The following is a 72,089-nucleotide window of genomic DNA, read 5'->3' as shown; positions in this document are numbered from 1 at the left end:
TTAGTGAACAGTTAAGAGGTGTTATTAGAAATGTTAGTTGGTAGAAACATAAAAGGGAGGAAATACACAAGCTGACGTAGGAGGAAAAGCAATATCACAGCTAGGGTCAGCAGAACGAGTTGCTCTACTCTGGGTCTGATTTGTAGTATGATTCCAACGGCAAAGTACAGAAATTCCTCCTGTTAAAGCAAAGAAAGGCTAGAAATATCCTTGTCACCAAAAACAGCACGACCTGAAAAATCATCAGTAGAATTGACAGACTTGTAGAGAAATTGGTGAAAAGCAAGAAAAGGAAGGATAAAAAATATGTTAGTCAGAAATGAAAAATATGGCCAGGCTGACAATGGCCCATAGGTTCCGGGTTTGCCTTTCCGTCTGAGTTTTTGTTATTGGAGGAAGGCTCAGACTCGCCATTGTGAAGAGGAGCAGCATCACTTGCATGCTGTAAAACTCTGATTAGCCTTTCTGGAATCCAGACTGGAGTCTGTTGATCCTGTGGGAAAATACAAACAGACCCTCGGACCCAACGAAGGACTGGATCCGGTCCTTTCCAACAACCTGTCAGGATATCTTTCCATTTTTGCCCATACTTGAGGAGTATTATGGGGATTATAATGTCGATCAGCTGCAGAATGGCCGTCCCTATCCAGAGTTAAGAAATTTAGAATGAAAAGAACTAAATTAAGTTTATCTTTAGGAGACTTGTAGGAGGCTCCTATTCCCCCTTTTTGTTTATTTAAACAATTTTTTAAAGTAAGATGTGCTCTTTCCACAATGCCCTGTCCCTGAGGATTATAGGGGATGCCAGTGACTGATTGGATGTTAAATGTTTGTAAAAACAACTGGAAGCTTTTGGAAGTATAAGCAGGACCATTATCTGTTTTAATAACTTTAGGTATGCCCCAGCCAGCAAATGCTTGTAGGCAGTGTTGAATGACATCTTTCACCTTTTCTCCAGAATGAGCAGAAGCCATAATGACCCCTGAAGCAGTGTCTACTGACACATGTACATACTTAACAGTACCAAATTCAGAAATATGGGTTACATCCATCTGCCAAATATGACCAGGCAGCAGTCCCCTAGGGTTAACTCCAAAGGATTGTACTGGGATTAAAGGAGCACAATGTTGACAATTTTTTACTATTTGTCGAGCCTTACATTTAGATATAGGAAATTTTCTGCTCAAAGTAGTGGAATTTACATGAAATTTTTCATGAAAGAGTTTTGCCTGTTCCTCTATGGAAAAAACAAAAATTGATTTGGTGGCCATATCTACCAAGTCATTAGCATTGGCCAAAGGTTCTGGTAAATTAGAATGAGCTCTAATATGTCCTACATAGAATAGATGTTTACGCTGTAGGATAAGGTTTTGTAGCGTAGTAAAGTAAGAAGCTACCATGGACATGGAAGAAATATGGGGTACCGTTTCAAGAACCTGTAAAGCGTTAACGATATATAAGCTATCAGATAGAAGATTGAATGGCTGATTATCTGCTAATTTAAAGGCTAATATTACAGCTGCAAGTTCAGTAACCTGTGCGGAGTTGGGTGGAACTATTATGGTGTGAAGTTGTTTACCGATAAGTACTGCACCTACTCCATTTTTGGAGCCATCAGTAAAAATGGTTACACAATCTTTAAGAGGCTGGACACTAGTCACTTTTGGAAAAACTATGGGAGTATTTTTACAGAATTGAATCCAAGGATGTTGGGGATAATGGTTATCGAACTGAGCTGAAGTGGAACAATATAATACTGACCAATCATCATCATTATTAATTAACCATTTAATTTGCTGAGTGGAATAAGGAGTTATAATAATAGACGGATGGATTCCAAAAACAGTAATGCAAGATTCTATTCCCTTGAATATTACCTGAGCAATAGCTTGGGGATATGATTGCAATGTTTTAGCTGGAGAGCTAGGGAGATTTACACTTTGCAGAGGTCCTCCTTGCCAAACTATGCCAAAAGGGGTATGCTTCTCTGAGATTATGATTAAACTTAATGGTTGAGTAGGATCACAACGATCAATGTAACACTGCTGAAGTCTATTCTCTACTAGCTGTAAGGATATCCGTGCTTCGGGAGTAAGTTTCCTAGGGGAATTCAAGTCAGGATTACCTTTTAATATATCAAATAAAGGTTTTAATTCCCCTGTAGATAATTTTAAATAGGATCTGATCCAGTTAATGTCACCTAAGAGTTTCTGAAAATCGTTCAAGGTATTCAATTGATCTGTCCTGATGGTCAACCTTATTGGTCTGACTGTAGTAGCAGTGAGCCTTGTACCCCGATATTCTTGGATCTCCTCTAATTGTAATTTTTCAGGAGCTATCGTTAGTCCTCTTTTTTCTAATACTTGAGTTATAAATTGTAATGCTTCTAACAAAACTTCTTTTTCTGGATGGCAAATAAGTATGTCGTCCATATAGTGATAAATCAACAATCTCTTAAACTTTTGTCTAGTAGTTGTTAACGCTTTATCTACGTATATTTGACATATAGTAGGACTGTTAGCCATACCTTGAGGCAACACAGTCCATTCGAATCTCTGGTCAGGCTGAGTGTGATTAAGAGAGGGCAAAGTAAAGGCAAATCTCCAACAATCATTTTTGTGTAAGGGTATAGAGAAAAAGCAATCTTTTAAATCCAGAATAATAGTAGGCCAATTTTTTGGTAGTGCAGTAACAAGAGGGAGTCCACATTGGATGGGTCCCATAGGGTACATTTGTTCGTTTATGGCTCTTAAATCATGTAATAACCTCCATTTTCCTGATTTTTTCTTTGTTAAGAATATTGGAGTATTCCAAGGAGAGGTAGAATGTTGTAAATGACCTGCTTGTACCTGCTCTTGTACTAACTTATGAGCTGCCTCTAGCTTTTCTTTTGTTAGGGGCCACTGTGGAATCCAGCGAGGCTTATCATCTTTCCATATTATAGGGATTGATGGTTTATCAGTGGCCCCTAGGAAAAACCCAATCCATGAGAATCATTTTTGGTGGAAGTAAAGGCAGTGGTTGGGTAGATCCTTGGCTATGTCTTCCTAATCCTTTTTTATCATCATAATTCATATTTTGTAACATATTTCTTACAGGAGTCCCTTGGTAAATCTGGTCAGTGGTGAGTTTCATATCCATTTGCTGCAGGACGTCTCGTCCCCATAGGCTAATAGGAACATTACAGACATATGGCTGAAATATTCCTGTGTGTCCCTCTGTATCTTTCCACGATAATGAGGAAGCACTTTGATTGGGGCTCTCTACTACTCCTAAGCCTCTCAAGCTCTGAGCTGCTGTGATCAATGGCCAGTGCTTTGGCCAGACCATTGCACTGATAATACTTTTGTCTGCTCCCGTATCTAATAAACCTGTAAATTCCATATTTCCCACTTTTAATTTTAGGAGGGGCCTCTGTCCCATATCCATAGTAAGGTTTATTAAAGTGGTTCCTGTTGATCCAAAACCTTCTTGTCTTTTATTTGCATTTTCACTGGGCCACAAGGAATGTCGACTGGGCAATATAAGCATTTGTGCAATGCGATCCCCTGGAGAGATGACCGTAATTCCTTTTGGTGAAGAGACCAAGGCTTTTATTTGTCCAGTGAAATCAGGATCAATAACCCCTGGGTGTACTATAAGTCCTTTTAGTGTTGAGGAACCTCTACCTAGTAATAGTCCTACACTATTTTGTGGGATTTTTTCATGCCAATCAGTATCAATCATCTGCACCCCCATATCTGGGGTTAGTATGAGTCTGGAGGTGGCACAGATGTCCAATCCGGCACTTCCTGAGGTGGCTCTGCGCTCCCCTTCTCTGTGGGAGGATACCACCGTCGGGGAACTTGTTGAATTACCCCGTATATTTGTTGCGGGCCCCGGGGAGGGCCCTGTCTCCCGTTTTTTTGAAGTTCAGGATTTGACCCTAGGAAATTATCCTCCCTATCTCTAATAGGCTGACAGGCACTATTCCGATGACTTCCTCTTCTGCATCTTGGACATAGCCCTGGGGCATAAGGTGTAACAGATTTTACTATAGTTATCTCTTATCTTTTGTTAGGGCATTATCTCCTTGCTGCTGATTTTGTGCATCTATTGAAACGTATTGGCCTTCTCCTATTAACATTTCTATCAGGAAACCTTGCCACTATGTTTCTGCAAGCAGTTTCAACAGCTGAGCTCTCCAATTAGCCATTGTTCTCCAAATAACACTGCTCTGCATAGTCTTACTGCCTCTTTAAAGTTTTTCTAATGGTTGATGGTATCTCCATTTACTCCTCAAATACGGGCAGGTTCTACAGATTTTGAAGCTCTTTTTATTAGGCTTAGGTTTCTCCTACCTTTTTCCCTTGTTCTTAAGTTTTCACTACCACTTGGTTATTCCTTTTGGGGGTTCTTTATGTTAGACTTAATTCCCTTTTTTCCCTTGTTCTCAGATTTTTTGAGCAATTATTTTCTAGGTCACCACCACTCAATTTTTCCTCACTTTATTCTCTTTAAGCGTTCTTTTCTGTTACTATTAGACCCTGTTCATGAAGATCCCCCTTGTGGCACACTGAGCAGCTTTTCTTTACTTTAGCTGTTTTTTTTTCTTTTTAATGGCATCCCATTGTTTTTTTTTTAATAGTTCCCTAAGGGGTTGCTGCATTCAGACCCCATTGTTACTAATTTGAATAGCTTTAGTTATGGTAATTACAATAGCAAACAGTGGCCTAGCTGCCAGGAGCAACAAAATTACTGAAGGGAAAACTATCAAGTGCGCATTAAAATTTTTATAGCGGCTTTTCACGTACTACCTAATTGGACCGCTCCAAGCGTGTTTCTACTTTCACTTTAATTAGACCGCGTTCCACGCGCCAGGACCGCTGATGGCGTGTCCCGATACCCCCCCGACCCGCGTTCTACGCGTTAGGATCCCGGTACCCTTCAACCCGCGTTCCACGCGTCAGGACCGCTAATGGCGCGTCCCGATACCCGCGTTCCACGCGTCAGGACCCCAATACCTTTCAACCCGCGTTCTACGCGTCAGGACTCCTGATACCTTTCAACCGGACCGCACTCCGCGTGTCCCCAGGACCGCCAATGGCGCATCCTGACACCCTTTAACTTTTTTATAACCGGTTTAACTTGTATACAAAAAAAATTCTTTCAAATATCTTACCTTGTTTTCTTTTATAAGGCCTTCATCCTCCCGGGTTTCGGCACCAGTTATCGGGTCCCCTCTGGCCGCAGAGAGAGACACGACAAATGTCTGAAGCTTTGGAAGTTTATTGTGCACAGTTCCTTTCCTACGCTTCTCTTACCCCTAGCTTCTGCGCACTCCCAGCTTCCCTTTTCCCAGCTTCTTCCACTCCCGCGTACTCCCTCCTTCCAGCTCAGCTCCAGCCGCTGCTGCTGCTGCTGCTGCTGCTGCTGCCGCCGCCGCCGCCGCCGCCGCCGCCGCCGCCGCCGCCGCCGCCGCCGCCGCCGCCGCCGCCGCTTCCGCTCCGTCCGTTCCGTTCCCTCCTCAGCCTCCCACCCACCAGGCTTATATACACTTCAATCAATCAGGGGAGAGTACACGAGATAAACGCGGACAGCTGCAGGCACAGGATGGGTACACGAGGGGGCATGCTCTAGTCACATCGTTAACTAGCCAATCATTGGAATTTGCTGGTTGTTTACTGTATAGCTGGCCGCTTTTGGCTCAGCGTCAGGCGCCATCTTGACCATGCCCAAGGCTGGGGGTCCCGGAAACCCCCACAGCTAAGATTACAGCCATGGATCACCATGCCAGGCTCTCCTGTATTTTTTATCTTGGCAAATGGCCACAATGAGTTACATAGGCCGAAAATCTGAAATTCAATCTCAGTAGGGCAAAATTCCAGAGAAGCAGAGGTTTTTGTTTTTGTTTTGTGCTATATCCCTCTAAATGTTTTTCAAGTGAATGATTGTCCTCTCATTCTCTATATCCACTTCATCACCAAATCTTAAATGTTTTTCATTTCCAGTGTTACTTCTTAGTACTAACTCATCTCTTCACTGTATTAGGACTATACCCCTTTCTTCATACTGCTAAGAAAATGATGTAAAGATGCAAATCTGATCACATTTTTCAGTTGCCTTCAAATCTCAATTTTAACTCTAAGCTACTTGACTCAGCCTCAGAATTTGATTTATCTTTCTGGCATCATCTTTCCATTATCACTGCCTCAAATTCTGTATCCAGCTATATTCAACTAGAGTTCCCCAAACATTCTGTGGCCATCTGGCATATTTTCTCCATTCCTACCAAGCAGAGGCTGAGGGGAATAAACCAATGCCCACGTCATAGACAGCAGTCCATGTAGTTGTTAAAACATTGTTTACAGAGAGAGAGGTTATAAAAACTTGAAAATGTGTTTTACTTTAAATGAGGGAAGCAGATTGGCATAATATGCATACCAGTATGCTCTGAAACAACATAAAAATGCATTAAATAAGAACTAAATTAAGATTATAACAAAGTTGATAAAGGTTGTGTTTGGTACAACATTGGATTTTGTTGATATTGTCTAGTTCACTATGACTTGTTGTATTCAAAACAATTTATTCGCATAGCATGTCCCAACTGAAATTCCAATAAATAGTTTGATAAATTCATTAAGAATTGCAGTGAGTCAAATGTGAATCTAGTGAGTTGTAGGTGCTTAAATATTTTTTGCTATGTCTAACAGTAGTTGGAAGGTTTTTGAATACAATTGTAGGATATATGGCAGCTTATATAAAACAAAAAGAAGTAGCCAAGTATGGTGGAGCACACCTGTAATCCCAGCAACTTGGCAGGCTGAGACAGAGGTATAGCAAGTTGGAGACCAGCCTGGGCAACTTAGCAAGGCTTAAATAAAAAATAAAAGGTGTTTGGGATGTAGCTCAGTGGTAAATTGGCCCCCAGTATCAAAAACCAAAAACAAGTTATTTAAATAATTAAGCCTAGGGTGATGGTGCCTGGCTGCATTGCCAGTAGCTCAGGATCCTGAGGCAAGAGGATTTGAAATTTCAGGCCAGCCTGAGCAACTTAGGCCCTTTCTCTTTCTCACAACAAAAATTTTTAAAAAGGGGACTAGGGATGTAGCTCAGTGGTTGACCACTTGCATAGCATGTGTGAAGCTCTGGATTTAATCTCCAATGCCACGCACACACAAACACAGCAAAATTATTGAAAACTCATACTTTAGGGTTGGATTACCTGGGGTCACAGGCAATGTCACCTTCCTCAGCCTCCTGTCATTTTTAAAAAATCAGGTAACTTATCTATTCAAACATACATAACTGACATGGAATACATAAATATTTTAAATCAGTATTACAGATACCAGATAAAAATTACCCATTGTTTTCTTAAAAAATTCTGACTTGAAATCTATTAAAGAGGTAAAACTGTAAACATCTTACAAATAGATATTAGTGCTTGGTTGGTAATGTATTCTTTTTTCCCTCTTTGTGATGACCATTTATTTTCTTTATAAATTGTGGAGATGTGTGTGTGTGTGTGTGTGTGTGTGTGCGCGCGCATGCATATATATATAAAATTTACAATTTTAACTATTTTAAATTCATGGTCCCCAATTCAACATTTTTTTTTAAGTGCTGGGGATCCATCCCAGGACCTTGTGCATGCTAGACTGTGATATACTACCGATCCTTAAAAAATTTTTTTGAGACATGGTCTCTCTAAGTTGCCCAGGCTGGCCTGTCTCAGGCTTCTGAGTAGTTGGGATTAACAGGTGTGTGCCACATGCTGGGCTCAACCATTTTAAAGTGTGCAATTCTGTAGCATTAAATACATTCACATTGTTGTACAGGGTAATGCTATTTCTTAAACATCAGTGATATGAAACAGAACTGTGAATGAATTTTTAGGAAAAAACCTATAAAACAATGAGTTTGGTCTAGGTAGAAAAAATATGGAAAAAATGTTCATGAGTCAGGGGAGAGAAAAAATTGAGCATGGAATATAAATTGTGTGTGCCCTCAATCTTTCAGGTGTTGTCTGAACTGAGAAAAACTAAATGAAGGACTCAGTGAGAGACTGATGGGATTCTACTATGGGACGTGGTTGTGGCAATCATAATGGGAAGCAATTGAGCACATTGTCTTTTTTGGCAAGGGAGCTGTCTGATTTGAAGAAAAATGCACTACTCTGAGAGGAAATGAGGTCTGAGTTTAAATGTGGAGTCTGGTTGTCATTTTAGTGTCTGTCTTCCCAGGTAAGCAGTGTAGTGTAGTAGGAACATTGTCATTTCATTTTGGGGGTTATTTTCTCTCTGTACACTTAAGTTTCTTTCATCTTCTCTAAAACTGCAAGAATAAGAATATTGTCCTGAGAAGTTTGCACTGGTAATTAAATAATATTTATATAGCAGTTGGGAGGTGGTACAGAACATAGACTTCTTGGGTTAGATCCTGGGTCCCCCATTAACTCAGTGGAACTTTGGACAAATTACCTTTCTATGCCTCTATATAACAGAAATAATAGTACCTACCTAATAGATTTACAGTGAGGATTAAATGAGTTAACATACATAAATCACTTAGAATGCTGTTGGCATGTAACAACAATTCAATAAATATTGGCTGATATAATTCACAACATATAGTAAATATTCAAGAAATTTCTGGCATTTTTTTCAGCTCTTAGAAGTCTGGGACTGTATCTACTTTATTTACTTCTACCTATGTTTAACGATATTCAATTTTGATTGAATGATTTTCAAATTTTCAATGAGTATAATTGCACTCAATTCCTTAAACAACATTCTATCAAGAATATCTACATAAGTATTATCAGATCGCAACTTATGTCGATTTTCATTTTATCTTATATAGATACTTCACAATACTCTGTACACCTCAAATGTCTTTATCATCTCAATCTTGTGCTTGAATATAGAACTCTTAAATAATTTATTCTATATTTTCTTTTAATTCTTTTTGTGTCTTTTGTGTTCAATTTGAAGAAGAAAGCAGAATAGTGAAATATAAAACTTTTAAATTTCAGATTATTATTACTGAATTATGATTTGAACATTGATGTTTTACAGATAAATAGGAGCAAGAAGTTCTACTGGGCTATTTATTGCACAGTAGGGTGACTACAGATAAAATGATACACTAATAGAATAGATATTATATATAAATATAATAATAATTTACTGTACATTTCAAAGATCTAGACAAAAGGATTTTGAAATTTTTCACCTTAAAGTAATGGTAAATGCTTGCCAGATGTGGTGGTGCACACCTGTAATGCCAGCAACTCAGGAAGCTGAGACAGGAGGAATGCAAGCTCCAGGTCAGCCTCAGTAACTTAGGGAAGGCCCTGTCTCAAAAGGGGGCTCGGGATGTAACTCAGTCTGAAATGCTCTTGGATTAAATCCCCAGTACGAAAAAAAAAAAAAAAAAAAAAAGAAAGTGCTTGATATGTTTAACCTGATTTAATTTAAACACTATACTATACATACATTGAAACATCACATGGTACTCCATTTATATGTACAAAACAATGTTTTATGTATCAGCTAAAACATTTAAGTAAAAATTAAATAAAATGCAAGTGTAAAGAACTGAAATATTTTTAATGAGATCATAAATATATTATTGCTTTTTAGAATTCTAACAGTAAGGTATTAGTTCAGTATAGGTTTTCATTGTGACTGTGCTCCTAGTATCTTAAGCATAGTTAGTGACATTTTTGAGGCAGTGTGAGTTTGCTGACAAAGCTTTGCCAGACAAATAAATCAATTGCAATGACTTCATTAGAGACATCTCAGGCCTCGTCAATAGTGGAAATGATCTTGGGAGCAACTGAAAAACTAAAATCATTATTCTCTGTTGATACAGGGCATTCTCCAGCTAAACCACAAAACTATTATTGCAAGTAAAGCATTTTGCTTTCCTGTTTCACATAACTTCTCTGCTTAGCATAAAAATTCCGTAAATCTGATACATTTCTGAAGAGTGATTTATTAGGGTATTTGGGATAGTACTGTTTTGTTGTTTTTCTCTAAATAGCACAATTTATATTGTTTAGATTTTATTATGCAAAGAACGTATCTAGCATGAATCTTGCCTCACAAGTTGGGGAAAGAAAAGTCATTTAAGATTTTTTTCTGATATGGTCTTGGTTCTAACCAAGCCCTCATCCTGTCTGGTTTGATAGGTTGAGGGCAGGAAATTCAACCTCACACATCACAAGGGTTGTCTCCTCTTTTCTAGGATTTGCACCAGAATCTGGGGGAGGGTCACCTATGCTTTTAAGAACACAGTAAAAGGCTCTTAGCCTTAGAAGACTCTACCTAATGCAGATCATTGTCCAGGCTGTGTGGTTTGTCTGACGATGGGAGGCTCATCTTCATGCATGCTGAGTGAGGCAGAACAGGGTGGGGAGTGGCAGGGGCAGGATGAAAAATACAGGGAAATGAATAAATGATAACTTACTGAGAAACCATATAACGAGTAATTCAAAATGTGGCCAACTAGTTATCACATATATAGTTATTTTTGTCTGTAAGCAAATACCTTCTAGAAGATCTATGAAAATTAATCTTTATGGGTTAGAGCGTAACTCAGTGGTAGAGTGCATGCAAGAGGCCCTCAGTTCAATTCCCAGCACCACCGGGGGCAGGAGGATAACCTTAGGAGGACAAATCATGCATTCATGATGCTGTGAATCTATTCTTTAAAAAAAACAAAACATTTCAAGTTGTTATTTCCATGATTGAGAAATGTAGTATATTTAGTTCATAAATCAAGAGCAGAAACTGACCTTTAAAATACTTAAGAGTGTATTTTGGGTTGCAAACATATTGACATATCAGAGCCAACTATGCAGCTTCTAAATACAGAAGTACATTGAAAAGCATAAAATGATGCACCGTAGGTATTGGCAATGCAATAAAATACTAAACAAAAACTGTCATGAACATTTCATCCCCCCTTGCAACTTGTTTGGAAGCTTGAATCTGTGCTGCAAAAGGGCATTACGTAAATCTGTGCTTCAAAATCCACTTTGGCTTCCTAGTAGCAATTTAAAATGACTGTGTTTAATCTTTAGGAAAAGCTTACCATCCTAGGGGAGTCTGCTTCTTTGGCCTTCACAAGCTCGACTAAGTTTTTCAACTGTGTAAAATGACCAAATTTCAGGTAATAAAAGTTAAACTCCATTGGCTTTTACACTGATTTTTATTTTCTGGATTAAGTATTAAGTTATAATGATAACTTCATTATTTTTAAAAATTTTAAATTATTTTTACTTAAGGATAGTGTAAGAATGTTTAAAAAATTAATTCAAAAGCCCTCCTAATAGCACAGTAATTTTCATTACTGCACATTATCTCCCACATTTTTACATTTACATTTTACATATATTCATATGGCTTTTAAAATATATATTCCAGCAAATGCTTTTTACTGTTAAGGAAAATGCTTACTTTCTATATTCCTTTGTTTTTTTTTTCCCTGTGAGTGTATTTTGCTTTTCTTCTCCCAGCTTTGGGTTCCCTTCACTTCCTCATCTCTCCCTCCCTATAATACCATGCCAGGTAATTTATAACGACCTGCTGTGTATCCCTCATTACCTTTTTCAGATTCATTTATTCATATAACAAACACACACACTGACACAGACACGTGCAACCATCTTTCTCTGTATTTTGTTTACTTTCAATACCTTGTGGGATTTCCTGTAAGTCAACCTTTAAATATCAAACATTTTTAACAACCACATAAAGTTCTATGGTATACATGAATCATAATTTATTCAATTATTATTTCTATTGATGGAATTTGTTTTTTTTTTGTTTCATTTTGTTTTACAGTGTAGCAGTAAGTAATCTTGGCACATAACATTTTATTTTAGTGTAGGTAACAGGAATAGCGTTGCTGGGTCAAATATGCATGTGGTGAATTTTAATAGATATTAGCAGATAGCATATTAAATTTTGGCTTACCCAAATGCTCTACGATTCACACTTCCACCAGCAATATATGACCCCTTTCTTGCCTTCTACCCTACCTGGTGGTACTGTAGAGTTCTATAATTTTTGTCTATGTATTAGGCTCTCAGGTATTTTGATTTGCATTTTTCTGGCTACTAGTTAAAGCATCTTTTAATGTTTATGGGCCATTTGAATTTGCTTTTTTCTGAAATGCCTTATGATATCCTTCATCTATTTTTCTTTCAGATTATTTTTTCCTAGCTTCTAAGAACCCTTTATATTTTGTGGATAGTAATCCCTTATCTTTTCTCTGTTATATTTCCTCAAGTTTGACTTTGTATTTTGCTAACCAACTTTTAAATTTGTATATTCCATTTTATTATAACAATCTAAATATATAAAATACATTAAACAGTTTTTTTTTAAATTAGTTAAGGTTTCCTCTATTGCTAGGACTATACTTCCAATCTCTTAGAATTTCTTCTAAGACTTTTATTATTTTTACTTTATACTTAAAGACCATATATATGTATCTGGAAAGGGTTTTCTACATAATAAAGAGGTAATTTTTTTTCTTTAGATGGACAGCTATTTGTGCCAGTATTTTACCAAGTGACATTCTTTCCTATTGAAAAATATTTTATGTTATAAATTAACTTGTTATGTACTAGAATTTACTTCTGGACTCAGTTCTACTTTAGTGATTAATAGTTATTTTCCTCTTTCACTTGAACTTTAAGATCATTTATTTCTCCAGGCACAGTGTAATTTCTCCAGTGCACACCTATAATCCCAGAGCCTTGGGAGGCTGAGGCAGAATTGCAAGTTGGAGGCTAGCCTTGGCAATTTAGGGAGACCCTGTCTCAAAACAAAAAATTTTAAAGGACTGGGGGTGTGTAGCTCAATGATCCATCATTTATTTCATTTCAAAACTTCACCCAGTTGAAATTTAAATTGAAATATTACATTAACATGTTAATTTGGGGAGGCTAATATTTTTATAACTTCTTTAATTATTATTTGTTCAATGTTTTCTTCAATAAAGTTTTACAATCGCTCTCATTAGCTTTATGCCTTATTACATTTATAGTTTTCATCTCTGATTTTATGCCCATGTCAATCAACTTCAAGGTACTTATGAATATGGAAGAAAGTTATTGATTTTGGGCATATTTACATTGTATCCAATCACCCTCCCAAGTTTCTGAATAATTCTAATAGATTTTCTGAGTTTTTCCCTTATAATTTGGAAATAATTTTGTTTTCCAGTGTCTCTAATATTTCATTATTAATGCATTCATAGCACTATTGGGCGACACTGCTTATTAGCCCTATCTTATATTGTGGTTAAATGACACATGTGAAGTACATAAGAGAGTGGGTGGAACATGTTAGGGTGTCTAGGAAATGATAATATTTCAATTAAAGAGCAAATCAAGAAGAATTAAACTATTATTTACTGGGTTTTCTTATTCTTTCAGCATTCCCCATTTTAATTGGTTTTGGCCTAGGTGACAGCTTTTTAAAACTTCTACTTGTGTGTGGTTCTCTCATCTTGGTTGGATGGAGAAAAGAAAAGCAGAGAAAATCTATATATAAGGATGATTCTAGATGGTTATTACAATTATTGACCTTTAGAAGAGAAAATTTAAAAGTCAAACTAGGGTTAAAGCTAGACATCTACTGTATTTTGGTTTAAACTCTTATACTGCTTTATTTTGTGCATGTCAAGGAGACCTATCAAAAATCTTTTAGTTCCTGGAATTTGCCTTTCTTTTTAAAAGTAAAAGCAGTTGAACCAATTGTGTTTAATTCCATTGCTCCTCTGAGTTTGAGAGTAACTAAGAAAAAACCCTACCCTATAAAAGCCTTGGGGAAATAGACAGTGTGTAACTGCCTCACTTCTGACATTGGTGGAAGAGGTGGCACTGTAAAAGTTTTAACTGTCCAGGGCTGACATGCTTGGCATTCTATATCCATTCTGTTTGGATGTCATCCTGGTATCTGTCCTCTCTACTCTCCCTTGACCAAGGACCTAGAGCAACCAAGTTGTTCATTCTAATTCTGTCATTAGCCACATCCTGTCAAGGTGAGAATGCCTCCACCATGATAGTGTCCTGCCCTGATTCAGAGTTTGATGGGGGAAAGGGTAATGGGTGCCACTTTCTCCCTTGGTGTCATTCTCTCTGCAAGTATTGGCAGAATGTAATTAGTGATATGTAGTGGCTAATAATATTCTCTTTGTTTCCAAAAAAATATGAATGCTTAGTACTTGCCAAATGGAAGATGCATTTCAGGAAGCATTAGTGCCTTTTAGTCTAATACAGTACTCCAGTTGAAATCTTATATGATCTAAGTCATGCTTTACTGAAGTCAAAATTTAAAGAACAAAAGAAGTGAGAACTTTTTCCATAATAGTTTTGATAGAGAATGACTGAATTAGCTTCTAGGACTTTTAACACCATATCTTAAACATGTAAACCACATAGATGGTTATAATCTTTCTACGCCATTACCTAAAACAATTAATGGATAAATGGAGTATCTGAGGAGGGTAAAAATTTACTTCTGAGAACTGATTATAGTCCTAATGTTTGTTGTATATACATGCCCTCCCAAACCCTAACTTGTTCTAGTATTCAATGTGTTTCATCCTAACCAGATTAGTTTTTATCACTTAATTCTGTTCATTTCTTTCAAAAGAATACCCAAACAGTAAATAAACCATTCAATTTAGTGCAGAAGCAAAATCTTATAAACACCATCATTTGGTCTCAGAAGTACTCATTTTCTTCTAGTATGGATCAAATGTTTGATTAAAGATGGGGCGGTAAAGTGGAGGAAAAACCCTCTGGATATGTCTGAAAATAAAAAGCAAGGAAAATGAAGTTTACTATTTATATCACTCCTTCTACTATGCTAGTTCTGAAATTGTGGAGCTAGTTCAAACTGGGCCTCTTCTAACTCCTGGAAATCTCACCTGATCCTAGGTTTCTCTCAGAAAAATCCCTGTAGTTTAACCACAGAGCTTTGCCATGTGCTCAGGGTCTCTCTAGAGGACTTCAAGCTCTGCTGATTCAGCTCAGAATACTTTGGGTTACCTTGAAGTAGACTTATGCTAGTCTTTGTTAAATTAGTAAAACACCATGTGGGTCAGCTGATAATGGCTCCCAAAGATTATGTCCACATACCAATCCCCACTTGTAAAATGTTCCCATCATTTGAAAAGAGGGTCTTTGGAGATAAGCTTAAGGGTCTTAATGTGAAATTATCCTGAATAATTCAGGCAGGCTCTAAACCACCTTATAAGAGAAAGGAAGAGGGATACTAGATACACTAAAGTGATATGAAGATGAAGGTAGAGACTGAGGTGAGTTGGTGTAATGCCAAGGAATGGTTCTCTTCTATAATTGGGGGGGGGGCAGCCATGGCAACATTCTGATATTGCACTTTTGGCCTCCAGAACTGTACACATCTGGTGCTTTAAACCATCAAATTTGTAAGAGCAGCTATCAGAAACTAATAAATAATGTTTAGGACATGAATGCTTTCCCCCCCCCCCAGAACATAGTATAAAATGGAGTAATGTGAGAATCCAGTTAATAAGGATTTATCTCCCTAACATTTTGTGTCGTGCCAAAATGTCATTTAAGAAAAATGAGAGAAAAAATGTTTACATCATCAAGAAAGTAGGTGGAGACACACTGCAATGACATGTATTTGAGATGACTTAAGGCTTTGGTGCAGCTGAATTTGAATGGATTGCCAGCACTGGCTCTGACACTGACTTAGTTGCTGCACGAATATACACAGAACTGGTACTAGAGAACGGCATTTCGAAAATTGTCCTATCATCTCTTTAGTAGGCAATTCCCCACTAATAAGGTACATTAAGAGGCATAAATTATGACATGTCTAAAGAATGAAACGACTGCTGGTTTATAATGTAGAACATGTAGAAAGGAACAACAGTATCTTGCTGCTTGCCAAAGATGCAGAATTTGCTATTGCATAGCTATTTGCTTTCTTCTGTCCTTGTCTTTGTAATAGTATGCCTTTGTAATGCAAACTTTCTTCCCATCCAAGGCTTGCTTATGCCAGGTTTTCCTATTTCTTTTTATGCTTAATTCTTATGAAAATAATTTCATTCACACGGTTTCAGTTGCTTCCTGTTATATCAATAACTTCAAGGGGCAACTGTTCAAATTTGGCTCCCACCAGAAGCTACAAATCTAAATATTTTACTTAATCTAAACTTCATCCTACCAAAAAGTTCTTTTCCTGTCGTACTCAAAACCACAAATCCTCGAGAGCTTCTCTATTTTATTATCATTGGTGCTAAATGCTTGGTTCTTCTACTATTGTCAGACATCTCATTTTTTTCTTTTCCTTTAGCCCCTGCATCTAAGTCATTAACCAGTTCCCCCGTTATTCCTCTGCAGTTTCTTGGGTTTCCATTCTCACCACAGCTTATTGACCCATCTCCAAACTGGTTATGGAGAACTCTTGCTCCATCGTTACCCCTCCCTGGGCTATCAAATTTGTTGCTTTAGTTGTATTACTCCCATTTAGTACAAAGGAGGGCCCCTGGTAACTATCCACTCTATACCCTACCCACCCAGTTGCATTCCATTTCTGGTATGAAAGATACTTGCTTTTTCTGTCAGTCCTAAAGTTCATTATTTGTTGATTTTCTCAGGGAATATAATGAATTAACATTGGTCTGTTAATAGACAACTAAATCTAATAGTTGGGAATATAAATAAAAGTTCTTATATAGTAAAATGTACAATATTTTAAGAGTATGAAACTGAATATGGTTAGATGTTACTAAATTTGATAATGTATATGACTGGTTCTTCCCACAAATGACTCATTAAACAACATGCCAGCAGAGACTAGGTTTATTATATCATTTACTCCTTCCTACTTCCCTCTGCCCCTAGTCTTGGGCACTGCACATTAAAAAGTGTTAACAGTAATAATTTCCCTTTCTGAAACTAATGTTCATAGGGGTTACAAACTATACTATAAAAAGAAATCTGAATTATTATTATGGCAGCTGATGAATACATGAAAGGCTTCTGATCTTTGTCTATGACTTAAGTGAATTTATTATTCACATAAAAATTCTGTAAGAGCTGTGGTTAGTTTTCAGAAAAAGCGCTGCATTTTGAACCAAAAGCTGAATCTGGATAATTCGCATCTATGTCATTCTTAAAGAAAACCAGATTTAGTTAGGTTCATAACAAAGCTAGGTTTATAATAAAATCAAGTGGTAGCTGCCAGGCATGGTGGCCCATGCCTGTAATCCCAGTGATTTGGGAGGCTGAGGCAGGAGAACTGCAAATCTGAGGCCACACTCAGCAATTTAGTGAGACCTTCTCAAAATAAAATAAATAAATAAATAAAAAGGGTTGGAGATGCAGATCAGTGGTACAGTGCCTCTGGATTCAATTCCTTTTAAACATAATTAATGACTGCCTATAAATGATAAAAATCTTTGAACACATGAAAAATGATAGTATGCTTTTGTAAAATTATTAAAATGTCCCAAATGGAAACCTCTGTCAAAGTTTAACAAACTGTTATCAACAGTTTTGTTTGTTGTTTCTTCATGTGAACAAGACATCCCTAATATATATCCAGCACTGTTAACAGTGCCTAGAACATGGCAGATACTTGGTACACTTATTGATTCATAAATACAACAATCAGGCAGATATCCCTAATTTTGGCTAAAACCTTTAATTCCTAACACCAATAACCTACGGGCCTCTTTTTTAAAGGGATGTTTTAGGGAAGCAAGTTCAAAACACACATAATACAGAATACTTACAGGGCAGCATTTAGAAAATAGACCTACTTAGTAATAAGCATTTTATTTCTACTTTTAAAAGATACATACATAGCAAGCCTACAGACTTAATTAAGTTGCTCCATTAATAAGTGGCCATTTTGGGCAAGTATCATTATCATCACCATTAAGTATCCCAACAGACTCAAGCATTTTCCTCTCAATAGCTAAGGAGACATATATTTAGTTCTACTCTCTGAATCTACCATACTTCTCTCATGAATTCAAAAAGCACCAGATGATGCTGGGGGTATGACTTAGGGGCAAAGTGCTTGCTTAGAAGGTTTGAGGTCCTTGGTTTGATTCCCAGCATCACATAAAAAAAGTTCCATAAAGTTCAGATGTACTGATGCACTATAACAAGTTATAGAAAATTTTTTAGAGTCTTATAAAGACCACAATGTTAAGGCTCACTGACAGTTTATGACATTCAAGTCTGCAAACACTTCAAGATTTCTAAAGTAATAGGAAGATTAATTATAAAATACTGTAACTTTTCCTACTCCTCAGTGTATACCCCAAAGACTTTAAATCAGCATACTATAGTGAGGCAGCCACATCAATGTTTATAGCAGCTCAATTCACAATAGCTAAACTATGGAACTAAGCTAGATGACATTCAACAGATGGACAAATAAAATGTGGTACATATACACAATGAATATTACTAAGTCTTAAAGAAGAATGAAATTATGGCATTTTCAGGTAAATGGATGGAACTAGAGAATATCACGCCAAGTGAAATAAGTCAATCCCAAAAAACCAAAGGCCAAATATTCTCTCTGATAAGCTTACGATGATTCATAGTGGGGGTAGTGGTGGGTAGGGAAGAATGAAAGAACTTTGGATTGTGCAGAGGGGAAAAAAGGGGTGGGGCAGTGGGGATGGGAAGGACAGTAGAATGAGATAGACATTATTACCCTATATACATGTATGATTACAGTACTGGTGTGATAGAACTATGGACAGCCAGAGGAATAAGAAGTTGTGTTCTATTTGTGTACAATGTGTCAAAATGCATTCTACTGTCATGTATAACCAATTAGAACAAATAAAAAAAATTGCCAAAAAAATCCCTCTAACTCCTTTTCACATTTCCAAGAATCAAAAGGAAGGAGACCATATTAGATGGGAGATTAAATTCAATGAAGACACAGATTAAACTAAAAGAAAAATGTTGCAGTGGTGAGTTTGATTCTAATTTCGATGTTACACATTAAAATTTGTTTCTCCAAGTATCCTTGGGGACTTGAAAAGCAACTGAGACCTTTCTGACTAAATTATTTTAGTATCATTGAATCTAAGCACCGAAAGGTACATTTATGTATGATTTGCATTCCTTCGGCTGCAGCTTCTACTTTGCAAAGGTGCTTTTTGCCAAACCCACTGGCTCTATTTCTATTAGCATTAAAAACAAAACAAAAAACGAAACTAACCTAGAGAATGGCACTGGCATTCATTCTAACTTTTATGAAGTAGGTGCTGTTCCTATCCTCATTTAACAAATGAAGAAATGAAGGCACCTAACCAAGGTCACATGCTATGAAACAGCAGAGCTGGGACTAGAAAACTTAGGAAGAGGCCATATTTGTATTTACTAAACTTCCATTTTGTAATCCTAATACTTGTGTGCAACTAACGTGTTTTTCCCACCAAATCAATTCTCATTTGGGAGTGATTTTGCCCTCCCTGCCCCCAGTGCAACCTGAAGACCCTTGATAATGTCTGGAAAAATCTTTGGCTGTCACAACTTGGGTGTTATCGGCATTCTAGGAGGCAGAAAGCAGCGATGCCACTAAAATCTTACAATGCACAAGACAGCCTGCACAAAAAATTATCCAGCTTTTTAACAGTACCAAGCCTGAGAAACCCTACAACAGAAATAAATTCTAGGTGTGCAGGGTTTTAGTTGACTTTGGTTGCTGCTATATCTGAAGGTCTAGAAAAATTCTTGACACTTTTTTGCTGAATGAATATTTAGTTGTTCTAAAGAGTTTCGAACTGTGCCTGGTATATATTGGTAGGCAATAAATATTTGATTAATGATTGGCACCCTCAATGGATTTTTAGTGTTCCAGTACTGTTTGTGGGGGCTTAATCCACATGCTACCCCCCAGGTTATAAAAACAGCCTCTCATAGTAGGGGCTTCTGCAAAAACATACATATATAAATATATATATTTTTTTCTTTAGGCCTTTCCATACATGGAATTCTGTGAGTTAAACTTGTAAGTTAAGACTTTTGTCTCCTTAAAATGAAAGGCTTTCATGTCCCAATCAAATAATGTGTATTTAGGGGGATTAGTATACAAGAAGGTTCTACTTAATTGTTCCAGTGGCTGGTAAATACTATGAAAAACTGAAAACTTTTACAAATTTCACAAAAGAAGTGAATTAAAGCACACTTAAGACAAAGACCTCTTAAAAACAAAGTTGTACTTAAGTCCATGTCATTCAAAGATTTTTATAACCATAATATTCTAACTATAACTTCATTCTATATTAAAAAATCCAGTTTAGCATCCAAAGTATTTTCAATCCTTCCTCCTTCACCCCAAAGAGTTACTGAATGTCAACCCAAAGGCATTTATTCATAAGTAATATTGCCTGATTTACAAAATTCTTTCTCAAAGAAAAGCTCAAAAGGTGGTTATGTGAATCTTCAAATACTAGAAAAAAACCCTGACATCTTTCACTCATTTTTCCTGGAATTAATTAAGTCTAGTTTACTCATGTTAAATTATAAAATCAGAATGTGTAAAATAACACCTATTACATTTAAAAAGAAGGTAAACCCATATTTATTTACTAGCACTGTTAAAACATTACACAAAACACATTCAAGTGGCAAGTAATTATAATGCAAGCCCTTGCATGGCAATCCAAATTTATTGAACTACTGATGCTAAGTTATACAAAATTGCACCACTTTAATTAAGGCTTTTAGTTTACATTTGGCCACCTCAAAGTAGTTGTAACATTAGGTTGGTCAATTTAAATACTGTGGCTCCCTGTTGGATAGACACACAATCTTTACACCCAAACGTTAATGCATACAAAGCAACAAGGCATTGTTAAATAAAACAGCAATAGTTACTGCAAATTAGGCCTTGTGACCAATTATACATGATTAAAATTACTTCCCACATTCACATCCACAGTACTCGTCCACCATTTAACATCTCAACCAAAACGTTACACATGTGAAACAATCACTAACAGGCAAAAATACTAAACCTGTATATTTGGTATTGCAAATACACTTATGCATGAGCAAGCAAGGGATTCACAGTGAGAATCTACAGCTGCAGAAGCCTGAAAATGATTTACAAAAATTGTTAAATCATTAAAAAATTGTTTGAAAATATACACTTCTTGTTGTAGACCCCCACTGTACACACAACTACAAACATTGTTCCCTATGTAAACAAAAAAGGAAACACATAATAAGGAGATTTGAAAAGTCTGGACATTTCCTTCCCAACAGATATTAAAGGCAACGTCTTTAAATCTAAGACATCATACTGAAAGGACTATATTTTAAAGACAAGATCACTGTCTCCACAGGTTTTTGAAAAATTAAAAAAACTATATAGCTGTGTTAATCAAAGCGCTTATTTGTACAATACAATGATAATGACCTTGGATTTAAAAAAAATTACAATAAGCTACAAGTATCAAAGAAGCAAAGTTATCTGGAGTAGTCTATATAGGAGCTCTTTGGACTTTCTTTTATTATGCTAAAATAGTGGTGCTTTCAGGATTTACATTATTGTACTCTCCAATACAAAGTATGGGGCGTGTTAAAGTATACAGTACACCATTTTCATACATGTACAACATTGGTGGATGAAGAATGTCTCTTAGCAGTAATACTGGATGTAGCCTCTGGTTTTACCAGCTGCATACTCTAGGACTATTATATAAGTAAAAATCTCTCTTGTGATACTGAAAAGTGATTAGAATGTGCAAACTGATATAGTAGCTTTCATCCGCCTCTTAAAGGGTACCACCACAGGAAAGTCCATTTAAGATGTTGGTAGGTTTAACAAAGTTGGAATGCTGGCACTGTTGAATTGGGCAACAGTTCTTCAGACCTGTCAAAAGGAAAAAAAAAATATATATATATAGTAATTGAACCCAGTGTATTAAAGGAAATAGTAAAACAACATTTTTAAAGTATCAGAAATGAATATACTACAGACTATTGTTCCAGTCATTACAGAAATGACAATGTACCACAACTCACAGCAAAGACATTTTCATCTTTGCATTCCAAAGAGTTGAAATCTAGTCTAGTGTTCTCTTGAAAACCAGGGTTTCTAGTATGAGAAAAGTTAAGACTTTGCTTCCTTATTCTTTTAAAAGAGTAGCTAAAATCTGGGTTCAGAGATTCAACATTTAACACCTGTAACTATTTCTTACGTTAGGTGGTTCCATGCTATTCACAGCACTTTGATTCATATCTTTTCAGAATTTATTTCATGATTTTTTTTTTACCACTTTATAGTTGAGTTTTATTACTTCCAAATTTCATATTTATATAGATTCTATCAAATTTTAAATATCAAAAAATTTGGTACTATATTAAGGACCACATATAATTAATTTTTTCTTTAGAGAAAACTAGTTTTAAAATAATATTTGTAATGTAAAAGAAGTAAAATCTGAACTGTCTGTGGAATATTTATTTACTTTGAGTGACTTTCTACACACATGCCTAAGCTTTTAAAATACGTTTTTAAAATTTTTATTAAAACTCTTGTTTTTCTGGGGATCAGACTTGTTGCAAGCTCCAGAAGGGTTGTTAATATACATGTGGCTGCTGAAACTATTTTCACAAATACCTAGAACCTCAGGTCTTTATTCTGAGTCTGAATGAAGTCTGTAATACAGTTTTCCAAAACCTAGCAGACTGAAAGTAGCAAATTGGAAAGAAACGATGGGGGTGTATAAGCTCAGGCACATATGTGATGCCAAGTAAGAATAAGCATTCAGTTAGGTACAACAGATTATCATTATAAGAGTATCTATCACTAAACAGAGGGCCCTAACTACACAGTAAGGACATAAACTATAAAAGATAATGATAATATGGGCCCACTTAATACTGGGGGAAACAGTCACAAATAATAAAAGTTCCAAAGGATAAGAGGATAGTGAATAGTGCCTTAATAATAACTGTATGGGAAACCATTTTCATTGGTAAAAAGCAGCAGTTGATTGTTTACTATGTACCTGGCACTGATCTAATAGCTTTACAATTATTAATCCTATTTAATATGACTGATTTCAAAATACACATAAAAACACTGTATGCTCAGTTTTCTTTTGCTCACATCTCTGGATTATGTTAGTGTTTTTCTCTGTATGGGAACCCTCTAGCCCAATACAGTTAACTTCAACTTGTCCTTCAGCTCTCAGCTTAATGTTTCCTACTCTGACAGACTTTCCTGAATTCTTATGCATATGACAGGTCTGGTGCCCCAATTATATGCTCCCACAGTACCCATCATAACACAATGTTTAAGCATGGACTCAGAAGTTGGACTCCTATTCAAATTCTGGCTCTGCTATTCCCTAACAGAGGGGCTTGCACAAGTGACATGTTTGGTGCCCACTTCCCTCCTCTATAATGTGGGAATAACAGTTCTTGCCCCAGAGGATTGTTGTGAGAATTGGATTAATGTACAGATAGGGACCCTTAAGAGTTCTGGGCGCATGGTAAATGTGTCAGGGATTTTTATTATTAGTACTACAATGAATTTATTCTCATTGCATTTATGACATTTTGCAACTGTTTGTCTCTCTCTTCCATCACACCTTAATTAGCTTATTATAATAAAGAGGCAAGGAGATAAGGTTTGTCTTGTTTACCATTATACTGCCTGCTTTTTTTTTTTTTTTTCCCCTTCCCCAGGGTTGGGTTATAAACCCTGGCCCTTATGGGTGCCAGCAAGTGCTCTACCACTAAGCTACATCTCCATCCCCTGAATAAACTTATATGTCATCGCTTATGTAGAATACCTTATTTCTGATGATAAGTAAATGAAATAATTAACAAGATATCAAACTAATTCATGAATGTAACCATCTACTTTTTAGAACTAACGAAAACCAAAAATCCACTTGCTTTCCTGACAGTGTCCTTAATGAAGTTGTATGATTAAAAATTAGAGGAAAGATAAATCAACATACCTGGCTCAGAGCTACAATGCATTTAGTATATTAAAGCAGCTGACATGATGACTTTTTGCGGGCCTTCCCAGGCACTGGAGTTTTTCTGTTAATTTGCCGCACTAGGTCATAAAAGATCTGCAAACATATTACAAAACCCCCAAATTGAATTTCCATGGACATAAAGGTACCACCAGAAAACAAGAAGAGTAAAACTAAGTATTCTTCTAAGTGCCAAGTTCTTCTGGAGGGGGGTTAAAATTGTTCTCCTTAAAAGTTCATATAGCCCAAGAATGCCTTTTTGAAATTTAGTCTTTTACATAAAATCTTTCATACACTTGATGAGTTAACCTGTCTTCCCCACTCCTATCTTCTATCTAGTCTTCCTTTTCTGTGATAAATTTCACTGTATAAACATTTAGTAACTGAAATAGTACTGTTATTTATATACATATATTTAACAAGAATTTTTCTGCCTGTAAGATCAACATGTCACTCTGACTACATATTAACTTGGGATTGTATTAAACACACACACACATTTTTCCATTAATTTTAAATACAATAATTCAAACAAAAAACTGTTAAGTATATCTGACCATACCTCATTAACATTTATTTTTGATTTTGCAGAAGATTCTAAGAATGCACAGTTGTTCCACTGTCTTGCTAGATTTTGACCTTGTTCCTTTCCTACAACTCTTTCATCTTCCAAGTCACACTTATTACCAACCAGAATCATGGGAACCTGAAAAGACATTTGTGAGGATAAAAATAAGTATGTATATATATTACACAAATTCAAATAAAAAGAATTCTAAGAGTCAACCCTAAAGATTACTTTTCCTATGATTTCAGACACAATATGAAATAAAATTTACAGTTAAACTAGAAAAGCCTTAACAACGTTAATTTGGAAGACTCAAATAGTACAGACTTTCAGGTCAACTGCACTGTCAATTATTTCTATTGCCTTCTCTTCTCATGGAGATGTCAAAGCTCTGAATAACTCAAAAGGGAAGTAGAGAAAGAACGAAAATTCTCATATATGTTAAGTAAAATGGACATAACCTAGGTAATGTAGATACAAGTTAGAACCTTTCACAGGAAAATTTTAGAAAACAAGGTATGTCATACTTGGTTTAATTAACTTAATTTGCTAAAAATCAAGGTCATTATTAATGGCACACTGTGTTTACATTATATGGTATTTTTAATTTTAAAAGAACACTATAGGTAAAAATAATGCTTATTCTACCAAACCACTACCGAGCATTTTCAAATCAATTTTCTAAAGTATTTTGTGGAAAATTTTGGCTTGGAACAAGAGTTTGTTATTAGGCATTTAATAAATATTTGTTTAATGCAGCTTATAATAAAAATGCAACTTAAAATAAATTAATGCAACTTAAAATAAATTAAACTATAGTACAGCAGTTCTTATAGTGTGGTGCCCAGATCTGCAGCATCAACATCACCTGGAAATTTGTTGGAAATGTACAATTCAGGGCCCTACCTCAGGTACTAAGTCAAACTCTGAGGGCTGGGTCCAGCAATTTATGTTTAACCACTCCTATAGATAATTCTGATGCACAATCTATTTTAGGAATCACTATTACAGATAATTCAGAAACTCTGAAGGGTTTCCTTCCTTTAAAAATTATTACTATGCTCCTCCTCTGTCATTGTTGCTGGATGTTTATATTTACATATAACTCTTGTTTAGAAGGCTCTTAAATCTACCAGAAATGTTATCAGAAGATCATTTGCTCTATTAGTAACATTTACATCCCACATTCCTACCCACGAAAAGCATGTTTTAAAAACAGAAGGATATAACCTGGCACAGTGGCACACACCTGTAATCCCAGTGGCTTAGGAGGCTCCGACAGGAGGATCCTGATTTCAAACCAGTCTCACAAATTAGTGAGACCCTAAGCAACTCAGTAAGACTGTCTCTAAATAAAATACAAAAAGGGGCTGAGGATATGGCTAAGTGCCCCTGAATTTAATCCCTGGTGCCGAAGAGGGGGAAAAAGGTATAACATTAAATTTTCACAAGATAAGGGGAAAGGAGGGAATATATATTTGTTTTTTTTATTTTTTTATGTGGTGCTGAGGATTGAACCCAGGGTCTCACGCCTGCTAGGCGAGCACGCTACCACTGAGCCACAACCCCAGTCCATATATGATATTTGAAAACTTGTAAAGATACATTTGTACCTTTTAAAAAAGAAAAAGGTTCTGAACCCTTCACCCTCAATACGTGAACTTTAAATTGGGTTTAAACTTTAAAATTGGATACATTATAATAAGGGGTATGAAATTATTATTAGAAATTCAGCTTACATCATCAGTGTCTTTAACTCGAAGAATTTGTTCTCTCAGATCTTGTAAATCATTAAAGGTAGACTGTGCTGTGATGGAATAAACTAAAGCAAAGCCTTGTCCATTTTTCATATACAAATCCCTCATTGCTGTAAATTGTTCCTAAAGTACAAAGAAAGGAATGTTAAAAAATTGAATGTTTTGACAGTTAATGTAACTATTTCCAAAATCTATAATTATAGCCCAATGAAGAATTTTGTAGTTTTATTTAACACTTCATAAAAATCAGTCCATGGCAAGTTATTATTTGAAAAGCTGGAAGTTTTATTTTACTAAAGATTTATATAAAATAAATATTCAAGTGGAATAGAAATATCCTGTCTCTGAAAACTACTGAAAGGCAGCTTTTTAAATATATCATCAGCCCTAGAGCATCCCAATTGTATCCCTAAATTACAGCCAGGCTCACAATACTCTTGTTATGTGGGTGTCTATCAGAATGTTTACCCACATCTTGCCATTTCCCCATACTTCTCCTTCACTAGACTATGAGTATTTGAGGGTAAGAATAGTGTCTGGCATATGCCAGGCACTCAAATATTATGCATACCATACGACCAGAATAAATCTTCCCTTTATCTTTGGATACTTAGAAATTTAGTTGGCTATTGTGGTTTAAATATAACGTGAGTATATGCCAAGGTTTCACATGTTGACATTTAATCCCCATTGTGAGATATTAAGAGGGTGGAAACTTAACAGATCATGAACATTCAGAGTTTGGGTCTCTGAGAAGTGATTAGGATTAAAGTCATTAGGGTGGCGCTCCCATGATTAATCTTGGTGGCTTTATTAGCAGAGGGATAGACAGACATGCATGCTCCTTGTCTCTTGCTATGGGATGCTCTGGACTGACTGAAAGGCGGCATCATAATAATGTAATTCCTAGAACTTGTGCCTCCAGAATTGTGAGCCAAAATAAACCTCATTTCTTTATAAAGGAAACCTGCATTGTGTATTTCACAATTATAATGAAAGAACTAATATACTGGCCTATAAATAATTTGATGGAGAAAAGATACCAATGAAATCACTACAGTGCCACTGAGGAAAAAAGGTATGCCCAAGTATTTTTCCGCATTATTTGAAATATGGTAATATATTGTTTTAAAAACACTAGTGAGACTATGAAAATTTTTATTCTAATAATTTTTCTAAATTCTTCAACTGATGCACTACAATTACAAAAGGTAATATTAAAAGAAGTTGAATTCAGACTATGAATATAATAGCTTTAAATATTGATTCAAGTAATACTCAAGTAAACTAATATTTGTATATAGAGTAATAGCATTTACAAGTCAATACTGTACAAACTGCATATACATTGGTAATTTGTTTACATACCGTTCCTGCAGTATCCAAGATTTCAAGCATACACTGTTGTGCATCTACTTCAACTTGCTAAAGAAAAAATTAAAATACACCTTTATGTTATTTTATATAAGACTACCTCAAATAAAAACAAAAGCTAAAATTAAAAACAGAGGGAGATTATGGCAATTTTACTAGGTAATTATCGAGCAAAACTTTAATAGTAGAAAAAGCAACTAAGTCATTGAAAAGTTAAAAAAAAAAAACAAATTTCTAATAGGTGCAAAACCATATGTTCACAAGTCAATAAGCCTCAGTCTCAAAATGAATCACTAAGCACTTAATTCTGGATGAGAAATGATACCAAAATAGTTCAAATAAATGAATGAATGAACAAAACAACAAATAACTTCAATACTATCAACAGTGATTTTTGTCTATCAATTCTCCTATAATACTTTAAATGTATCTTTTCTCCACGTAACTATATTGCCTCCACAATACTTGAACAAGCATTCTAATAGCAAGGAAGCAATGCCATAGCTACAAAATAAATTACATATCCCTAGTACCCCCTTTTCACCTAATATTTCCTGGGAGAAAAAAGTTATTTAGAATTAGAAGTACAGAGGCAAAGTAATTTCACAGTTGGGGAGCAGGAAGGATTTTCCAGTGTTTTTGGTAGACTGTGGACATAGTAGGGAAAAAACCCACCATATTTGCAAAACAGCAGGGGCCAGACTGGCTACAACATAAATGTGGGGAGACAAATACTAAATTAAAAATGTCTGCACATTGTTTTATTGTAATATGCTATGTTACTGGACATAGGAATTCACCTACCTACTGTGAGCAGGGGTACTTTATCAAGGAGGTATTAAATAGGAATGTTAGGGAGACTTCTGCACTCCTGTCTCTAGGTTAAAAGAATAACTGGTCTTTATAGGGATGGTAGAAGGGAACATGGGGCTGCCACTTGAAATGGGTTCTAAAGTCTGTATCAAATTAACAATTCAGGGGTCAGGATAAACTTAAAGCTCTGTGAATATGTGTGTATGAGTGTTTATGATTCTCCTAAACTATAAACATTCAATGCCAGGAAAGAGTTTTTCCCATTAATTTTAAAAATTAACTGTCTCTTCATTCTACTTCATATATAAACATTCAGTAATTATAAAGGCATTATAATTATTATATTTCTATTAAAATCAGAAGGACTTTAAAAATAACCTACCTTTCTATAAGAATCTTCTATCGTAGGATCATATTTTTCAACAAAAATTCCTTGAACAAATTGTACAGTCTGAAAAAAATTAACATACCCTTATACATCTAAAGAAAAGAACAAATCTAAATTTGCAAACTATAAACTACAGTTGATCTTCTGTATCTGTGGGTTCTACATTCTCAGATTCAACCAACTGAGGACCAAAAATATCTGGGGAATGGGGGTGGGGTGAGGAGAACCAGAATGCATCTGTGCTGAGCAGGTTCAGACTTTCTTGTCATGATTTCCTAAACAATTCAATGTCAGTTATTTACAAAGCATTTACATTTCACTGGGTATTAATAGTTTTGTGTATACACGTAAACACAATCAATATACCTCTCCATTATTTTAGATACCATTGAAAAAGTAGTTCATCCCATACTATACACAGTTGTTAATTAGATCCAAACGTGAAATTCTTTGCTAGGTGGCCACCTGAAGTGGCCAAGTAAGATAGTTTATCTTACTAGGGAGAAAGAGAAAGAAAAAGACTTTATAAGCTTTGACATTTCTAACATAAAATACATAGTATAAGCCTACTCACAAGAAAAAATTCCAAAATTCAAATTCCTATCTGGTCCTGAAATGCAAACAGACACATATTTATATGCTCTTACTCTCTGTACTTAGCCCAAACTATGTTCTGTCATATCTCAAATATAATCCAGCCAGATAAACCTAAAAACTCACTAAAACTACAAGAAAAATACAGTATAGTATTGCTTCAGAAGTTAATACCACTTTAACAAATACACATAATTGAAACCTAAAATTCAACAGAAAAAGAGCTTGGTGTAAAAAGTTAGGTTTTATGAGAATGACTTACCAGAGCAGACTTTCCAACCCCTCCTGAGCCAAGAACGACTAGCTTATATTCACGCATGATGCAAACTTGTCAAAATTGAGTACCTTGTTAAAGAAGAAAAAAATAAGTAAAGGTTTACGTAAATAAGATATTCAAACAAATAGATTCATTTTAAGTGATAACTAGTCCACATTCATATAACAGTCTAGAAAGATGAATGAGATAGGATAGGACTACATACAAAGCAGTTTATTATGTTGTTTTGTTTGTTTTTAAATAGTGCTGAGGGGATTAAACCCAGGGACCCACTCAGGCCAGGCAAGCTAAACCTCCCAGTCCTACATAAAGGGCTTTCTTTTTCGTTGGCTGGTTGTTTTTGAGGAGCTGGATACACCATCACTGAGCTACATCTCCAGTACCCCACAGTCCCCTTTTATTTTGAGACAGGGTCTTGTCAAGTTGCTGATGTTGCCCTGGAACTTGCAATACTCCTGCCTCAGGCTCTTGAGTCGCTGGGATTGATTGCATTTATAAGTCACCACTCCCAGACTAGTTTTTTTGTTTTGTTTTGTTTTTCTGGTGCTGGGGATTGAACCTGGGGCCTTGTGCTTGCTAGGCAAGCGCTTTGCCAACTGAGATATATCCCCAGCCCCTATACAAAGTTTTAATGAAACACAGTTACGTGTTTGTGTACTATCTGCAGTTTCTTTCATGTTATAGCAGCAGAGTTAAGTAGTTGCAGAAGAGGCCATATGGTCCATAAAGCCTAAAATATTTACCTAGTCAATCCCTGGAACAGATAAATGGTAAATGTAAATAAGCTGGCAGAGAGAGCAAAATACCCAAACACATATTCCTGAAGTAAGGGAAAGGTACAGACAAGGAACCTGAAAATCATCTGGAATAAAAGCAGAACTGAAAAGTATGAGTTCACAGTCTGTAAAAAGGTCTAGAGTGTTCACTATGAGGAAAAGTGGAAATCGAAAGAAAATAAAAATGAAATCAAACGGAAACAACCCTTATAAAGGTTTATCATTATCAAATATCATACTAAGAAAAGATGATACTAAAAATTTCAAAGGGGATTTCGTGAGAATAAAAGCTCTCAAGTTCCTGGAAAAAAATTAAATGGTCAGTAGCCTCAGTATAAAAGCAGCCATCAGAACAGGTTTTAAAATGTCTTAATCAAGAGATGACAGTTCTTTCATGGCAACAAGTCCAGAACCGGCTTAAACAAATTTAATCACACAATAAAAATTTATCCCAGAATGCTTCTGCAAACAATGAATCAAACAGTGATGGTCCCTTCTTCCTGAAAGTCAGTCAGTCAAAAATGGACTCCCTTCAATGAAAACATTTGAATGTCAACCAATCAACAACTGTCTCACTTGAGTGACAGTGCTTCTTCAGTCGACAACTCACTCCTGATCTTTTAAAGTTTATGCATCTTTAAATCTCATAATTCCCCCCAAACCTTATAAGACCAGCATTCTGCTTTGCCCAGGATGGTGTTTTGATTAAATAGTCAATAATTTCAGGTTTGTATTGTTTCAGATACTGAATATCATCTCATCATTTCAGTTTACTTATTAAGACCTGATTTGGTATCATTTGGAACAGGTTTACCAAAAAGCTCCCTCCGGTCCAGTTTGTTCTATGAACTTATCAGATGAGTCAGTATCAACGTTGATGGGTGCTACAATTTGGTTCCTTCAGCTCATATCCCTCAATTAATTGTTACACTAGGATTTGTAACCAAGTAGGTCTTTGCATAAGGCAACGCCTTCAGGTTTTGACATGGAGTTGTATTATTTGGTAACTATTTTTGTCACTAGTTTTAATTCTTCAGCTACTTGAATATTCATCTATTTGTGAAAAGTTTTATCCCCATGTTTTGTTTGTCCTGGGCTGTCTTGTTTCCATTTACTGAATAAGAGAGTGCCGCTCCATAGGAAACAAATGGAAACAGAAGTTCAAGAAAACCTAATCTAATTCAAGCTGGCTTGGAACACTCAGTGTTGAAGATAAGTAAAACCGGTAACCAACTCAGGAAAAGGTGAGTGATTGTTTAACTTAACTTGAAACACTGACAGCAACCACTATCTTTTTATAATTATTCCACTTAGTCCATTATCATAAGGTTAGTAATTGAGAGGCTGTTAATTATATGGCCTCTTTCTAGCATTTGACTGTCTGTGAACCTGAGAATAGTTTTGATTACACTAATCAAAAATTTTAATTTGTGGGAACACTTTACATCCAGTGAAACAAGCAGATCTTAAGAACTACTGTTATGCCAACATCTGTGTAACCTACAGACACACACCAATTAAGAATTAAAACACTTTGGGCTGGGGATATAGCTCAGGTGGTAGAGTGCTTGCTTTGCAAGCACAAGGCCCTGGGTTCAATCCCCAGCACCGCAAAAAAAAAAAAAAAAAAAAAAAAAATTAAAACACTTCTATCACTCAGAAATTCCAATGTGTCTTTTCTCAACTATCACAAAAAACTGTGACTTTAGTAACTGCTTTCTTATCATGAATTTACACTGTCAAAGCCATAATCAGCCGAGCACGGTGGCACATGCCTATAATCCCAGCAACTCGGGAAGCAGAGTCAAGAGGATTCTAAGTTCAAAGTCATTCTCAGCAACTTACTAAGATCATGTCTCAAAATAAAAAAGACTAGGAATGTAGCTTAGTGGTTTAAGCACCCCTGAGTTCAATCCCTGGTATAAAAAAAACAAAAACAAAAACAAAACCCCAAAATCATAGCCACTTCTCAGAAGAACTACTGTCCTTTTTTTATACCTTAAAATAACCTTAACTCCTATATTTACAAGGTTAATGACAAAAATCACTAATAACTGAAGTTATGGCCTACTTTTCAAATGTTCTAATAGTTTAGGAAGAAATATAACTATTAAAAAATCATGAAACAGTACTATTCAATAATAAACTTTAGGGAGGGCAGCATGTGGTACTGGGAATTAAACCCAGGGGTGCTCTACCACTGAGCTATAACCCTGGCCCTTTTTGAGACAGGGTCTGCTAAGTTCCCCAGGACTTGAACTTGTGAGTCTCCTGCCTCAGCCTACCAACTAGCTGGGATTATAGGTGTGCACCACTGGGCTCATTTAGTAATCGACTTTTTAAACTGGTATTCTGAGGCCTCAAAATAAAAATTACTAAGATACTTTCCTCTGTTCAAACCTTCAGAAACCCTGAATCAGTCTTTTTATACTACATACATATTCTTTCTATCCTCTTCTCTTTATCTGTGAGGTAACTACCTTTCTTGTGGGTTTCTCAGAAAAGGAACAATTATACAACAGCCCCTCTAAACTGCTAGAGCAGAAGGCATATCTATAGAAACCGAATTTAAATTCTGGTCTAGAACTTAGCTGATAGTCAAGAATTTTCCTAAATCTCAGGAAGACTGAAAGAAATGTGCTGTAGAATTCAGGAATTCATTAGCAACTTATGTTCTGTAATGCTGTGTCTATACCAACTAATTACACGCCTCAATACAAGAAAATGTTTAAAATCAGGATAGGAAAGACTAGGTTTAAATAACCAATCCTATTTTAAAGATTAACCTTTAGAAAATAAGAACCTATTTAGGAAATACACTATTAGAGAAATCTTTCTTTGGGGTAGATTAATTTAGAAAGCCTACAGTGGCTAAGATTTTCAGAGAGCCTTACAAAATAAGCTACAAAAAAACCTAAACCCAAATGTCACTATTTTCTAAGAAATGGAAGCTTATGGATGAGGACACTCATACAAACTGCAAACAAGAGTTCAAAGGAAGAACAATGTTTCATGTTTACTAAGAAATTGAAGTACAATGATATAAAATTCTGTCCAATAATGGTGCTGCAAGGGAAACAGCACCCAATTCCCTACCCTTCCTCTCTTGGAAGTAGAGGTGGGACTGACCACATTCAGTTCCAGGAAATTTTTTGGTGTTATGAAACCCAAAAACGTAACACAACTGACTGAGCTAGTATAAAATCACCACTTAGAGATATTAAATATAAAAGGAAATATTTATGGGAATTGCTGTTTGTCTTAAGTAAGTTTTTTATTTCCTTGCCTCACAAATAAAGGTAACTGAGTTGGCAGTGGAGGCTTCATTTCTTAATGAGATAGGTGGGTCACTTCTCCATTTCTGCATTTATCCATGAATATTTGTTGCTAGAATGAGGGGCTAGAGATGTAGCTCAGTGGTAGAGCACTTGCCTAGCAAATGCAAAGTCCTGGGTTCAACCCCAGTGTGTATCTCTGTCTGTGTCTCTCATACACATGAGATGAGTCAGGTTCATTCATGTTATTGTCTACCAGTAACTTTTTACTTTTATTATTACTGATTAAAATATATGTTTTATGGATGTATGACATTTTCATGACCCATTCAAACCAGTTGATAGGCATCTGAACTGCTTTTAGTTTGGTTCAAATAATGCTCATGAATTTGTTTGGATTTTAATAACTATACCATTAAGTTTTTTAAAAAAAAAAACTACTTTAGCACAGTAGGTAACTGTGGTTGACAACAATCAACTGAATTTCAAAATAGCTAGCAGAAAGGATTTTGAATGTTGCAAAGACACAGGAAAGATAATGTGTGAGGTGACAGATATGCCTATTGCCCTGACTGATTGTTACATACTGTATACATGTATTGAAATGTCACAGTTCCCTATCAATATGTATAATTACTACTTGTTAATTAAAAATATTTTTTGGGGGGATACAAAGTCTTACAGTAAAAACAAATTTAAGGCATTTCAAATTTAGAAACAGTAAAATGAAAAGGCCAAAATGAATATTTTCAAAACTAAAAATATGACAAAATACATCTAACTTGCTGATAAGGAATTTTGTTTCCTTGTGGTGCTGAGAATGGAACCCAGAGCCTTGTACCTGCTTAGACAAGTACTCTATCACTGAATTATAACCCTCAGCCCCTCTGTTTTAAAATCTACTTTCTACCACACTAGCCTTGAAAAATTATTTAAAGACTCAGAGTGGGGCTGAGATTGTAGCTCAGTGGCACAGTACTTGCCTAGCATGCGTGAGGTACTGGGTTAGATCCTCAGCACCACATACAAAACTAAATAAAATTAAACTATTAAAAAATCCACTTTAAAAAAAGACTCTAAGAGTGAACTAACAAATAAATTTTATTGTGAATGCCAAATCCGAGTGACAATGGCCATTAGCAGTTCTGTTTTCAAAACTGGCTGCATCTAGTTTTAGCAGAAAAGACAACTGTGTTCAACAGGCAATGTTGTCACTGGTTGGCCTATTTAAATGTGAGCTGTGAGCAAGCCTTCCTGTTCAAATGTTGGTTCAGATTAAGAATGAGTACTCTGAAATCTGTGAATGTCTTAAAATTTCATGCACAATTTTAAGATGGGGAGAGTTATATAAAATCGTTAATGGGATTTGTGATAACTACTATTTGAGACACTGAAATTAATTATTCTCTTTCACAGAGCTCCAGAGGGGGACAACTTTGACAGCACAGCATAGCATAGTTGTAACACCTAAGTTTCAAACCTGGTTTTGTATAATCCTGGGCAGGTCATGAAAGGTAAACTAGCTGGGTGTTGTGGCACACACCTGTAATCCCAGCAATTTGGAAGACTGAGACAGGAGGATCACAAGTTTGAGGCTAGCTTCAGCAACTTAGTGAGACCCTGTCTAGAAAGAAAAAAGAAAAAAGGGACTGGGGTATGTATCTCAGTGGTAAAGTGCTCCTGGATTAAGCCTCCAGTATCTCCCCCACCAAAACACACCAGTAAAATAAAATAAAAATAAATAAATAAAACAAAATAAACTCTATGAAGACAAAGATTTTTGTCTGTTTTCTTATTTTGCTATATCCCCAAAACCTAGTACCTAGAATATAATACGTACTCCATAAAGTAAGGAAAGAAATGTAATTTCTTAAGAGTCACTGGCATGATACCTTGGCGCATGGTAACAGTCAACAAAAGGTAACTTTTTAAAAAGTAGTAGTGATAGCAATGGTCTGAGCTGCCATTCAAAAGAATGAAGAATGGCTGTGCCCCCAACTGTGAATCGCTGCTCTTCCCTTTTATCTGCTAGCTCAAGAAAACATTTAAGAATGTAAATGAGGGACTGAATAGTTTTTGTCTGATGTAGAAAGTTTTGTCCTTGATGGGCAAAGAGCTGCAATGCACAGGTTAAAACTATTTTAGGTGAACTCTAATATGCCTCAAGTTATGCAGACTAATTTTGATGCCCAGGGGGCATCTCAGTATTATTACTTCAAGGATACTGAGAAAACCTCAGCATTGTAATGTACAGTGATTCTGCCCTTATCTGTGGTTTTGCTTTGCACAGTATCTGCAGTCCAAAAATACTAAATAGAAAATCCTAGAAATAAACAATTCCTTAAGTCTTAAATTCCTAACCATTCCAAGTAGCATTATGAAATCTTCTGTCTCACTTCAACCCACTCAAAATGTCAATCATCCTTTGGTCCAGCATATATACACTGTATGTGCTACCTACCCAGTCACTTCGTAGCCATTTAGTGACCAACTTGGTTATCAGCTCAACTGTTATGACTATTCAGTGCTTATGTTCAAATAACCCATATTTTACTTAAAAATGGACCCAAAGTGCAAGAGTAGAGATCTTGGCGACTGTGATATGCCATGATAAGGTGTAAAGTGCTTCCTTTAAATTTAGGTGTAAATTCTGAACTTAACAAGGAAAACAAATGTATTTGAGGTTGCTATGAAAATGAATCTTCTAGCCATGAAACTGTAAAGAAAAAAGAAATTTGTGCTAGATTTGCTCTGCACTTCAAATAGCAAAACTTATGGTCAATATGTGACAGGTGCTTAGATAAACTGAACACACATTAAATCTGTAGGTGGAAGACACGACCAGAATGTGTTTCAAATGACAGCAACATGAAGTATGAGAAAGCATTGGGTTACAGAGTTCAGTACTACCACTGGAACATAACCCTCCTCAAAGGATGATTACCATAAAATGAATTTCAATTCCCTGAAATTTTAAAAATGTACAAGTGGTGGGATGACTATTTTTCTTTTCTGTTTGCTTGTGTTTTTCCAATAGTTCATTATTAGTAAACAGAAAAAATGTATAAAATACAAATGAAAATTTACATAAAAACTGAAGGTAAAAGAGGAGTTGTGGAGCTCTTATAATTACCCCCATGTTATTATAACTTAAGAGTGTTGCCATTGGCATTTTTCAAAGTGACCATTTGAAACCTGAAAAATACCAGCTAGGGGTTTAGCTCAGTGGTAGAGTCTAGCATGCACGATTCTCTAGATTTGATCTTCAGCACTACCAAAACAACAGCATCAAACAAGTTGGGTGCGGTGGTGCACACCTAGGAGGCTGAGAAAGGAGGACGGAGAGTTCAAAGCCAGCCTCAGCAAAAGCAAGGTACTAAGCAACTCAGTGAGACCCTGTCTCTGAATAAAATACAAAATAGGGCTGGGTATGTGGCTCAGTGGTGGAGTGCCCCTGAGTTCAATCCCTGGTACTCCAAAACAAACAAACAAACAAAAAAACAAGCTGGGAGTGGTGGCACACAACTGTAATTCCACCTATTCAGGAGACTGAGGCAGGAGGATAGCATGTTTAACATCAGCATGAGCAACTTACCAAGAACCTGTTTCAAAATAAAAAAGGGTTGAGCATGTAGCAGTGTGGTAGAGCAACTGCCTACCTGCACAAGGCCTTGAGTTCAATCCCCATTACCTCGAAAAAGGGTCAAACCAAACTATAATCTCAAAATACCAAGTTTAACTGTTTAACTTACAAGAATAATTCCAAAATACTCATGCTGGCAGACAAAACTATTTTTCAGGGAAATGATATACTGATGGTGATGGTAGGTGTTTAAAGAAACAGACAAGTGTTAAATAATCAATTAGATTTCCTTTAAGTCTATTTTCGTACACTTCTTCCCCAAAAGAGGTAATATTAGTTACTGAAAATTATAAAATTACATATTTAAGTGCTTTATAGAAAACTACTCCATAAGCGATGTAAATACTGACATTTTAAACATGTTTCTCTCTTACATTCAAGCAATATTTACCTTATTAATTTAATTAGCAAGCTGGAAAATTTATCTGGCAAGAAAAGACAAAAAGGGTGAAAACTTGAATTCTAAGAGAACCTGTATCTAAGTACTTTTTTTTTTTAAATATTTCTTTTTTTTTAGTTGATGATGGACCTTTATATTTTATTCATTTCTTTATATGTGGTGAGGAGATTCGAACCCACTGCCCTACACATGTGAGGCAAGCACTCTACCACTGAGCCACAACCCCAGCCTTGTATCTAAGTACTTTTAACTGGCCTGCCACAAGTAAAGAATTGTTTCTGAGAAATCTGTTGGTTTTTATCTACTTGTACACCAGCAGAAAATAGGTAAGAAGAAAAAGGATGTAGTAAAATTAGGGTACCTAAATATTAGACATTAGGAGTTATTACTGGGGAAAAATATTCCGTAATCAATCAAAAATTCAACTCTGAAAAAAATTTTAGATTTAACAACCTTCGAGAAATTAAAGTCAACACCATTAGAAAGGTTCAATGAAGCTACGTCAATAATAAGAGACACTTGGTGAAACACTGTGCTTAAAACCACGGTGCTATTTTGTTGAATGTAAAACGTTCTCGTTTGAATTTTCAATACAGGTGGCAAGAGTTTGTTGGCTTACATATTTGCCATCTTTATGTTGCTCCTCACAAACAATAATTATTTATAAAAGTTGGATGCATTTTCAGTTACTTATAAACTTAAAAAAAATGCCAACTAATGATAACATGCCTACATATGAATTAATCTGTCAATATGGTGTATTTGTACCAAGCTTTAATCTATGAACTAATTATATTAGGAAGGACTCTCAGATCCTCATTTTCTTGGTTGGTTGAACTGGAAAGAATGTGGCTATTAGGAGTGTTACCAGTAATGCCCACGAGAAGACACATTCTTCACCAGCAAAAAAGACAACTTCTACAATTATTAATTTTTAAAAATATTTTTTTAGTTGTCAATGAACTGTTATTTTGTTTGTTTATTTATATGTAGTGCTGAGAAGCGAACCCAGGGTGTCACATATGCCAAACGTTCTACCTCTGAGTCACAACTCCAGTCCCAACTTCTATAATTATAAATGTGAAGCATCATTCACCCTGTTTATCCAAAAATTTAAGATTACAGATAAGGTAAATCAGTTAAATTAAAAAAAAAAAACTATCAAAATGAAGGAAATTTCACTACTGTTAAACCTCAACTTTTTTATCTAATTTTCCCAATGCATAAATGTTTGAAATCTCTGAAAAAATTATTTTTGGGCTGGGGGTATAGCTTGGTAGTACAGCACATGCATCATGTGTGGGGTTCAGGGTTTGATCCCCAATGTTAAAAGAAGGTAGTTATCATCATCATTATTATTTTTGGTACCAGGGATTGAACTCAGGGCCATTTAACCACTGATCCACAACCCTAACCCTTTTCTGTATTTTATTTAGAGACACGGTTTTACTGAGGGCTTCGCTAAGTTGCTGAGGCTGGCTTTGAACTGGTGATTCTCCTGCCTCAGCCTCCTGATCCACTGGGATTATAGGCATGTGCCACCGTGCCTAGCAATTTTTAGTATTATCATTTATTATATAAAAAAAATCACACATTTATTATATATCTAAGGCATAGGAATATTTAGACTCCCCTGTCACTTACATTTAAAGATTCCTAGCTTGAATTACTTTCTGGATGACTAGAGTCAATGTGATCAGATCAATGAAAATAATTGATGGCTCTTGCACTTTGCTCTTATTTCTTGCACAATACCTGGGGACCAACTAATTTGTTTAAATGTTGTTTACTTACTGCTTATATAACTTTTCTCATTTACTTATAGACTAGCTTTGGTTACATTAGTTCTTTTTATCAACTTAAGAGGCTGTTTAGTTCTAATCCCAGAGCAAACCACAGCAAAAACATGAAAACAAAACCTCCTACAGTTACTTTCAGTCAGTTTTCAGTGGCTGTTTCATAACTGCTTAAAATGAAAAGTGGTGGAAAAGACACAATAATAATATTTTACACGAAGTTCAATAAATCTATAGAAGATATTATTTCATCAAATACTTTTGGGTACTTTCACAGAAAGCACAAAATAATGGGTGCCACAATGATTCTGAAGTAGCAGAAAATCTTGCATATTTAAAAATCAAAGAAAAAAGCTGAGAAACGTTTTTACTCTAAATATGTTCCACTGTATTAAAGTCATATCAAAAAGCAATAACTATCTTTCTGTATTATCTATAGTGTTCTTCATTAATAAGGCCTAAGAAAGACCCAACTGCAGATCCAAATTATTGATCCAAATTATGAACTATAATAATTCTAAAAATGATTGAGAAAATTAAAAATCCCAATAAAAGTCTTATATATATTTAAAAAAAAAAAACAACACTCGGGCAACTACTTGGTGTTGACATTTACTAGAGTTGTAATTTGTTCCAAGTTCTGTACTAGAACCTATGTATTGGAAAAGAAAATTGAGGAAATGACAGCTGCCATCAAGACTACTATAATTTATTATTCAATATTCTATATCAATAAATATATAAAGAGTGCTTACTATATGCCTGGCACTGTTCTAGGCAATGGGACTAAAGCAGTGAACAAAAAAGCATGTCCTCAGAATTTACTATTTAAAAGCAAGAAAAACAAAGTCAATATAAAATTTGTTGTGATTAGCAGTACAGAGAAGGAAAAAAAAAAAAAAAAAAAAAAAAAAAAAACCCAAACAAACAACCCACCAAACAATGCAAGTTAAAGGAGACGAAGAGTGTAGGAGCGGATGGACTGGATGGTTATGAAGGACTTCAGATAAGGTAAAAGAACTACATGAGGCTCAGTACCCAAAACATCCTATCAATGGATTAATGTTAACATCCTGTTTTTGCCAAAAGATTTTATCATTAGACTTTGTTTTAAGGGCATTTATTAATCATCTTTGGTGAGGTAACATGTTAATTAATTTGTGGTTGAAGTTACATTTGTATTTGGAAGTTGGAGATTTACCCAGGACCCACTGGAGAGCTCCTGGCTTTGATGACCCTTCTTCCTCTGCTATTAGAGGCATAAATGGGATTTCCAAAGGAATCCAGATGTAAACAGTATGTACAAAATCCCTTTCAGAGACTTCCTTTATCAGCGTTTATAGGAGTATATTCATGTCTTTTTTCCCCCTGTACAGTGAGAACAACATACAGATCAGAATAGTGTTCCTGACTAGCATACACTAAAGATATAGTTCTCAGGAGGCAGTGTTAAGGATGTTTCTGAACTATTCATCCATTTGTATCTAGCCCACAGTGATCATCCCTCTTTCTGACAGGCTGTACCAAATACCTTAAGACTTGATTATATACTATATTATATTGTTTCCTTAACGGTGATATTAGGCTGTAGAAAGCAACACTATCTTGGGATTTAAGAGGCATGACTCTATTCTGAAAAGTTGTTTATCTTGGGGTAAAGAACTAATTCTCAGTTTCCTGGTTCCTTGTCTGTCAAATGAGTGAATGAGAGAAGGGAAGAATACTCAACACTCAGATATGTCAGGAAGGCAAGAAAATGTCTGATGCAGCAAGGTGTATTTTATGAATTGGTATAAACTGTGGTCAAGTTTACAGAAGATACTTACATAGGCAGTCATCTGAACTCTAAAAATATTGTGAATGTTGTAACAAAAAAAATCTATTTGAGACTGGCGATTTGGACTCTGGGCTGGTAATTGTTAACTTTTTGACTAGCTGATCCCTAAGATCCCTTTCAATGCTGCACATAATGTTACATGTACCAGGGTTTAAAGAATAAAACATGGAAGGAACTTTTAAATGTATTATACTCCTTCTCCTTAATTACTATTAAAAAAAAAAAACAATATAAAACTGTGCTTAACAACACAAGAAATTGAGGCAGGAGAATCGCCAGTTCAAAGCCAGTCTCAGTAACTTAGCAAGGTCCTAAGCTCTGGGGATGTTGCTCAGTGATTAAGTACCCCTGGGTTCAATCCCCAGTACCAAAAATCAAACCAAAACAAATCAAAACAAAACAAAACGAAAAAACCCTCTGCTTTAAATTTAATGATATCTAAGTATTCTTTCCCTAACTTCATAACGGTGGTCTGATATATATTTTAGAATCACCTTTCAACTATCATACAGATATTTATTTTATTTCATTTTATTTTTTGGCACTAGGGATTGAACCCAGGGGTGCTTTACCATTCAGCTACATCTCCAGACCTTTTTGTAATTTTATTTATTCTTTGAGACAGAGTTGCTAAATTGCTGAGACTGGCCTTAAACTTGCAATCCTCCTGCCTCAGCCTCCTAGTCCCTGGAATTATAGGCATTTGCCATCACACCCTGGCTTATAATACAGATTTTTTTAAAGAGTTGAAAATATGAAACAATTTGCCCATTCACCGGGTGCCCCAACGAGGAAAATCCATTATAGGGCATTCAACCAGGGAAAGAGGCAAAGGACTCTACATTTTTTACTTCCTTTTGGCATGGTAGTCTCATAGATGCTTCATGCAGTGAAAGTGTTCTTTCTAACTAAACATTAGGATGTGGGCATGAGGTCCTCTCTTAGGAAATATATTTATTTTCAATTATTTACCCCAAAGAGACTGGCTCTACATGAGATCATAAAAAATGATTACAAAGATTAACACTGGGTAATAAAATACAAAAAAGGCCATAAAGGAAAAGCACACATACAAAATATGCAAAAAATGTGGACTAGGAACAAAATGTAAATCACACTGTACTATAAGATAAAGTGAATTATAGACTATCTCTTCAAAGACTACTGTAATTCCATCCAGGATAAAATGCAGATCAAAATAATTTTATTAAAAAAAACTTTTACTCTGAAATCTAAGAAAAGCAAATATTTCATTTTTTAAAAAATGATTTGTTTTGGTGGTACTGGCAACACTCTACCACTGAGCAACATTCCCAGCTTATCAAATCTGTTTAAATGACACAGAACAACCCTGTGATTTTTTAAGATAAAACCAAACAAGTAACCTGACATTTTAAAGAGAGTTCCTTAACCAAATGAGCCTAGTTCATTACAAAGTAAAGAAGGCATTTGGTTGGTGTGAGGACCAAATTCAGTTTTTCTTTATGTCAATAAAACACAATACCATCTTTGCTGCCCAGGGTTTGGTCAAACATGAAATATGGAAATAAAGACACCAAGAACTGGTTATCTTTGTAATTTACTAGAAAGTAGTCACTTCTATATAGGCTGGTATCTTAATCTATAAAATAAGAACAATAATGATAACCAATTTCACAGGGCTGATGGACAGATTAAATAATATATACTGTTTCTGAGTGCAGTGCCACATGCCCATAACCCCAGCTACTGGGAATCTAAGGCAGGAGGGCCATCAAGTTCCAGACCAGTCAATTTGACAAGACCCTGTCTCGAAACAAAATTTAAAAAGAGGGGTTAGGGATGTAGCTCAAAGGGAGAATGTTCCTGGGTTCCATCCTCTGTATTTTGGGGAGCAATGGGAGAAAGAATATGCAAAGAATATATATGGTTGATAAAAACCTTAAATATATTAAGTCATTGCCAACATCAACCACATAAACAGTAGACCTTATTTTAGTGCCCACTATTCAGACTAGAAGTGTTTTTGAATAAAAGGTTAAAGACTAAAAATTTATTTCCAGCAAAGAACTAAATTTTTAAAAAGACTACTAACAACTTACCTTTTATAGGTAAATTACTATTTAAATTCACCTCTATTACTGATAGATGTCATGAATCCCCACTGAAGATGAAACTTTACAAATCTTGGCATAAAAAAAAAAAAAGAAAAAAGGTTCTTATACTTGCCTTCTAGGAACTATAGTCCAGCAAAAAAAGAAAATGCCTTGGAGCAGGAATAGCGTTGTATTCTAGAGGCATTTGCTCTTAGCCTTATTTTTTTTTTTTTATAAATCTCAGTAACAAATGTAAAAAGTTAAAAATCAAATACTTGCAAAGTGATAAACATTTTAAGCCTAATTTCCTTCCATTAAAATATTATGTTAAAGGGTCTCCAAATAGTCAAAAATTTCCTAAAATGTTGGTAACAAGCAGTTCTATCTTCAACTTGTTTAATTTTAATACCCCCCTGTCCTGAAACTCTTGTGATCTTAAATTATAAAGAAAGGGCTAAGTAAAAACACTTAACTACTAGTTCCTAAACTCAAGTGACATTACTTCTCCCACTGAACACTTACTGGAAGAGAAGATACTTGATTTCTCCTTTCCGCCTCCAACTCCCAAAGTAGTATTTTAAGAGCTACAGAGGATTACCGTTTCTTCTCACTTTCAAATAGAATTAATTAATTTAAATGTTACAAGGACCTGGTACTAATCTGGTGGACACAACTGAATTTGGAACTCCTAAGCAGATCTAAAAATTATTTCTGAAGCGCTGGGCATGTTCTCTGTGATAGAGAGCTTGCTTGGTATGTCTGAGGTCCTGGGTTCAATCCCGAACAGCACAAACAAAACCTTTTTCTTTTTCTTTTTTTTCTGGAGAGAGAAAATAAGAGGCCCAAATACTAACTCCTGAAAATTAAACACTTTTAAAAATAAAACTTCTCCCACAGAATAAAAAAAGTTCTTTAAATGAATACTGCTTATGATGTTTACTTTTTGACTCTTAATGGAACATGCTTCCAATCTTAACTCATTTTCTGCCAAGAAAGGTGTTTTCTGTGAACCAGTTTTCTGAATCTAGTCAGAACAGAATTTGTACACTATCAAACTGTTTACAGCCATTTCTCTGTTCTGTCCATATTTATAATACCTCAAGTGGGAAAAAAATTCTTTCCCTGCACTTCCAATGGATTAATATTGTTAGTAAATAAGGCTTATTTCCATCAATCATGCCAACTCTTTCATAAAAATATTCACTAACATAATTTGACATGAAATTTAAGGTCATGTCTTCCAGTTTTATTACTGTAGTTACCTTTCAGTTCAGTACTTGATCATGTATGAAAGAATATATTAACTAGGGTATGATTTATCAGTAATCTGACAAATGCAGAACTACTTTCCTAATAGACTTCTCAGCTGATTCAACAGATGAACAAGGTAGTTAAATGACAAGAATGGAGAGAATGACAATGTTTCAAAAGGAGGCAAGAAGAAATAATGTGGTTCCAAGATCCTTCCGAACACGCTGGATTTGTACACAACCCTTCCCTACTCCTAAGAATTCTCTGGACATGCCCAAATAAACAACTTGTCAGTCCTCACTCCCTACCACCTTATTAGATCTAGCTGTAAATTCTATAGGCATGCATACTGACTCAAAGATCTGTGTATTCCAAGCATAATTTTATTTAGAATATGGCCATTACCTTTACTATTTGCCATGTACCTTAGAATCATACACATAAAAGGTTTTAGTTAATTGTATTTTAAACTGAGATAATGGTAAGAGTAGAGCAAACTATATTTCTGGGAGTTGTCATTGATTCTTCTCTCTTCACTCCATTATCAATTCTGATTTATCCTAATTTAGTATCTTCGGAATTACTTCCATTCTCTCCACTTCAATTACTTATAAGGGTCCTGGTTATTTCTCACACAGAATAAAGGAGACAAAGGATGCAAACATTAAAGAAAAAATATTAATTAGCTATATACTTGAATTTCAATGGCCAGAAAGAGGTTTTTTTTTTTTTTTTTTTTGGTACTGGGGATTGAACCCTGGGGGCACTTTACCACTGAACTATGTCCCCAGCCCTTTTTAGGGACTAAGTTGTAAGGCTGACGTTGAACCTGCCACACTCCTGCCACAGCCTCCTGAGTTGCTGGATTACAGGTGTTTGCCACCCCCAACTGAGGTATTATCCGTTTAAATTGTGACAAAGAGGTGAGAATTCTACAGATTTGAGGAAAAACAAATATGATAACTATATTTAGTGGCCTTAATGACTCATATGTCACTTTATTAGTTTTATACATTAAAATGTCCATAGTATTTGCACTGTGTAAGCTCAGTCAAGCAAGATCTATAGAAAAGTGTTTTCTGTCAGTGCAGAAAACAATTATCTGTAAAGAAATATCAGATGAGGCTTCATAAGGAGATATTTAAACCAGACCAGTGGATATATAAATCACTAAGTGGTTATTTTAAGGGTATGGGGCAGTTTACTGAAAGATAGGGCATTTTGGGGCAAAGGATGGGCATGACTGAAGTGATGAGGGTGGGGGAGGGGAGCGGGGGGGACAAGCAGACGTACAGGGGAAGAAACTTTTGGCTATCACAAATCTCAACTCAGTTTTAAGGTTTTATGGTTTTAGTTGTAAGGTGATATCAAGTTAACTTTGATGTTTTTTTCCCCCAGTTCATGAGAAATGAAATATAAAATTTCACAAAACCAAAAACCTTTTTAGCTGAATGAGTTTCTCAATATAAAATAATCAGTGACTGGTTTGTATTGTACAGTAAACCATAACATAAAAAAAAAAAAAAAGTCATTAGCCTAAAGAGTGTCTCTAATCTTTGGACTTGCTTCTTTTCTCTCTCTCTCTTTTTTTAAAAATTTTAGTTGTAGATGGACACAATGCCTTTATTTTTTTAATTTATTTATGGTGCTGAGGATCAAACCCAGTGCCTCACACATATAGCCCCAGACCACTCCTTTTCTTTTCATCTGAAGCCTTCTATAAAAAGGGAAGCACGCATCTTTCATTGTGCAGTAACAACACTGCCAGTGTCCCATTCTAAAGTCTACTCTAAAAACAACAACAAAAACAAACAAAAAACAACAAAAACAAAGCCACCCCCCCCACACAACACTGTGCCTATTAAAAATTAAAACCACCACAAGCAAAGAAAGCAGAGTCCCTCCTCTCGTGAAAAGAACATCATTCTTTATTAGCTTTAATATGAATTTTCCCATTTTGGGTCTTCTCAAGTATTTTCACTACTTGAATTTGAACTTTACATTTTCATACAGGAATATACTGTTGGTTACATTAGTTTTAAAGACACAAGCGGTTTTTCTATAACAGTTCAGGATTTCAGGGAAGAATCAACATACACTGTATAAACTGGCAAAAAGAAACATAAAGCACTAAAATAACATCAAAAGGGATCTCTATTCACATTCTTACAAGAATGAGAAAAACCAAGTAAACCACCCAGAATGTGCTAGTAAATAGTCAACATAAGAGCACACAGCACAATGAAGTATATTAAATTCTAACCTTTACAAAACTGAAGTAACTGGGACTTCTAAGTTCTTTTTGGTATAAAGTATCAGTATTTTTCTAAAAATTTTTTTAGTTGTTGATGGACCTTTATTTATTCATTTATTTATATGTGGTGCTGAATATTGAACCCAGTGCCTCACACATTCCAGGCAAGCACTCTACCACTGAACCACAACCTCAGCCCCAAGTATCAATATTTTTTTAAGTATCAATATTTTAATTGTTGATTATGTTTTCAACAATATCACCAAATAAAAATGTATATCCCAGAACAGTTTATGTCCTACTATGGTTTATCTGTTGATAAAATTTACAAGAATTTTTATTTTGTTATGTACCTGCTATTTATTAAGGAGAGATTAGCCTTGACAATTCTTAGCAGCAAAGGAATGACACACTTTCTATAAACCTATGATCCAAGTTTAAACCACTGTAAAGGAAACAAACAGGAAATTATCAGGTTGTTTCTGACAGATTATGCAATCTCTGCAATTCAAGCAGCACCACCTTCTAGTGAGGCCACTAAGATATTTCATAAACAAATATATCCCTACACAGACGAATGAATTGATCAAATACACTCCATTTGAACATTAAAGAATGTTCACTGAAAATAATCATCTGAAACTTAATAAATAAAAGTTCAAGTGCCCCCTCCCCCTAAAAAAAACCAAACCAAAACAAACAAACAAAAAAACCTAATCACCTCTTAACCCAGTATTTATTATACTTTCTCAAAAGTGCACCAAGGCAGAATATGCAAAAGAGATGGCTTTATCATTAAGTGGAATCAAGATCACCAACAGTCCTAGTTTAAGTTCTGAAATTCTCATATTCTTCAGTTCTGGGCAAACCACTTGGCCATTCAAACTAAAATAAGTCTTGATTAGAATTTGCTTCCTCTAGCACAGCAAAGGAAACAATTAAGAATGTGAAGAAAGAACCTACAGAATGGGAGAAAACCTTTGCTAGATACTCTGATGGAATAAAGAATATTTCTAGGATACACAAAGAACTCACAAAATATTTAACGGCAAAAAAATTAAGAAAAGGTAGTGAAATGTGGAAACTTCTACTATAACAAAAGCATAATCTGACTGGTTCACAGTGCACAAAGGCCTAAGAAAAGAAATATAGCATTAGAATCTATAGTAAAGATTTTGGGTACTGTTGGGGCTTTGACTAATTTATTAAGCAACAATACTGGATAATTTGATGAGAAACATACCAACATTGAGAAAACTAAAGGTACTTAAAAAAATTTTTTTTTAGTTGTATATGAACACATACCTTTATTTTATTTATTTATGTGGTGCTTAGGATCAAAAACAGTGCACCACGCATGTGAGGCAAATGATCCACACACTGAGCCACAATCCCAGCCTCTACAGGTACTTTAAAAAAAAAAATATTTAGTTGTCAATGGACAACTAAATGAATTAGTTAATTTATATGTGGTGCTGAGATTTGAACCCAGTGCATCACACAGGCTAGGCAAGGGCTCTACCACTGAGCTACAATCCCAGTCCCTAAGGGTACTTGCAAATGAAGAAAAAGGGTTCTTACAGTAGAAGACTGAATAACACATCCAGGAATGTTAAATTAAGCATTCTGTTAAAATCACTAATATTCAGACTACTTTTAAAACGCATGAGTTGATTTGCAACAAAAATCTATATTAAGATGGCGAAAACCAAAATTAAGAGGTTAGAAACAATGTAACATAGAAGAAACAAACATAGGAAAGTTAAAGACAATTGATAATTTCAACATTATTCAATAATGCTGTATGAATATTAAGTGCCTACTATGTGAAGCTAGTAGAGATATGCTCCCTATTTTTATAACAGGATGTTAATTCTGATACCACAGCATTGGATACTTAAAGCATACTAAAGATACTTTTAGTTATATCATTATCACAGAACATGGTACTTAGGGTATTTGCCTAAAATCATCTATGTATTGGTAGATATATGGGGAAGGTCTAATTTTTTCCTTAAAATACAAAGTAACAAACTTCAGTTAATGCTTAAATACCTCATGGCCTCGCATCTTTTTGCAATGTTCACTGCTACATAATCTAATACTTAATGCAGTTCCTGGAATATAAAAGATATTTGTTGAATGAATCAAAATCAATTTCTTATCCCAGAGCAGGAGCTGGCAAACTATATCCCTCAGGCCAAATCCCACTTGCTGCCTTTTCTTTCTTTCCTTTGGCAGTGTGGGTATCAAGTCCAGGGTCTCAAGGCATGCTAGGCACTCTTATACCATACTACCCCCTATTCCAGTCCCTGCTGCCTGTTTTTTTGTAAATCAATTTTAACTGGAACACAGCCATGATCATATGTTGTGTATTGTCTATGATTGCCTTTAGGCTATAATGGCAGAGCTGACTGACTCTAAGAGATTGTATGGTCAATAAAGACTAAAATATGTGGTTCAGGAGGCTGAGGCAAGAGGATTGCAGGTTCGAAGTCACCCTCAGCAATTTAGTGAGACTTTGTAAGAAACCTAGTGAGACCCTGTTTAAAAAAAAAAAAAAAAGCCTAAAATATTACCTGGCTCTTCACAGAAAGTTTGTTAACACGTGTCCTACATGCTAAAGCGTGGAGAGAGACAATAAATCTTGCCCATTAATTTAGTGGCAGCAAATGGGTTTTTAGTTCAAACAACAACACAAAATATGAATGGCTTCCTGTAGTGAGTGCACTGTTGAGAGTGATTTTTGAGACAAACTCAAGACCAAAAGAAAGAGACTCAAAGGGAATACATACTGTTCTTAATTATCAATGTCTACTGGGGTTTAAGTGAAGAAACAGGGCTGTAACTCTGAAAAGTACTTGAAATCCGCAAAGAAAGATCAGGGACTACCTAAAGAGACTATTTTATTCATTTTGCTTACAAACAGATTTTCCCAATTTAGTACAGAAGAGTTTTTTTGTTGTTTCTCAGATCTCGTCATTCTTCCATAATTTAAATAAGCCAACCAGAATGTCTTAAATTTTCTTAACACACAGAAGAAAAAGAAAAAGACATACCATCTTGAATGACCTTTACGAGGAGGAAAGCTACCTTTAAAGATGCTCAATACTGTTTCCTGAACAGGTTGCAGAATTAGATAACCACATATCAACCACAGATATTCCCATTAGTTAGTGAAAGTGTATGCTTTCATATATTTCAAGGAAATACTGAATACAGCTTATGATACGTTGGGACAGAAGGATAAGAAATCATAAGCTAGACATTTTAGAACTAGTAGATAAATTAGACTTTAAAGGTAAGGATTCCAGAAGCAAGCACACTCATTTTCATGAAAGGGAAAAAAAACCCACTACAAATATTTCTTGCTATTGTAATATACCCACCTCCCTCAAGGATGGGTGAACTTTTTTAGCATAATTAAGCATAATTTTACAGACTCTTTCAATGTAAGACTTAATTCATAAATAAAGAGAATGTCTTTCATAAGAGGAACAAATGGCTACAAAAATATTTACTGTTAACCTCATCACTAGGATTAAATGACATGCTTAATATGACTACCTCCACACACATTAAGAAGGCATAGAATGTTCTGATTTTAAATTGTAGATTCATAATCTGCATGATTAAATTGCACATTCTGAATGAAATTTCAAGACCAGGATATTCCTAATTGAAAATTTCCTAGTAAACCTGCCAAAAGTTTGGAGGAGAAAAATGGACCAAACAACAAAAGAGTGACAGCACAAGTACTTTCCATAATTTTCTCTAATGATTTTAATATCTCAGTCTAAGTAGCAGTTTATGTTTACTGCCCACACTGGCTTGTGCAGCTAATTGTTCTGAAGTTGTTTTTAACTGAACAGTCCTTCCTTTTATTCTTTACATTCTTTATTCAAAGATGTGTTTAATATCAAGTAAAATAAAGACCACCTAGAAAAATAAAAGGTATGCCACATTACACTGAAAGTGATAAATAGTGTTTACCTTTCACACACAAATAATACATACTTGCATAATAACTAAGGTCAAAAAGGGTAACTTTCCTACATGTCTGTCTTGACAATTCTTTTGAAAGACAAAAATTAGTATCAGGGGTTGGGGAGATAGCTCAGTCGGTAGAGTGCTTGTCTTGCAAGCACAGGGCCCTGGGTTCGATCCCCAGCGCCGGGGGAAAAAAAATCATACACGTGTTTCCATTTTTGAACATTAGTATATGCACACCAAATTAATGGATAAAAGCAAATGAAAACCAAAGTTTGGGGGTTAATTAGGCTGCTAGAATAAGAAGAGCATATAGGGGAAAACAAAGTGTACAGACACTTCCTGTTATCAATTTTAAGTTCCTAAGGAGCCTTGTCAGCCATTTACTTCTTGTCACTAGTACACCAAGTGATTTCATCAATAATTTTCACTAAAGAGACTGTTGTTAGTCCTAATGTTCCTAGCCTTATACTGCATCCTACTTTATAATTAAATACATTATGTAATTCTTAGAAACCTTACCAACTGGGAGATGAACTACATAAGACTTTATGTGCCATGTTCAAAAAGAATTCCTTGGCAGACTGTTTCTAATTTAATAGCGTAAAAGTAATATTTTCAGGCCCTGATGTTTTTCCTAAACACATATTAATGAATAAAATAGCCACAGAAATCCTGAAGTTCCAAATCTTTGAAAACCAAAAGTCTTATATCTAATTTGGTGGCAAAACATAACCTGATATAAATTTAAACAGTAAAATTTCACCTGATGTGTCTTATACTTTTTATTCAACCCATTTAGTCTAGTCATGTTTCACATTAATGTTTCAATGCTTTTATGAAAATTCCCAAAGAAATCTTACTCTAAAATCCCAAGTTCTAAAATACTTGGGAAGAAAGGTTCTAGATAAAGGACTAAAGACCTAGAATCTGCTAAAGCAAAGTACTTTCTTGAATATACTTCGATTTCTTTATTGCTGCCCACTATGATTTGCTGTTAATCTAAGATTTATATACTACTTTAATATCATGTACTACTTTAATATCTCACGTCATTTTTACTTTCTTTTCTGACTTCTAGGGTTATCATTTCTTCCTTTGACTCTATAAACACTCATACATATCATAAAATATCATTTGGGTATTCTGAACTATTTACATTTCATATTGATTAAGTTTCTATGTTAACTTAACCCTGACAGTAACCAAGAACAATTAGCTCTTGACATGGCAACCAGATGAACGACTCAGTCCTCAAGAGACAGATGTTCTAAATAAAAAATGAGGAATTATAGTCAGGTAGGTATAATACCTTAAAAACTAGTTTAGAAGTAGCCTATGAAGGAAATTTATAAGGACAAATCGTTGTATACCTTATCCATTTTTTTCAGTTTTTGCGCACCTGCCAATTACTGGGCTATATGAAATATGGTAAAGTCAACATGGTGTTTCCCTTTTCTCGATAGTCTTAAGAGGGAAAGCTAGGTAAACAACTGCATAAAAATAATTACTCATAAGAACTATGAAGGCAATGAAGAGAGTTGCTCTTTTACATAAGGTGATCTGGAAAAATGATAATGATATCTGAGCTGAGATCTACAGCTGACACTGAGACAGAACTGCAGACAGCTGGGGAAAGATCTGCATAGAAAGGAGCAAGCACCAAAACTGAAAGGTAGTAAAGGGCTTGTTGGACCAAGATCAGAAAGTAGTGTGGGGTCTCAGGATGTAGCTCTGTGACTGTTCACTTTCTGAGTATGTTCAAGACCCTGGGTTTAATCCTAGATACTCCCAGACCACAAGTACAGTGTCTTGGTAGAACAGTGGAAAGGAGATAAAATTATGAAGTAAGCCAGAACTGGATTATGCAGGACTTTGTAGGCCAAGATAAGAGACTGGTTTTAATTTTAAGCCACTGAGTGGAAAACTGGGATTAGAGGGTATCACATGATCTGACTAACATTTTTAAAAGATCAGTTCGTCTTCTGGAAAAAGGCAAACGGGGGAAGACAAGGATGCAAACATTAGAAAGCCACAGGAAGAGATGACTAGCATAAACAAAGGTGGTATCACCAAAACACAGGACCTGGCAGTTCAAAAAGGCCTTAATAGTAATTTAGTCAAACTTTCTCTACATAAAGGTAAGTTCCTAAACAGGCGTTAACTTGTTGGGAGGTTTCATGTAGTGTGTGAGACAGCGTGCATTTACTCCCATGGATACTGAAATTTAAGCACCCATGTCAAATGTTATCACCACTAAACCAAGGTTAGTAACTACTTAAAATGAGTAGATAATTTCTCAGACTTATCCCCATGCCTAAATCAGTTAAAACTTATAAGGACAATGAAATAAGCATCTAATTTGGGCACCTGAATATTTAGAGAAAAAGTGCATAAAGGTCTGTTGGGGAGTAGAAATAGTAAAAGTATTTACAACTCAAAATGCTTAGTGACAACACTTTTAAAGACTGAATGAATGGAAGTAAAGGTAGTTCTGCTTACTCAAACAAGAACCTCTTAATCACCATCCTCACCTTTCTGTTCCATTTCCTGCCCTCCCACCTATTCACTTTATAATCACCATCATCACTTTCATCTAAACAGAAAAGTTATGAGTGTTATTGTATTACCTCCCCCTCCGCTTTTTTTTTTGGTACTAGGGATTGAATCCAGGGATGCTTTACCACTCAAGTTCTCAAAAGTTTTAAATTTGAGACACAGTCTCACCTAGTGCTGAGTCTGGCCTCAATTTTTTTTTTTTTTTGCGGTACTGGGGATCGAACTCAGGGCCTTGTGCTTGCGAGGCAAGCACTCTACCAGTTGAGCTATCCTCCCAGCCCTGGCCTCAAATTTGAGATCTTCCTGTCTCAGCCTTCTGAGTTACTAGAATTATAGGTATGTACTACCATGCCAGGTGCTCTTCTGTCCTTAAAAGCTTGCACAGTCTAACTTCTCTTTGTTTAATGATGAAATTCAGATGACTGACTTAAAAAAGAAAAAAAGAAAGCACAAATATAAAAAAGCTAAAACAGAAGACATTTAATTTTGGAGGGTAGAGGGCGGGGCTAGTAACTACAACAATAGCCAGTGGCAATCTTGTGACTAATTTGGAAGTCCAGGATGTAAAATATGACCTCAGTATGTTCCCTAATTCGGAATTGCTAGAACGGCTGAGTAATTATTTAATATAGGGAGCACTAAAACTTCCCTCTCTCTTAGTCATGGAATCAGTTCATATGGGAAGAAATTCTATAATGCTTGAAACTACGCTGAAATTAGTATTTCATACCTATGCTTTCTCTAAGCCACTCCACTCCCTTTCTCTTCCTCATGTCAGCCCTGTTCTTTCAAACTTTGGTTTCAAACTCAATATTCCCTTTCTTCATGAAACACACCCATTTGAGCTCTAGGGAAAATAGTAACTGGCAATAAATTTCCAAGAAACTGAGCACAGTATAAGCTGTGCTTCATTCTTATTCCTTTCATAATCTGAAACTGAATACTTGACCCAAACACAGATAAGCATCAAATGTCCTTTACAATGTCCCATGAGGTTTATAAAAATAGTTGCTTAACAGGGATTGTTAAGACTTTTAAAATAAACATTAAAAAAAAAAAAAAAAAGACACCATTCCCTCAAAAAGGAAAAATATGATCATTCTGGAGGTGTTTTTGAGATATATGTTCTTAAGACAGACACACCAAATCTCAGGTCAAAGAGACATTATTAAAACCTCAAAATAAGCGGCTCCTGTAATCTCAGCTACTTGGAAGGATGAGGTGGGAGGATCCCTTAAACTCAGGAGTTCGAAGCAAGCCTGTCAACATAGAAAGACAAACAAACAAAACTTAAATCTATGACTGTGACCAAAGGTTGAATGGACTGCTCAGAAAAGGCCGCTTAGAAATTAAATCTAAAAAAACTATATATTGAGGGATTCCAAGATAAAGCACATGAAATTATTGTTTCACATTTATCTTTGATTCCCATTCCTTACCTGCACCCCACCCCACACTAAGAACAAAAACGCATTAAATCAAAGACACCCACAATAAATCAAAGATAACATTAAATAGAGAGCAAGGCACATAAAAATAACATAAAATGAAAAATGTCAGATAAACAGGAATATTTATAACCTTTTCAGATAAATGTGGACATGCTTCTTTGATATGACACCAAAACTTGGTAATTGTTTGCAATATGAAACTGGAAACCTCCCTAATCAACTTCATGCTTGTTTGTTTTTCTTGTGATATTAGGAAATGAACCCAGGGGTGCTTTACTACTGAGCTACAGTCCCAGGTCTTTTGATTTTGAGACAAGGTATCATTAAGTTGCTGAGGCTGACCCTAAACTCTCATCCTCCTTGCCTTAGACTCTGGAATTGCTGCAAATTAAAGTATTGTATCATCATCGTGCCCGGTCTTCCTGTTTTTTTGTAACATTAAAACCCATTGGTCTAGCTAGTACTTTGCAAGAATTTATCTGTGCATGATTCTGTAATATCATGCATGGGTCTTTTGGAACATATTGGCTCATAATTATGCAGATTTCAAGTAATGATTATTTGTTATACATTATTTTAAAAAGTTATAAATATCACTAATATCATCAGAATAATATTTTTAAGTATTGGGAAGCTATCAAAAGCCCAGTGGTTGATAAGCTTTCCAAAATTCTAATTTTTGCTTAAAAGCTAGAAGTTTATCATCAGTCATAAATACTGTCTCTATTTTCCTTAAAGCAGCAGGCTCACTGTTTTCAAGAAAATGTCAGCCTAATACCCAATTCTCAGTAACCAGTTTGTCTGGTATTCTTCCAAGTAAAAATGGTGTTTCATAAAGAAGTGGCTGGTTCAACTTCCAAGACTTCACCCCTGACTCTTCTACCCAAAGACAACCACTGTATTTCTGTATGCAACTAAAATGTTTTAAGCATACTTCCTGTTTTTCACAGTGTATTAAAAAGATATGTATAATGGTAGAGATTTAAAAACTTCTTTTTTTTTTTTTACTTCTTCATGCATGTTTAGGTGAAAGTAACCCCATTTTTAAATTGTGAAAGCAAAGTAGTGAAGAAGACAATAACTACTATAGTAAATACAGTAAGGTACTCTAATCTCATTAATTCTCAAGTGCCAGAAATCTTACCCACTACTATTTCTGCACATAGGTACAAATGTCAATATAGTGAAAAGGGAAAACAACATTTTAGTATCACTATAAAAACAGTTTTGTACTTGTAGACTCCCTGAAAATGTCTATGGAATCTCTAGGATTCCTTGGATCATACTCTGAAAATTTCTAGGCCAGACATTTCATTTTTAAAGCTGTTCCAAAATCACAGTTATTCTTAGTTCTAATTCATATGTTAGTGAGAATCTTAAGCATTTCTACCAGGGAAGAAAAACTAAAGAACAAGAACTAATATTATATTAGTACATTTTTTAAAAAGTATATGAAACATTTATAAATTCTCCATTTAATCCTCAACAACTCCAAGACATGTTATCATTCCTACTGAGGGAGCAGAGAGGTAGAAAAGCTTTAGGGTAGATGTTTTGCCTAAAAATTTCTTAGTGGTGGAATAAGAGGTGATACTAACTTGAAAACTTGGTCAGTCTTGTCAATACAAATTCTGTGTAGTATCTCAAGTTTGATAATTTCAAACAGTTAAAAAAAACATATATACGTATTATATACCTCATTCTTATCCCTCATTTCCCCCCCCCTCTGGACAGTATAGAATTTAGGACTCCACAGGGGTTCCTGAGTTTTGCTACTGTTAACTGAGAAGTTTATCCATAACTTAAAAATCTTAAAAGCTGCAGCTACAAGTTAGCATAATAGGATTCCACATGTGCTGTTAACTTTTAACACAAGGTAATGAACAGTTATATGCATGCATTATCATCTGAACCTAAAAACTATTAAATGAACATAGTTTGTGAGAAGGATAAATTTTACAAGACACATTAATTTTATTTTGCCTAATATTTTTCATTTCCTATCCAGAAGGTTTCCCCCAAAACTGTTATTAAATGGACCAAACAGGGTAGTGGATATAGCTCAGTGGTACACTGACTAGCATCTGTGAGGTTCTGGGTTATATTTTCAGCACCACAAAAACCCTCCAACCAAGGACAAAACATTGTTTCCATGTATTTTTTCCTTTCCTCAAGACAAAGAGGAGGAAACAATATATTGGAGAGGTAATTCACCAATGGGATAATCAGTTTCCTGTGTATTTTCAAAATAAAATTACTAAAATTTTAAGTAAAGGAGAAAAAAAAATTTTAAGTATATATTTCCTGAAATAAATTTCAGAGCAACTAATTAAAAACTACTGAAGCTCTGTGATGCTTTTAATGGATGCTGTATTCCTTTAGCACCTTTATTCAATTATCTATACAACAGTTAAAAACATTCAATACCCCACCACTGGAAAAGATCACCTAGCAAGTTATCTAATGATACCCTAATTCAGATTAAAAGGTCTGAGTATGTAAAGTAGCATAAAAACAAACATAAAAGTATCGAACAGTATAAGAGTAAGCTTAGGAACCAGTTTAATGTACAATTCAGAACATTAGATAATTATTCCCTAAAGGTTAGAGAGGTTAATATTCTTAATTTTAAAGTAAACATGTTTCCAGTATGAGTACTTCACATACAATACATTTTAAGGAATTGTACTCCAGAATTTTGTCCTTCTCTATAATAAAAAACAGATGGATATTCTGCAATTAAAGTCGCAAATATTTTTACTTTAGAAGAGCAATTTTAAAAATGTTATTTTAAAAACCGGTGCTGGGCATAGTTGCTCACGCCTGTAATACCAGAGACTCAGGAGGTTGAAGCTGGAGGACTGCAAGCCAGCTTCAGTAACTTGGTGAGACCTTGTCTCAAAATAAAATAAAAAAAGGGCTAGAGATGTGGCTTAGGGAATAAGCACCCTGGATTCAATCTCTGGTACCAAATACAAAAAACCTTGGTACCTCTCCTCTAAATTTCCACTTCTTTCTCTTGTAAGTTTTAAGGCTATTGAGAAAGCTTTTTAAAATTTTTATCTTTAATGACATGAAGGAAAATAAAAGTTTTCTAAATTACTACCAAAATAATTAGTTGTTGTGTAACCTTAATTTGACCAATATTAGGAATAAACAGCAGTGTTATCATAGAAAATAAATGATTTTTTTTTTTTGGCTGGTGGTAATTTCTTTAAAAAGTGATTTTAAAAGGCAGAATAAAACTCCCTGACAGTTTTTTTTTGCTTAAAATAGAAACTGTTGCTGTGGCCCACGCCTGTAACCCTAGTAGCGCAGGAGGTTGAGACAGGAGGATCAGAGGATCACAAATTCAAGGCCAGCCTCAGCAACTCAGCAAGATGCTCAGCAGCTTAGTGAGACCCTATCTCAAATAAAAAAGGGGAAGACAGGGTTGGCGATAGCGCTCAGTGGTAAAGTGCCCCTGGGTAAAAGTCCCAGTAACAAAAATAAAATAAATAAGTATATGTGTATATATATATATATATATAGAGAGAGAGAGAGAGAGAGAGAGAGAGAGAACACACTATGGTTAAAGGAACTGGTCTTAGAATTCAATGCTCAACTGGGTTTCAAGTATAACAGATTAGGCTAGTTCTTACTACAAATGGATAAATTCATTCTATTCTAAAGCTACTGCTTTCACTTTGTTTATGAGATTTCCAAATAACTAGTAAAGTAAAAGACTTTAATCCTCAAAAGATACTTGGTATCTTCCAATGCCATTGCAAAATACCTATGAACTCTGGAAAACATTAGTTTTCAGCATAAGACAAGACAAACATTAGTTTTCCACACCCTCACCCCGCTTTTTGTACTGGGAATTGAACCCAAGTACGCTTTAACACTGAGTCACATCCCCGGCTCTTTTTATTTTGAGAAAGGGTCTCACTAAGTTGCTGAGGTTGGCCTTGAACTTGTAGTCCTCCTGCTTCAGTCTTTCCCATCACTGGGATTTACAGACACGTGCCACTGAATTCGGCAGTACTCGTTTATAAAAAAGCTGAATTAGAAATTCTGTCCAATCCAGATCATGGCAATGGCGAAGATGTTTGTTTCTTGTTTTAAAATATCAATTTTGATCAAATCTTTCTACAGAAGGAATATGTAATATCATGGCTATATTAAATAGTTTTTGAGTATTTAGTTCATGAACACTTAACTATTCCTATTTTAGTAATATCTAGACTCTACAGATCAATACTCCCCCTCTTTTACCTCAGAGACACAACAGGAACACATTATTTTATATCTTAATGGAAACGACATGCAAATCAGTAAGATCAGGAGAGAATACTGACTATCTCCTTTATATTCAATAATAAAATCACCTATGTAGACTATGCTTTTTTGGGTTGTGGGGGAATGATACCCTGGTAAAATCAAATTCTCTCTGTATCAGATCCAATTTCAAGATTAATATTACCCACCACCTGGCAAGAAAAATATTTATCAAGTGCTTAAACAAAGGGCAAAGAAACCTCCGTATGAGCTTTTGGTCCATATCTTAGATTTTACATTTAAAACACACGTAGTTACTATGCTAACAATCTCTGTATAAGCAGTTTTTCAATCCCAAATACAAAGATACACTTGAAAGATCATTATATTCACAGAACAATTAAAAAAATTTTTTTAGTTGTAGATGCACATAATACCTTTATTGTATTTATTTTTATGTGGTGCTAAGAATTGAATCCAGTGCCTCACACATGCTAGGCAAGCATTCTACTACTGAGTTATAACCCCAGTCCTCAATTCTGTTTTAAAAGCAAGCTCTTTCAAGTTTTATTAAAGAAAAATTCTGCATGTTTTACTTTTTACCAGTCTGTTCTGGCATGGTTCTAATATTATTAGAATCACCTGGATCAATGATGGTATGCCTACTTTAGTATTTTCTGCATGCTGTGCCCAAGTCAATATTATCGCAACTGCAGTGATGGACATCAGTTTGGGCAAGCATAGCACAGTACTCTATTTCAGATTTCCGAAAAGCTGGGAGGTTGTTGGGGAAGATGATCAATTTCACTTTGCCTTGTCTGATCCATCTTCAGAATCTGCTTGTAGCCCAGCACATTCTTTTTTCTTTTCATAACAAGTTGGAGCCTAGAGCTGATCTATTTCAGACTTTTTCTTCTTTGTATCCACGATTTGGGTTGACAGCCCCCCAACCCAAAGCAGCTGCCAAGATGGCTGGTGAGTAAAAAAGGCAGATCAACTTTATGACAATCTTACCTTGCTGGACCCTCAGTATGTACATGGGGACTCATTATCCCTTTATAGTTAAAGAGAAAATATTTGAATTCTATTGTAAAGGGTTGAGGACAAAAAGACAATTTGTAAAGTAAGAGATTCCAAAAGCAATGTGGAGTCATTTCTTTTTGAAGGATTATACTCTTTTCCTCAAATATCCTGTCTGAATGTTCATTAATCCCTAAATTTTAATACCATACATTACTATGGGTCCAGGCATTGTATTTTATGAAGAATACAATGGATAAATCAAGTCCCTCCCCTCATGGTGTTTTCATTTAACTGGTACTGAGAATCTATGTGCAAGGCATCATGCCAGTGATTTAGGACATATATATATATCTTGTATACAATTTTGTAGAATAAATACTATATGATGGTAGGAGAAGATAGGACATGTTTCATAGAAAAAGAGGCTGGGTGTGGTGGCTCATGTCTGTAATCCCAGCAACTTGGGAGGCTGAGACAGGATCCCAAGTTCCAAAACAGTATCAACAACTTAATGAGACCCTGTCTCAAAAGAGAAAAAAAAAAAAAGAGGAAAAAAAGGGGTTAGGGGGCAGGTGATGTGGCTCAGTGGTTGAGTGTCTCTGGGTTTAATCCTTGGTACCAAAAATAACGCAAAAGAGATGACTTTCATAGGGTTGGGTGGGGTGGGAGAATGTGAAAAGACAACAACTATTTTCATGCCCCATACCACATTTTAAAATTAAGTCAGTTTAGTAGTGAACTCTTCAGCTCTATTTTGATATCTGACATATTAAAACCAAACAGGTTATATTATTGCAATAATTTACTTTGGGGTTTACTCAGATAAGGCTGCTTCACAATTTATTGGGAATGTCATACAAAAAAGTGCAAATGAATACAACTGTAGTGCAGACTGAAAGCATGGAAGGGCTCAAATAAGACTATTACTCAGAGTTCTGTGTCTTTAAACAAAATTATTTAACTTGAGTATTCTCCTAAAACCTGCAGCTAAAACACTTCAAGTTATTATTCCACACCATTTGACTATGTTACTCACTTTTTTGGGTATGATGGGGTTTATATAATCTCTGTAAGATATAATTTACTATTAAAATGACATTATTTCTTCCTTCAGATTGTCTATTATGGACAGACTACTGTTCTAAGCACACTTACTAACTGGTTATCTTATCTATTCTAGGCCTCAGTTTCCTCCTCCATCAAATGACAGGGCGGGACTGGATGATCTAAATAGTCCCTTCCGGCTCTTAAAAAGTCCCATGACTCCATAATGACTCAATAAATACTATTTCAAGAGTCAGCTTTTAAGAGTGATAAGAGTTTGAAGTTAAATGAAAGTTTCCCTTTTCCATAAGTTATTTCTTGCTAAGATAAGCTCTTTTTGAGCTAGTCCATACAATATTTTAATTACAAAAAAGGTCTGCAAGAGATATCTATATATTATAGATACATATACAATTAGCAAACAAAAATTCAACTTGACTGAATTTAACCTTAAAATATTAAAGTCACAATATTTGCTTTATTGTCAACTTTCTACTCTGTAAAAATGGTATTTTCCCTTACTGTAATAGATTAGTGCTTCTATTCATGCCAATCAGGAGTTTCAAGAGTAAAACGTTTTTCCGGACTATAATGAAGGGTGGGAGAGGGACAAGCGAGGGGAAGCAAACCATCTGCTCAAACTTGCAAAGATGATCTTTTCTCCAAAGACGTCGTTTTTTGTTTTTGTTATTATTATTATTTTTTTTTTTTCAGAAAAAAATCCGAAGGGCCCGGTTCATACCGGAGTAGTTTCAAATAAAATTCATGGCGCCGATACGTCAGTTTTAACATTAGACATATCGAGTTGGCGAAAAAGAGAAGAGGACAAACTTCCTGGATTGTCTCCGCAAGAGAAAGAGATTTCCTCTTGCTGACGAAGGGAAAGGCCCCTTTAACAATTTTTCTCTGCACGGTGGTTGCTGCCAGACTAGGTGGGGCTCCCTCCGCTGCCTTCCTCCTGCCACTTCCCGCAACAAATGGAGCAAGCAGCCCCGTTTCAGACAAACTTTTTCCCTGTCAGGCTCTAGCCCGCAGGGCGCCGGGGAGTGGTTTCCCCCGAACGCTCCTCGCCCTGGCTCGGGGCTGGGGGAAGGTGGGTCTACGCAAAGGACAACTTTCTGGTTTCCGTTCTAACTTCCACCCACACCCGGGAGGGAACCGGGGCGGCAGTAAGGGGGCTCCGGGGCGGGGAGTAAGTCTTCGGGGAAGCCGACGGGGGAGGCAGGGAGCGGGAGAGGCCGCGACGGCCGCGGGCAGGAGGGAGCAGGCGGGGGGGGGGTCCTCAGGCTCTCACTTCCTCCGCCATATTTCAGACATTTGACCCCTTCCGCAAAGCGCGCCGTTCCCCCGCGGCGGCGGCGGCGGCGGTTCCTCCTCGTTCGCCCGGAAGGCAGCGCGCTGGCGGACCGAGCGCCGGGCCCTCGCGCCACCTGCCGCGCGCTGAAGGGACGCCCTCGCTGCCGCGGAGCCCCGGACCACCCCGCCCGGCCCGCGCCGCACCCCACCCGCTCCCCTCAGCCGGCGCCGGGTCCCCGCCCCGCGCGGCCGCCACGGCCGCTCCCCTCAGCGGCCACGCACGCACTCTGCGAACCTCTCACGCTGTCACCGGGTTCCCGTAGCCAGCGTCGCCTCGCGCTCCCTCCGGGTCGCTGTTCTGGGCGCCACGGCGGTCCTGTGGCTGCCGCCGCCGCTCCGGCTGGTTTACACGCCTGACTCTGGGCGAGGTTTGGCGGTGTCGCCTTGACGTCAGTCGTTCAGCCTCGCTCTCGCTTCCGCCCGCGGGCGGGGCGCGCGGGTGCGCGGCCCGGGAAGGGGCGGGACCCAGGGGGCGGAACCATGGAGCAGAGGGGCGGGGCCTTCGCGCGCCGTTTCTCGCCCTCGGCTTGGAGCCGGCCTTTCGCCTCCGGGGAGAGCAGGCCCGGCACAGGCGGTCCCTTAGCGCCCTGCTCTTTCCCAGCGTCCCTTCAACCTCGCACCTGCAGGAGGGCTGGTGGGTGGAATCGCGTGTCATCTTGCCCCTAGCGCACCCTGCCAGACCCCAGCGGATAACAGGGAAGTGCAGGGCTCAGAAACCCTCCCAAAGGTGCCTTTTTATACAAACTATAATTCAGCCTTCAAACCGCTGGTGTTCGCTTAGTTCTTTGTGCTGAGGACAGTAGCTTGAGAGGTGATTGAGGGTGTACAATTTCTACGCCTGGAGCTCCCTTGAAGGTGCCCAGGCTAGGACACAATCTTTTCTTTCTTGAAATGGCCTTTCTCCTGAATTGGTAAATATTTCATTCACTATTGACTTAACTGTGGTGAACTCTTACACTGCCAAAGGCAGTTTACAAATCTATGATCCCCAAACAAACTTGTACCCTGTGCCAAAATCAACAGTATTTATAGTGTGCATGTGGAAGTGCAGTGACTCTACGGATTTCCCATAGTAGGTCCATGATGTGACTTCAGGACACTAGAAAACACTTTCTGTTCCACAAATGCCTCTTTCCAAAGAGCACAGGAACTTACCAGGGGAAGTTGGCCATATTTAGAGAAGAGATTAAGTACAGCTACCTTTAGCATGAGAAACTTACTTGAGTTTGTTTGTTTTTTTTTTTAAAAGGCTTTGATGGACCAAAAGCTTCTGAGAGTAAAGTGCAGGGGAAAGTTGGGGTTGAAGGTCATTGAAAATTAACTTTTGCTTAATTAATGGTTTGCCTGGGCCCTGTACAAATTATTTTTGAAATAAACGTTTGCAAACTAATAAATTTGGAAGATAAATAAAAAGTGTGATAAATTTCACTCTTTTAAGAACATAGAAATTGAAAATTAAGCTAACTTAAGTTAAATGAGTAGCTAAAAATGAGTCATAGTTTGGAGTATGTGTTTTCCAGGTGTTTTGCAATTTAAGTTGGTTAAATATTCCCTATTTCAATAATTTTTATATTTTCTTAGAAAACTTAAAAAAAATTTTTTTTTGTAGTTGTAGATGGACAGCATGCCTTTATTTTATTTGTTGTGTGTTGCTAAGGGTAGAAGTCAATGCCTCACAGGTGCTAGGAAAGCGCTCTTCCACTGAACCACAACCCCAGCCCATTTTGCTTCTTTTAAAAACTCTTTGACTTTGGGCAGTTTTTTTCTGTTTTCAGAAAGAAATTGGAAACTAGAATTTTTAAAGTTTGAGAGAATGGGTGAAAGTTTAATTAAAAATAGATTTATGGTTTCTTATTAGGAAGGGAATCGTTGCACTTGTATTAAACTATTATCACTCTGCAGAAAATGCCAGAATCTGCATCTTGTAACACAAAACTCACTTTTTTTTTTTTCTCTCCTTTTGGTATCAGGGATTGAATCCAGGGGTACTTAACCACTGAGCCACATCCCCAGTCCTTTTTATTTTTTGAGACAAGGCCTCAGTTGCTTAGGGCCTTGTTACTGGCCAAGTTACTGAGGCTGGGTTTGAACTCATGATTCTCCTGCCTCAGTCTCCTGAGTTGCTGGGATTATAGGCATGCACCACCACACCCTGCCTGAACTTGCTTTTGAATTTGAGTCCCTCATTTCTATTTCCTTGACATCTCAGGATGTCCTGTTGGTAACTTGAACTGATCACATGTACAGATTGAACTCATTTTTTGTCTTGTTTTGTTTGTTTTGTTTTTTGGTGCTGGGGATCCAGAGACTTGTACATGCTAGGCAAGTATTCCACCGTTGAATTACACCCCCGCCCTTCTTTTTAGTTTTATTTTGAGATAGTATCTCACTACGTTGCCCAGATTGACCTCAAACTTGGGATCTTCCTGCCTCAGCCTCCTGAGTATTGGAGATTAAAGGCTTCAGTCATCATGTGCTGTTGACCTCATCATCTTTGTCACCAAACCAGTTTCAGCTCCTTTTCCTTTGTTAATTTTATTGCTGCCTTTTAAATTATACAGTCTTCAAGCCTACCCACTTTTTTCTCCCTCCTCTTAAATAATTTGTCTATTGGTAGCTCTATCAGTAATTAGGCAAGGTCTTTCACTGAGTTTCTCTTTCCCTTTCTTATAAGACCATACTTGTTTAGGTTGGCACAACTTAACTCTGGGACCTTTGCACACTGGTGATATCCAGTCTGTTTCTGAAGTGATTCATTTTACACATTGTTGCTGATGAATTATCTTAAAACATACTCAGAAAGTCACAGCCTTCTTTGAAAAGCCTTCAGTTACTCTCCTCCTCTACCAAAATAAAGTGTGTCTTACTTTTCCCTTTCACTTAAAATTGGCTTCTAGTCAGAGTGAACTTTTCCTCTTGTCCAAATAAATATCTTCCCCACCTCTCAGTTGAGCATAGGTTATTCCCTACATCTGGAATCCCCCTCCCATTGCATCACATTCTGCAAATACCTTGCTTAAGGTCATCTCTTTTCTTCAAGAATGAGCATTTTTGTTTTTTTATATCCAACCTAAAATGGTCTCTTCTCTTTCAGATCCCCATGAAACTTCACTGCTCTTTTCTGTTGTCACTTGTGTTAGACTCTCCTACCAGAACTGGCGTTTGCAAACATTTTGTGTCAAGGGCCCGATAGTAAATATTTTAGGCTTTGTGGGACAAATGATCTCTGTTGTAGCTACTCAACTGTACAGCTACTCAACTCTGCAATTGTAGCACAAAAGCAGCATTAGACAAAACAAAGAACACATGTGGCTGTAGTCTAATAAAACTTTGTGGACATTAAAATTTTGAATTGTATGTAATTTTCATGTGTCACAAAATAATGTTCTTTAAAAAAATCATTTAAAAATATAAAAATGATTCTTACTCATGGCTGCACAAAAACTGATGGCAGACTGTATTTGGTCAGTGGGCCATAGTTTGCTGAGCCCTGTATTCATGTCAGTTTCATGGACATGTGACTCATGCAATTGTATAGATCCTGTTCATAGAAGGGCCCTGGATTGGTTTAATAATCTAATATCATTATCTTGATATTTTTAAGATTTGTGTGTATGTATATGTATTATGTTGATGGTGGTGATAATGGGGATTGAACCAAAGGGTGCTGTACCACTGAACTATAACAGCAACCCTTTTTTTTAATTTTTATTTTAAGACAGGGTCTTGCTGAACTGTCCAGGCTGTCCTAGAACTTGTGATCTTCCTGCTTCAACCTCCCTAGTAGCTGGCATTACAGGTGTGTGCCACCATACCTGGCTATTTTCAAAAATTTTTGAGTTAAGACATCAGTATTTTCATTTTGTATTGGATCTCAAAAATTATGTAGCTGCTCCTACCTGTAAGAGAATATAAAATCTAGACCAGGATGTGTATTTCTTAAAGAAGATCAGGATGTAGGATGAATTGGATGGTGCATGCTTAAGATCCCAGCAACTCGAGGCTGAAGCAAGAGGATCACAAGTTTGAGGTCAGCCTCAGCAACTTAGCAAGTCCCTGTCTCAAAGTTTAAAAAAAAAAAAACTAAAAAGGACCAGGAGTATAGCTCTGTGGTAGAGTGCTCCAGGGTTCAATCCCTAGTACTGAGAGAGAGAGAAAAAAAAGGATGTATATTTCTTATTTTTGTCACTGTTGGTCCCTGGCTTGATGCTTTTCACATAACAGGCATTTAAGATACATTTGCTGAACTGGGATTCCAAGGTAGCATGGAATAGGCATGGAATAGTGGAGAATATGAGAGTCATAGTTTAGCTCCACCACTTGTAAGCTGAGTGGTCTTTGACAAATTCTGTAACCATGTAGAGTATTAGTTTTCTCATCTAGGATGTTGCATAAAAACATCTGCCTTACAGAACTGTTGTAAGATAAGGTTTAGAAAATAGAAAGTTCTCAACCCCTGAAATGAGAAGAAGCATAAAGTTAGTTTTTTGCCTTTGAGAGAACACAAATTAAAAGTGAACTCACCTATACCTATTGCTGTATAACCTGAAATAATACTTCCAATTTTTCATGCTGTATGATTCCTTAAAAGTTTTATTTCAAATAACATACATACATCCTTAGTTTCATTTAAAAAATACACAAAAGTAAAAATAAGTAATTTTTAAAAAAAATCCCCAATTTATTATTTTTAAATTAATTTGCTAGTGGTTATCAGCATAAGCAAAAGTTATACTATTTAGCTTCCAAATAAATTTGTTATCCATAGCATCAATATTTTATTTTATTTCACAAATTTCATTCACAACATTGAAATTTGAGCCTTTCAAGGCATGTTTCTTGACTTTTCCCTCTGGGGTGTGTGTTTCTGGGCATGTGTGTGCATGTTACATGAATATGTGTATATGAGATAGAGTATGATACAGAATTATGACTCTGCACCTTTGCAACAATCTGCATGGCTGTAGTTGGGGATTGAGAAGTAAAAGAAGACTGATTTGGGGATGCAAAAAGAAAAAAGCATGACTTAAGTTCCCAGCTAGTTTCATTCTGTTTTCTTGGTCAAAAATTACATTCTGAACTCTATGCAGTTATTTTATAAATTCTACCACTTAATCATACAGGAGAGTAGGTAAGCGCACACTAGAAAATTTCTATTATGGGGAAAAAACTCAGAACGGAGACTCTCCTAGGGTAGTTGGTGTATCTCTAAGATTTCTGTTTTGGGGAAATCATGTACTTATAGATAAGAAAAATAAAGTAGCTTGGCCTGTTTTGTACTCAATGTAATAAAAATAATAGCTGCTTATTTGTCTCAAGATACATTTTGAATTCTACCTGTATTGTATTTCAGCAGTTCTGTGCTTGACCACTGAACTTGCATAATAAATAAATTCGTGAGTTCTGTAATTTTGTCAGTGCTAATGTCTGTGATTTAAGGAACAGATTATAATTAGAAATTCCCCTCCTCAAGCCTTAGCTGTAAAAAACAAAAATGAAAATGACATTCCCAGAGCCGTCATGCAAATGAGCTTTAAAAACAGGAAACCCTTGCAAAAACCAACTTCATGAAATACCCTCATCATGAAATTTTCAAAAGCAATTGAAAGGACTGGGTTGTAGAGTGTTTGCCTAAGATACTCAAGAGGTAGGCATCTCCTGGGATTTTCTCATTATGATAGTAATTACCTTCAACTCTCAGTTACCCCCAAGTCCTATGTATGAATCATATACCTCAGTAGTAATTACCAAATTCCAAGAGATAGGTTTTAATGACCCATTATACAGATGAGAAAGTTAAAACTTAGAAAGACTAAGTGCCCAAGGCTACATATGAGTATGTGACAGAGTTGAAATTTCTAGGTTAGTTTATCTGCCTTCTTTTGGCATCATGCTGCCCTCTTTACTCCTTTATTCATGCTGTTTTTTTCAGCCAGAAAAATCTCTCCTATTTTGTGTTTACCTAAGTCTTAGTCTTTCTTCAAGACTCAATGTTCTCTCCCTCTTCGAATTTCTGCAATAATTGTTTATAACATCCATTTGGTACTTACCATACATTCCTTAACTTGAATTACTTTCGTTTTTTTCTCTGTCTTGAGATCATTGAGAACTGAAGTCACATCTTTTTAAAAAAATTTTTTTGGATGTTGATAGAACTTTATTTTTATTCATTTATTTATATGCAGTGCTAGGAATTGAACCCATTGCCTCACATCTGCCAGGCAAGTGCTCTACCACTGAGCCACAACCCCAGCCCTAAAGTCACATCTTACTTTTTCTACTGATCTTACAGTGGAAATCACATATAAGAAATTAATGTTTTGGGAGTCTTGATAATCTTGGTTAGATTCTCCATATTGATCATAGAGGATTTATGACTCATTGAAGTTATTTAATCTTTCTGAGTTTCTTTTTGTTTATCTTTAAAATGCACTAAACAATATAAGTAGGGCTTTTGAAAAGTTTTAAAATAGCAGGGCACAGTGGTACATGCCTGTAATCCTGGAGACTTAGGAGGATCCAAAAGTTTAAGGCCAGTTTAGTGTAGCAACATAGGGGTCATGTATAAAAATGGAAGTTGGGCTGGGAGTGTAGCTTGGTGTTAGAGCACCTGCCTAGCATGCCCACAGAATAGTGGTCAGGTGAACTGACTCTGGAGACAGAGTGCAAGCATTCTACTATGGACTCTAATCTTAAGGAATTATTTCTGGTGCCTTATTTTCCTCATTTGTAAATTAAGCACAATAATAAGAACCTATGTTTGGGGTAAATAACACAAATAGAATGGTACCTACTACAAAATAAGCACTCTAGCTGTTAGGTATCATGTCTAAAAGATTCTCCATAAATGTGGGTTCATAAATGTGATACATCCTGGGGCACAATGTTATTTTGTACAAATATAGTAACAAATTATAAATCTATGTTTATTAAACTTTCACTTTGCTTTGCTATGACAGTCCTCATTTCAGGATTGGTTGTGTTTTTCAGTTTCTGTATGTCAGTAGTTTATAACTTGAACATATTTATGCATTGGAAATAATGCTTTAAAGTTTATAGTTCATGTGCATTAAAAGGTGACAATAGGGAAGCTCAAAAATAAGGTCTATTTTTATCCATAAATGATAAAATCAGTTTTAAAAGTACTATTTCTCTGGGCCTGTTATTGCACAACTGAAATTCCAGCTTCTAGGGAAGATGGGGCAGGAGGATCATAAATTCAAGGCCAGCCTGGGCAACTTAGTGAGACCCTTCTCAAAACAGAATAAGAAGGTTGAGGGTGTAGCTTAGTGGTGGAGTACTTGTCTAGCATGTGAGAGACTCTATATTGCCAAAACAACAACCACAAAAATCCAAAAGTACCATTCCAATTGCTACTAATCAGCATTTATAACACCATTCCCTATGGTCACTCCTCAATCTCTCTTTGGGCTATTCCTTTCTTTTCCTGAACTTAGGGTTAGAGTCCCTTAAATCTTGATCCTGGCCCTTTTCTTGTATACTTTCTTCTGGGCAATTATATAGTCTCTGCCAACTTTATATGCTATTTAAATACCAATGACTCATAGATCTCTATCTGCCATTCAGACATTCCTGCGGAGCTTCAGATGCATAGAGCCAATTTCCTCCTGGAAAGCTTTCTTTCCTTGGCCAACCTCCCCAAAGTTGCTCTTCCTCCAGGAATGCTCATATCAATAAATGGCACCAGCTCTCTACAAGAGAAATCTGACACTTGCCTCTACCTTACTGCACATATCAAATTCTCCACTCAGTCCTGTTGATTTTACTTTCTGAATCACTCAAATCTGACCACTTTTCTCCATTTCCATTGTTTGGTTGGTTTATGTACTTTCACTTTTGTCTCTTTCCATCCGCTCTCTAAATGTTGGTACATGCCTGTAATCCCAACTACTTGGGATCTGGGGTGAGAGGATTGAGAGATCAAGGTCAGCCTGGGCAAATCAGCAAGACCTCATCTCAAAATAAATGAATTAAAAAATATAACCACAATGCCATTAACACATCCAAGAAAATTAAAAATGAATCCTTAGCACAATCCAATCACCAGTTCATATTTAAAATTTCCTGATTATATCAAAGATGATATTTTACTGTTAGTTTACTCAATTCATGAACCAAACAAGTCCAAATGTTACATTTAATTGTGTCTCTTAAATCTCTTTTAACCTCTAACAGCTCCTATTCTGTTTGTAAATGAATGGTCATTTGTACTTCTTTCTTTTGTGATGTGTCTTTCCATATTTTCCAGCTTCTGTACAAATGGCACCACTTCAGGTCAATATCTTCACAAGCATTCCGTGACAAAAATCCTATGGTTTTTATGTTACACATCTTTATATAACTGTGAGACTGAGGAAGTAAAGCCCTCCCTTATACATATATGTATTTTATTATGTGAAAAAAATATGGTAGATGAATTGAAAACTATTTTTCACTGATCTCCAAATCCAGACAAGAAATGCAATTAGTTACTTAACAGTGCAGTTAGTTTCTAAACAATTGCTACATGCTAGGAACTTCTTGTATTTGATTCTTTCAAAAATTGTTTGAGTTGAGAATTTTTATCCCAGTTTTCAGATTAAAAACAGGTTGAGGAAGGCTAAAATAGAAATATGAGGCCATAATGTCAGCCTGAGGCAGAAGCCCAGGGCTCTCTTTCTGGGAGACTCATGGCTTTCCATCTGGTCATGGTATTGTAGAAATGCAGAATGTAGTGAAGTAATAAAAGATGGTTTAAGTAGGGGGAAAAACTACCAAAGTACAATTCTGTTACTTGCTTTACCAGATTTTTTTAGAAAAGGAGTCCTACTTGTGTGTGTTGGGAGAGTAGATATTTTGGCTTAAGGCAAATGTATTTGAGAAAAACAGTTACTCAGTGGGATTCTGGTAAAAGCTTAACAAAACTTGACAGTGGCAGCAACAGCCTTCTAAGGGCAGTATCTTCTAGCTGACGCTGTCCATTTCTTTTTAAAATTACAGTCTTGCTTTTTAAAATACTGACTTTAATATCACTAATGTTTTTATACATTTCCTTCCTGCTTCACAGTAGACCTCAGAACCATAATTTTTTTTCAATAAGGTCCTTTTCCTCTTCTGTTTTATCTAAGTTCTTCAGCAGTTGTCATGTCCTTAATGCCTAAAAAAAACACATGTCAAAAGAACATGTTAACCAATGAAGAGAAATTGTGTTTAAAATATATTTGACCTAAAAAAATTTTATCTGGTTCATGAGTCTGCCTGCATATACCTACATTACCTAAGCTATGAGTCCAGC

The 72,089-nt window shown here is 36.1% G+C and overlaps 1 protein-coding gene across 1 annotated transcript; it reads right to left on the bottom strand.

Moving 5' to 3' along the window:
* Positions 1-20,597: 20,597 nt before the first annotated feature.
* On the bottom strand, positions 20,598-63,182 carry Rap1b (RAP1B, member of RAS oncogene family). The gene is made up of 8 exons (XM_047549206.1): positions 63,030-63,182; positions 29,790-29,872; positions 28,928-28,996; positions 27,727-27,783; positions 26,341-26,481; positions 24,596-24,739; positions 24,013-24,129; positions 20,598-21,911 (listed from the first exon to the last, which is right to left on the bottom strand). Exons 2-7 carry the CDS (start codon positions 29,844-29,846, stop codon positions 24,043-24,045), a joined length of 555 nt encoding a protein of 184 aa, XP_047405162.1. The 5' UTR covers positions 29,847-29,872; positions 63,030-63,182; the 3' UTR covers positions 20,598-21,911; positions 24,013-24,042.
* Positions 63,183-72,089: the final 8,907 nt, after the last annotated feature.

This window comes from Sciurus carolinensis, chromosome 4, assembly GCF_902686445.1.
Source record: "Sciurus carolinensis chromosome 4, mSciCar1.2, whole genome shotgun sequence".
NCBI classification, from domain to species: Eukaryota; Metazoa; Chordata; class Mammalia; order Rodentia; family Sciuridae; genus Sciurus; species Sciurus carolinensis.
Note: the sequence above shows the minus strand (reverse complement) of the source record. Positions and strands in the feature narration are given on the sequence as shown.

Excerpts from the sequence above, each read along its gene's own strand:
- Rap1b (XM_047549206.1), bottom strand. The coding sequence starts at position 29,846 with ATGCGTGAATATAAGCTAGTCGTTCTTGGCTCAGGAGGGGTTGGAAAG. Across the intron at positions 27,784-28,927 it reads TAGAAGATTCTTATAGAAAG|CAAGTTGAAGTAGATGCACA; the intron begins GTAGGTTATTTT and ends TTTTTTCTTTAG. Across the intron at positions 24,130-24,595 it reads CAAAAATAAATGTTAATGAG|ATCTTTTATGACCTAGTGCG; the intron begins GTATGGTCAGAT and ends ATATGTTTGCAG.